The sequence below is a fragment of the Ziziphus jujuba genome, chromosome 10 (assembly GCF_031755915.1).
Source record: "Ziziphus jujuba cultivar Dongzao chromosome 10, ASM3175591v1".
NCBI lineage: Eukaryota > Viridiplantae > Streptophyta > Magnoliopsida > Rosales > Rhamnaceae > Ziziphus > Ziziphus jujuba.
The window spans coordinates 16,483,723-16,544,670 of NC_083388.1; the positions used below are offsets into that span (position 1 = coordinate 16,483,723).

At 31.4% G+C, this 60,948-nt stretch overlaps 2 protein-coding genes across 7 annotated transcripts; one reads left to right on the forward strand and one right to left on the reverse strand.

Annotated features, from left to right (window-relative positions):
- Positions 1–51,720: 51,720 nt before the first annotated feature.
- Positions 51,721–54,228, forward strand: LOC107404183 (lysM domain receptor-like kinase 3). The gene has a single exon (XM_016011127.4). It carries the CDS (start codon positions 52,643–52,645, stop codon positions 54,017–54,019), a length of 1,377 nt encoding a protein of 458 aa, XP_015866613.2. The 5' UTR covers positions 51,721–52,642; the 3' UTR covers positions 54,020–54,228.
- A 441-nt stretch (positions 54,229–54,669) lies between these two features.
- Positions 54,670–60,474, reverse strand: LOC107404186 (uncharacterized). 6 transcript variants are annotated; one of them, XM_025068549.3, is made up of 10 exons: positions 60,157–60,473; positions 59,019–59,070; positions 58,306–58,498; positions 58,095–58,141; positions 57,632–57,716; positions 57,097–57,462; positions 56,624–57,015; positions 55,592–55,876; positions 55,458–55,514; positions 54,670–55,070 (listed from the first exon to the last, which is right to left on the reverse strand). In XM_025068549.3, the coding sequence occupies exons 1-10, from the start codon at positions 60,159–60,161 to the stop codon at positions 54,882–54,884; spliced, it is 1,671 nt and encodes a 556-aa protein (XP_024924317.2). In that variant the 5' UTR covers positions 60,162–60,473; the 3' UTR covers positions 54,670–54,881. The 6 variants fall into 6 exon arrangements, with proteins under 6 accessions (XP_024924317.2, XP_024924316.2, XP_024924315.2 ...); XM_025068548.3 differs by having other exon boundaries at positions 56,624–57,462; positions 58,327–58,498; positions 60,157–60,474; XM_025068547.3 differs by having other exon boundaries at positions 56,624–57,462; positions 60,157–60,472.
- Positions 60,475–60,948: the final 474 nt, after the last annotated feature.

Consider the following 60,948-nt stretch of genomic DNA (forward strand, 5'->3'; position numbering starts at 1 on the left):
AACATTCTTAAATCATCAGTGATGATAAATAATATTTGTTCATGTTAAAAGAATCAATTACAAATATTACTATCTATACCGTTGGAAATCAAATAAATGCAATGTTTAGTAAAATAGTTATTTTAATTTTACATTTCTATTTTATCAAAAAAAAGAATTATATTAGTACAAAAAGTAATGATAAAATAATAATTTTGTTTTAAAGCAGTATTATGATAAAAATGAAAAAAATTAAAAAAAGGCCTTTTGTAAATAAACTTATAAAAGATAAATTGTAACTATGGTTAACTTAAGGGGTTATTAAGTGATGGTTTATAAATTTGGCAAAGCTATACGTATGATTATTTTAACTTTTGTAGAGTTAAGTGTATGAGTGGAGCTATTTGTCAGTATTGATAACAATTACCAGGATGCATGTCATGGTAATTAGAGTACTTTCTAGTTAAGTGTATAAGTGTATGGCAAATTTTAATTAAAATATTTAAATATATACAATGACGCATGTCCATCATTAAACAAACTACCCTAATTGTCCCAAAAACCATCCAACTTGCAAACCCAATTCAGACCCAAATCATGACCAATTAAATGCCAAACCAAGTCAATGCCAGTTTCACCTTTTTTCTATCCACCATTACTCTCATGCGCTGGCCATCATGATAGTCCACGTCATGGAGACCAAAACTCCTAAATCTCACAGCAAGCTGCTGTCAGATGCATCAGGATTGACCGTCTGAAGCCGGTAATGCCGACTTGAGGGTTTCACTAGAGTTTGGCCATCTTTTATCCATCTCAGGCAACCCCATAGCATTCACTCCCTTAATTTGAATCCTCTGAATTCATTTATGGCCTCCTTTTGCCAAGATTTCTCATCGTTTGAGAGATACCTCAATATAAAGTTTGGCCAAAGCTTTGAGGAGGTTTTCCAGCCATCGACAAGACTTTTAAATCAAGAATAGTACACCAATTCATTTTCCATCTCATGGGCTTTCCATCAATATAAAGTTTTTAAATTTTGGACATTATTTTTTAATTTTTCCCTTTTAAAGTCAATTTATTAAATACTAGATAAAATTAAATTGTGTGTAGACAAAATTGGACGAATTAAAATTGGATTTATATAATTAAGAGTTAAAAGGATCCAATGGAAGGTTCAATTGGTAAAAACTTCCAATTTTGGGTATTGGATATTAGGGCTTATTGTATAATTGGACCATTCAATGTCCAATTTTAGAAATTTTTATAGTTATAAAAGTTATCTTTGGACATTGGTAAGCAGCAATTTCTTTAGTTTAAATTTAAGAGCTTAATAAACATTTTATTATTATTTTACGCATGGGATTAATACTCGAGACAATTCAAAGGACAAACGGGTTTGAGCTGTGATCTATAAGTGAACTTTTATTTTGAAATATTTTTGGTAATTATGTGCTTGATTATGTATTATCTTCTTATTATTATTTCTGAAATTATTCAAGTCACATGCTTTATTACATATAATGAAAGTATTATATGATTTATCATTTTATGATATATTAAAAGGAATGGTTTGGCAAAAGTAAATTTTACTCTATAACTATATGAAATATATGTGATGGTAGTTGTGAAAAAAAAATTAATATGATGAGTATGGATATTATTTCGTAAATTATATAAACATATTGGGTTATGATTTGGATATTTGTTTGTGGATTATTCTGTACCATACTATACCATGGTTATAGATTTGATTGATTATGATTGCGTATATTTATTTGATTAGCCTCATATGATTCTTGAAGTTGGATGGGAGCCTCTAGTATGCAACACCTCTGGGAGGCCAAAGGTCGCATTGATTGTTTCCCTTTCCTTTGATAGTCGAAGATAGACTTGAATGGTAGATGTAGTTGTGCGATAAGTCATGATAACCATTAAGGTATGCAGGGATATTATTGGGTGCACCAAAGATATAACATATATATATATTTTATGATTATGGATATTTATGAATTATGATTTGTGAAAGTGTTATTTTATTTATGAAGTGATGGATATTATCTAGTTTTATTTCTTTATCCTATGATTTATGATATTATTATGTATGGGGATAATTATGGGATTTCTGAAAACTATTTGGCAAATAAGAGAACTTTCAAAGAGTGAAAGTAAGGTCTTGAGAGAAATTATTTTCAAAAATAATGTTTATTTTCATAATATTTTCCATATTCAGTCACTGAACTCGTCTCATAATTTTGTATTTCTTTTAAAATGTTCCCTTAGGCCTTATCTGATAGTTAGTGCATATTGCATTTAAGCAATATTCATCATTACCTTCATGTATTTCATTGTTCTTGTATTTTTATTTTTGTTATATTTCAGCTGCTGATGTACGATACCTTTTCTGCACTCTTATGAGACTACTCTTTATGTCGATTTATTTATTTACGAACTCATTTACTTCCTTTAGTTTGCTCTAGTGGAATAACATAATATTTATGCTTTTATTTCTGTTTTTCTTTCTCTGAGGTCTTGTCTTGAGTTGGAACCCTTAATGTGTATGACTATGATTTATAGAAATTTTATTAAAAGTGTTTATATTTCTCTATTTTAACTAAAGGGTTGTATCCAATTTATGGGAAGGTCCCACTAAACTTTTGGTACGAGTTCAGTGAGGTTATACAAGACGAGACTATCTCGTGTGTCTAGAAAGGGCCTCAGAAGTAGTCCTGTTAACTTGGTTTCAAAGTATTAAGTTTTCTTGATTCCTATAAACCTGCATTGTTATGTGCATCATAGCCTTTTGACACTATTTATACTCCCTAAACATTGTTTTACTCCTTTATTTGACTAGGTTGGATATCATATTGAGTTAAATTTTGTCTTTTATATCTACCAATGAATATGCGTTCTAGGCATGGTAGACGTAGATGTTAGTAGGATCCAGCACAAGGTGTGGTTAAGGCTATGGCTGCGGGTATGCATACTAACCCTTTGAGCCTTACAGTGAAGCAGGCTAGGGAGTTGGATGCAGTGACATTTAAGGGTAACATTAATCCATTAGCAACGTTGTCTTGGTTAGCCGTGGTAAGAAGATTATGGAGGAAGGCATATAGTATCCCAATGAGGATACGGTTAAGCTCGCTGATTTTCTTTTAGAAGGTGACGCTCACACTTATTAGGTTAGTAAGCGAGCAATACAAGATCACACTTAGAAGCAGTTTAAGAAGGCCTTTAATGCAGAGTTTTATCCGCCAGCCTATAGGGAGTCCAAGATATTGGAGGTTAAAAGATTTACTCAAAGACAATGTCTGTTGTTGAGTATGAGAAAAAGTTCAGAAAGCTATCCTAGTTTGGCCTTTTCATGATTTTGGATGATTCTATGAAAAAGAAGAGGTTCTTGAATGGATTGAGTGAGCACATTTTTATAGGCATCTTAGGAGCTTATCATCCTACCTATCAAGGTCTGTCAAAGGTAGCATTATAGTTTGAGGCACAAATGGAGAAGTGTAGGTCTCAATGATGATATTTTGAGGATAAATCTTCGAGCAATCCAAGTCATAGGTCGTCCAAGGGAGGCAATTTCAGTTCTGGGACATTTAGCGAAGATGGATTTAGCGGATTTCATGAGAGTACTCATAATCATGATACCAGTCAACAACGTAGTAGTAATGGTAGTAGTTTTCACCATTCTAGACAGTACAATTGTCATTAGGAAGGTTGATCTAATGGGCCACCACGTACTCTTTGAAGCATTTATGGTAAACTTCATATAGAGGTGTGCCATAGTGGTGAGGGGTATTTCCACTATAGACAACATAGCCATTTTAAGAAGGAGTGTACTCTTCGGTTTGGAAGTGGTATGAAAGCTTATGGGTCCAGCTATCAATATTAGCAGACTTGATCCTATCAGCGGACTAGTTCTAGATACTTACAGCAATAGGCAAGGTGCTTAAACAACGCTACTTCTTTTGGTAGTACAACACTGATAACACCTAGAGGTTTAAGTAGTGATTAGTGAGGACAACCACTGATCATAGGCAGAGTATTTTCGATAATGCAATAGTAGGCTTTAGCCACACCAAATAAGGTTACAAGTATGATATTGATTCTTGGGATTGATGCCTGTATACTTATTGATCTTGAAGCCACACATTCCTTTATATCATGTACTTTAGTAGTACAGGTGGGTAGAAATTATGTTCCTTTATATTTAACTATAGAGGTTTCCACTTGCACAAGAAAGTCCTTGTGCCAACTCAAGTGTGGAAAAGGTGTTTAATCACCATTGTTGTCCAAAAGATGGAGGCAAATTTGATTCTATTGGAGCTTCAAGAGTTAGATATTATTTTGGGGATAGATGCTTCTTTGGATTGTTTCAATAAGGAGGTCAACTTTAGATGACCAAGGTTATTTTGTCTATTGTTACATGCTACATGCTTCAAAAAAGGTGTAAGCGATTTTTGGCACACATCTTTAATACTCGAGCCAGTAAGATGAGGCATGAAGATATTCATTTAATGCGGGACTTTTCATATATGTTTCCTGAGAATCTTCCTAGGTTGTAAAGAAAAATAAACTTTATTATTGATCTGGTTCCCAATGTTGATCCTATCTCATTACCGCCATACCAAATGGCCCAAGCTAAACTGAAAAAGTTGAACACTCAACTGTAGGGGTTAGTAAATAAGGGGTTTGTGAGATCGAGTGTTTCTCTTGGGGAGCACCAGTTCTATTTGTGATAAAGAAGAATGATACTATGATGTTGTGTATTGATTACAGGCAATAGAATAAGGTTACTGTACGAAACTGATATCCTTTATCGAATACTGGTGATTTATTTTAACAACTACTAGGTGCTAAAGTGTGTTTCAAGATTGACTTGAGGTTAGGGTATCACCAGTTAAGGATTAAGGAATCTAATATTCCTCAGATTGCTTTTAAAACACAATGTAGGCACAATAAAGTTTTAGTTATATCTTTTTGTTTGACTAATGGTCCTGCAGCTTTCATGGATTCTCGTTCTTGAATTGATTCATCATATTATTTATTGATAATATTTTCATATATTCTCGGAGTGATGTGGAGTATGAGGAGCTTTTGAGGTTAATATTGCAATCTTTAAGGGGCATTAGTTGTATGATAAGTTTGACAAGTGCAAGTTTTGGTTGAATAGAGTGGGTCTCCTCGAGCATGTAGCTTTTGCTGACAGCATTTATGTGAATCTCCAAAAGGTGGAAGCATTATTAAATTGGGATTAGCCCATTATAATAACTAAGCTGCAAAGTTTCCTAGATTTAGAAGGATATCATTGTTCATTGGAAGGTTCTCTAAAATAGCAGTACCACGTCATTATTTGACCAAGAAAGTAGTCAAGTTTGTATGGATTGACAGGTGTGAGTAGAGTTTCAAAGAGTTAGACATGAAGTTGATTTCAATGCCTATTCTAACTTTACTAGAAGGCAATGAAAGGTTTGAGGTTTACCATGAGACTTTTCACCAAGGCTTGGGATTGTGTTGATACAGTATAAAAAGGCAGTGGCTTATGCTTGTAAGTTATAAGCAGTTAAAGAAGTATTAGTTTAATTACCCTACTCATGACTTAGAGCTTGTAACATTGATTTTTGCCTTGAAGACATAGAGAAATTACTTATGTAGAGCTACTTGTTAGATATACACCAACCATAAGAGCCTTAAGTATGTGTTTACATAGAAGAAGTTGAATTTAAGGCAAAAGAGATGGATGGAGCTGTTTAAAGATTATGAGTGCACTATTAACTACTGTCCTCGTAAGGCAAATGTGGCAGCCAATGCTTTGAGAAGAAAGGCTAAAGATTCTTAACATACGTGTAGATGGTACAGCTTCTTTTAATGGTAGAGTTGTGGAAGTGAGGAATTGCATTATGGATGGACCCATAGGGAGCTCTTTTAGCTAGTTTTCAAGTTTGACCAATATTATTGATCGCATTCGTAATGCTCAACTTCATTACCCCTTTTTGATGAAGTTGAGAGGTAAAGTTAAAGAAGGTTTTACTATAGCTTTCACAGTTAGAGATGACTGGCTTTGGTTATGAGTACTAGACTTTGCGTTCCTGCAGATGAGAGACTTAACAGAAAAATTCTTGATTGACTGTACCAAAATATATCACTTCTTACAAGAGTATTATTGGTTACCAAAGATGAAGAAAGAAGTTGTAGATTATGTATCCAAGTGTTTGTTTTACCAGTAGGTGTAGGTAGAAAGGGAAAAAAGATCAATACTTTTGCAATCTTTGCTTATTCCAGTGTGAAAATGGGAGCATATCACCATGGTCTTCTTATTCAAGCTTCCTTGTACTCAAGCAAGTCATAATGGCATTTTGGTGGTTGTTGATCAACTCATAAAATCTGTACATTTTTTATTGATTCTAAAACTTATACATTACAAGATATGGCCAAGATCTATGTGAAAGAGATTATTAGTTTGCATGGAGTTTTCGTCTCTGTTGTTTTATGTAAGGATACGTGGTTAATATCTAGCTACATTTTAATACTATGTTCTACTCATAGATTGATAGGCAGTCGGAGAGGACTATACATATTTCGAAGAATATGTTGAAGTTTTCTAGACTACAGTTTAAAGGGAATTAGGAGTCTCACTTACCTTTGGCAAAGTTCACAAGTTATCATTCAAGCATTGGTATGGCAACTTATGAAGATTTATATGAAAGGCAATGTTAGACTCTTATATGTTGGAATGAGGTTAGTGATTGACAGCCTATAGGTTCTGACTATATGAAGTCGATAAAGTTAAGACCATTCATGAAAGGTTAAAGGCAACTAAGGACAAACAGAAAAATTATGTAGATATCCAAAGAAAAGACCTTAAGTTTGATGTGGAAGATAGAATGTTCTAAAAGCTATCGACTTGGAAAGACATAATGTGTTTTACGAAACAAGGGAAACTGAGTCCAAGTTATATAGGTCATATGAGACCGTTGAGAGGGTTGGATCCATTGCCTATCAACTTGCTTTATTGATGGAGCTCTATCAGGTTTATAATGTTTTTCATGTGTCTGTCTACCTTACAAGTATAGATTGGATCCTTCACATGTATTGAAGACTCAGCAGATTCAATTAAGAAAGCACTTATCTTACAAAGAGTAACCGGTAAAGATCTTTGACCGTAAAGATCAAAAGCGTCATACGAAGACTATACCTTTGGTGAGAATCTTATAGATAAACCAAGTAGCAAAGGAGGCTATATTGGAGCCAAAGGACTAGATGCAAAGTCAGCATTTTCACCTTTCCTAGCACAAAGATATAAATGTTGTGGACAAAATTCCTTTAAAAAGGTAGGTTATGATAGCCCATCCCATAGTTATAAATCAAAATTTAAGTTTTAAATGGTTTAATCAGAATCCTTGCTTTGACATTTTTGTTTGGCTAAGAATTTTGGCTTAACCAGTATATAATAGTGTAAATCTTATTAATTTAAGTTCATAGACTAGTGAAACAACTAATTCTTAGAAGTTTTAAGCTTGAGTATTTTATCTATGTCCAAACAATCTTGACTTTTCATCTTTTAGTGGACACTAGGCCTATATAATCATGAGGATACGTATTCATTATTAAACAAATTATAAATCACTCAAATAATACAAAAAACCCTCCAAGTCTGTGAACCCCAATTTAGACCTGAATAACTACCTATTAAACACTAAACTAGGTCCATGTCTATTTCACCTCTTTTTCAGCAACCATTACTCTCACGCCTCAATCACCATGATAGCCTATGTCCCAGTAACAAAAACCTTAAAATCTTATGGCAGTCACCATTAGTCACATCAAGATTAGCCCTTCGAAGCCAGTGACTATAGCTCACGAGCTACCCCATAGACTTTACTCTCTCTTTGGATTTTCTAAATCCATTTCTAGCCTCCTTTTACCAAAATTCCTTACCGTTTGAGAGATACCTCAATATCAAATCTGGACAAAACTCTGAGAAGGGTTTTCAATCACTAGTGAGACTTTTGGACCAAGATAAATATACCAATGCATTCTCTTCATGGGCTTTCCATTAATATAAAGTTTGTAAATTATGGATATTGTTTGATAATTTTTCACTTTTTAGGATAATTAGTTAAATATCGGGTAAAATTAATTGAAGTCGAATTTGTGTGATTAGCTGTTAATAGGATTCAATGGAATGTTCAATTTTTTAAAATTGGCCTTTGAGTGAAAAATCTCAATTTTAGATATCGGATGTTTAGGGCTCATAGTATAATTGGACCATTCAGTGTCCAAATTTAAAAATTTTAGAGTTATAAAAGTCATTTTTGGGACATTGTTATGAACCAATGTCTTTGGTTTAAATTTTGAAGCTTGAGAAATATTTTTTATTATTATTTTAGGAATTGGGACCGATTATTGAGGCAATCTGATAGAGGAGTTAGTTAAGCTATTTTGTCAGTGAACTTTTATTTTTGAAATGGTTTTAGAAATTATATGCTTGATTATATATTATCTTATTAATTTTGAAAATATTCAAGTTATAAGCTTTATTACATACAATGAAAGAATTATATGATTTATTATTTTATGTTATATTAAAAGGAATGGTTTGGCATAAGTAAATTTTGATATATTACTATATAAAATATACATGATGGTACTTGTGAAAATATTTTGATATAATAATTTTGGATATTATTTGGTACATTATATAAATATATTTGGTTGTGAGTTAAATATTGATTTCTAGATTATTGTATATCATATTGTACCATGGTTACGGATTTATTGGATTATAATTATGCATACTTATTTGACCATCCCCTACTTGATCTTGAGATTTTAGAGGTTGGATGGGATAAAAGTGTTATTTTATTTATGAAGTGATGGACATTATCTAGTTTTATTTTCTTCATCCTATGATTTATGAAATTGTTATGTTTGGGGATAATTATGGGTTTTGTAAAAACCGTTTATCAAAATAAAGCAATTTTCAAAGAGTGAAAGTAAAATCTTAAGAGAAAGGACTTTTAAGAGTAATGTTTATTTCATAATATTTTACATGCTCACTCACCAAGTTTGTCTCATATTTTGGTATTTTCTTTTAAATTGTTCCTTTAGGCCTCAGCTAGCAGGTGATGCCTACTATATCTAGGCACTATTCATCATTATTTTATGAATTTCATTGTTCTCGCATCTTCAACTTCATTGCATTTCCCCAGCTGATGTATTATCCCTTTTCTACATTGTTATAAGATTGTTGTTTATGTTCTTTTATTTATTTTCAAACTTATTTATTTCCTTTAGTATGCTAGAATATATTAACCTAAGATGTATGCTTTTATTTATATATATTTTTTCTCTTCAGTCTCTATTTACTATTGGATTATATCCAATTTATGGAGAAATTCTATTAAATTTTCGATACTAATTCAGTGGAGTTTTCCATGGCGAGACCATCTAGGGTATCCAAAAAAGGCCTTAGGAGTGGTTCTATCAGAGACTCTAAAAATGAATCATTTAATAATAATCTTTTAACTTGTAATCTAGCATGTAACTCCCATTGATAATCATTCACCAATGGTGAAAAATAGCATTTTTTTAATTAAGTATATATTTTCATCAAATTTTTAAGAGGAAGATGGAATTTTAAATTTTCCATGTAAAGTGTGTATATGTGTACACATGTATAGCTATTAACAAAGTTTCCTAGGAAGAAAAGATCAAAAGATAGGTAAATATGCAACAATCCCTAAATTTATTAACATAATGGAATGTGTGGTTATTCAATTTTTTTTTTTTTGAAAAAAATATATAATAATTATTATATCATAATATTCTGGATATCATGTAAATAAGTCATGATGAAAATGATCAATTTATCTTAACTGAACTATATCTTAATTTTATAAAATGAAGATATCTTAATGTAATAGAATTGATATATATATATATATATATATATATATATATATATATATCTACAATCAGATTTAGATCATGTTCTTAATATTAGGATTAGCATCAAGATTACATTTTTCAACCATTGGATCGCATCAAAGGCTAAGATTCAAAACTGTATTTATTAATTATCGAGTTCCAACAAGATTCATTTTCCGCAAATAGGATTTAATATATCACTAAATCCATATTTTTCTATATTTGAATTTTAAATCTTAACATTTGATATGATCTAAGAGCTAATAAAAAAAAATCTGATATTAAAATTACCAAATTATCATGATATAAACCTGACTGTATGTATGCATATAAAGTAGGTTTCTTATTAAGGAATTCATAATTTAATTAAATCAAGAACACTTATAGGGTAAAAGTTTAACTATTAGATAAAATAATAATTAAGATTTAAATTCAAATCCAAAACCTTAGATGGGATATGTGACAACCTTTAGCACTTACCATGTTAAGATCCATGATTTTATAAAGTTAGGGATTTCCTGTCTAGAAAATTCTTTTTTGTGTATATATGTTGATATTATTTTGACTCAAGTGAGGATATCTTAAGATTAAGTGAACTTAATTATTTAGAATTGTTGAAGCACTTGTCACATCAAATCTCACACATAAATACATACTTATAATTTAATAGTCCTAAATAATCAAGTCCAATTATACTCAAATTAAAAAGCTGAGGATATCCTCACCTAGGTACAACTGTATGTATGCAAATCTGGCTCAAGTGAGGATATCCCTCAACTTAAAAAAGTAAAGAATAAATGGGCTTGATCATTTAAAACGATTGAATTATTTATCACATCAAATACATGTAATCTATTGATCCTAAATAATTAAATCCACTCATCATCGATTTAAAAAGTTAAAAATATCCTCATCTTAGATACATATATACATAGCAAGAGCCAAGCTCATATCAAGTTTTTTTTATTAGCCTTTGGATCATAAAAATAACTAGAATTGTAAATTTAAAACGTGGTCAAATATAAGCTTCATAACATATTAAAATCCTATATAGAAATAGTGAACCCTTTAAAGACCTAGTGATTAATAAATGTGATATTAAATCTCAATTCTTAATACGATCTAATGATTGAAAAAGGATATTCTGATGTTAATCCTAGAACTTGATTTGAGTTTGACCATATTTATATATGTAATGTAAGATGAGGGACTTAAACTTAATTTGTTGTCCAAAAAAAAAATAAAAATGAAATGCTCTACTTATGAAACAGAGAATTTTATTACAAGACTATCGACTTAGCCTAAGAAATTAAGATTTTTTTTTTTTTTTGAATGATAAGAAATTAGTTAAGAACATTTTATTAGCCTACTCTGCAAAAAATTATTATTATTATTATTATGGTAGGTGAATTTTTACACCTTGGACAAAATCTATGCTTATATTAACATTAGTTTTGATATTAATAACTTGATTTAAGTTTAACCATATTTACATATGTTACTCCAAGATGAAGGACTTAAACTTAAATTTTTTGTCCAAAAAAATAAATAAATAAAATATTCTACTTAAGAAACAGAGAATCTTATTACAAGACTATCCACGTAGACTAAAAAAATAAAAAATATTTTTTTTTAATGATAAGAAATTAATTAAGAACAATTTATTAACCTACTTTACAAAAAATTATTATTATTATTGTAGATGAATTTTTGCACCTTTGACAAAATCTATGCTTACACTAATACTCAATGGGTAACTAAAAGTCCACATTTAACTATTGGGTAAAGGCCCATGATAAAAACCCAACTGGTAGAACCTATACTTATTTTATAAAAACTCCAAACTTTGAGTGCTTACCAAGTGTCATGAATCTATGAACTAGGGTTATAAGCAAGATGACAAGTATTCTTCATTTGATTTATATAAAGATGAGAACACATCCCAAGAAAGGTAAGGCACAAATTCGTAGCTACCAACTCTCTTCACTTTTCTCTCTCTCTCTCTCTCTCTCTCTCTCTCTCTATCCTTCTTCTTCCTCTGAACACAAAATTTCAAACAGCCATTTTGGATTTCTTTCTTTTCACATTGGAAATCACCATTTTTTTTAATTGCATCATTGAGAGAGAGAGAGAGGGCTTATAAGGATGATAATTGACTTGAGCATCGAAGGGTAAAGTAGTGACCTCACCAGTGACTCTATAACGTTGTTTGTTCATTTTGTAGGGTCACTCGAGGAGCTCAAGAGCATATTTACATGGAAATGAAGTTGAAGAAGTTTGAGCATCAACAATTGCATATATACCATAACATTTCACTAGGGTAGTGGCCTAGATTATGTTATGGGCCAATAATCTTCCAATACCAAAATAATGCTTTTATTTTTCCACATAAATTGCATATAACCGATCTTGGGTGATATTCTGCATAGAATGAAATATTAAAGTATCTCCGATGACATTTTATTTTGATATTACATCGTCACATTTTAACATACTATAGTTTTTAACCTCTCCAATAGTAAATGGGTAAATTTGTTAATTAAATAGTGTAAAATTTAATATCAAAAATGCAATTCGCAAATTTGGCAGTCGACCCCACAGATAAAAGATTGTGGGGCTTACATTATTTATTAATGTAATTTTTAATTTTTAATTATTAAAAAGCAAAACTAAGTAGGACCCACATCAAAACGTGTCAAATATTTGACTAAATAAAATTTATATTTACTAATTTTATATTTAGCATATATCATGGAGACCAACGTGTCAAATATTTGACTAAATAAAATTTATATTTATTAATTCTATATTTAGCATATATCATGGAGACCTCATATGCTAAAATTTGGCATTTACTATTCGAGAACTCATGTTTTTATTAAATTTAGTATTTGGGATTGAAGATGCTCTTTTACATATATATATATATATATATATTGCTTTGTATGCATAATAACTCGGTTTTCATTTTTGTTTATCTATTTATTTATTTTTTGGAGTGCTCTAGTCACATTGTTTGGTTGTGGACTACAAATATTTGCCTCCAAATCCGCATCATTTTAATAGAACAAATAGATTGGGCCCAATCTGCAACACTTTAAGAGAACAAATAGATTGGGCCTTTGTTTGGGCCACATGGAATACTCTTTATTATCATTATTGGTTTTCAGAACCCATAATTAGACTTTTTTTTTTTTTTTTTTTTTTGGGTACAGAAGATTGGAATTTTGAATTTCGGGAAGTAGTGATTTTACTAAACACCGCTACAAAGGAAGATTGATAATTACGTTCGGATTACATATAAAAACCAAAAATTGTTATCTTTTCATTACAATTTATGTTGAGTATAAATAAATCGTATTTTTCAAATTAATCTCATTTCTCTTTTTTGACCCCAAATCTTGTTTCAATGAAAACATCACGAATGAAAGGCGGTGGGAGGAACTGAACATTATTGGTCCATCACTCAAGTTGGTATTTATTGTTTTTTCTTTTTTCTTTTTTTGGTCAAAAGTTGGTATTAGTTGCTGTTGGCCTGAACCGTGAAGTAAGATTTTGAAGCCTCTCCTCCATCCATATCACATGAAAGGGACTAAGGAGCCGTGAAGCAATCTTGAATGTCAAAGTTGTCAACCCATTCTTTTTTTTTTCTTTTTTTTTTCTTTGTTATGGTGAATAAAGTTGCCATCCCTCACATCATAACAACTCAATATATAACAATAACCCAAAAAAAGAAAAAAAGAAAAAAAGTCAATATATAACACATTTCCATGAATTCAGTACCATTATTCCAGCAATTGATTATAAAGTCCAAATTAGGACAACCCAATTCCAGCTTTGTTTCTTTGTTCGCCAAAAAAAAAAAAAGAAAGAGATAGAGAAAAAATCCCACCTTTCTTTTTCTTTCATTTTTTGGATAGCATTTTTTGGACATGTTAGTTTACTACTTAGATCTGGCAACGTATCGTGTTGAATCGTATTCATGTCATATAATCGTGTATTTATATAGACTTTAATCAATCCAAATATGATTCATTAAGCTTTTCTGTGATAATAGATAAATCCAAATATAATCGTTACATTATCCTACTCGTTAATCCATTAAAAATATATACAAATTTGATTTAATTTTTTTCAAATAATAAAATGATATTCTTAAAAAAAACAAAAAAACAAAAAAACAAAAATCTTGCAAATAAACTTGTTTGTTTTTAAATTTTTAAAAAATTTAACTAAAAAAGAATAAATCAATACATATTTAATAATAAATTACATATTTATAGTATTATAATTGCTTAATTGCAAAAATATCCCTTTTCAATGCGTCTAAAAGATTTATCGTTTTTCATCTGTTAAAATATATTAACTTATTAGATCTTATTGGATGATACTAATATGGATCCAATATTATATCGTTAATCCAAACTTGCAAATTATCATGTTGGATATGTGACGTGTTATTGTATCTTATAAAATTTTTTCAGATCTAATACTATTTAAATTAGGCCTGCCAAAATCTCACACGACACGATAACACGATACGAGCCCACATGATAATTTATGAATTTGGATTGAAGATATTATGTCGGATCCCTATTAGTGTCACCCAATAAATTAACGGATTTTAACGGGTAAAATACAATAAACCCATTAGACCCATTAAAGAGGGTATTTTGACAATTACATAAGTTTTATAGTATTAAACTTACTTAATATATTGTTAAACATATATTAATTTGTTCTTTTTTAGTTTAATTTTTTAAAAATTTAAAAACAAACAAGAATTTTTGTAATTTAAAAAAATATATTATTTTATTATTTCAAAATTAAGTGAAATTTAAATTTTTAAATTTATATTTATCGTTAATGGATTAATGAATTGAGTGAAAGATTACACGATAATTTATCGAATGAGTTCTGGTTTATCTATTTTCACATGAAAACTTAACGGATTGTGTTTGGATTAACTTAATTCCACACGAACACGATACAAACACGATACAAACACGATATGTTATCAAACCTAATTTAAATATGAACCATTAAGTTAGAATAGTCTTTATTAGCCTTTAAATTTTTTCAAAAATAAAATTTAAATATATATTTGGATCTATAAATTTATAAATGATTCATTTTCCTAAAATTATAATATTTTTAGACACATACAATCTGTCAATAATATTTTATATTTTTAACATTAAAATATTTTGATAAAAGAAATAACTGACTTTTTCCCAAAAAAAAAAAAAAAAAAAAAAGGGAAAAAGAAATGACTGACTGCTCAAACGTTTAATAAATACGTAGGATCTTTTTTTTAAGAATTAAAGCGCGTCCCACTTTCTTCCTTGCCAAAGTCAACCAAGTAAATAAAAGCTCAACTGTTGTATTTTAGATTCCAATTTCAAGTTAAAGCTGCTAATTGGTAGGCCTATACAATCAATTCTTGAACCACACTGAGCTAATAATTGAATTGCAATTATAAAAATTAAAAAAAAAAAAAAGGCTTATCTATTATGAAGGATGTAAAATGAATAATGCTAGCTAGCATTATTATTTTATTGATTAAAAATTTAATATAATAAACATATAGATAAATGAGATATCTTATGGTAATTACATCTAGGTGCCCTACCATTATTGGGTGTAAAATATAATAGAAATTGATTAAGAGAAATCCTCCCCTTTTTTTTATTTGGGTAAATGATAGCAATTGACTAAGAGAAATAAGAAGCAATCCACAATTACTTTTTGATGTGGGCTATGGTTGGGGACCACGAATAATTCATTAAAAAGTTTAAAATTTATGTTCAAATACTACCTATTTCCACTGGTATGTCAATAACTACTAGTTCAATCACATTCTGTTATTAAAATTTTGACTTCAACGTGATTAATCTCCCTTTTTTTTTTTTTTTTCTCTTGAATAAAGATGCTTCCTAGTAGTATCATAGCATTATACCATAGTTCTACGCCACAAGGCATTGCGGTATGGGACCATCTGAAGCAATAACGGGGCTTGCCAAGACTCGAACCTCAATTCCCAAACCTGCAGCATGGGACCATCTGAGGCAATAATGGAGCTTGTCAAGACTCGAAGCTCAACTCCTGAACCTGCAGATATGAAGGCTGCATGGCTTCCTTCCGTGAAACTACCACCATTGATGGTATCTTTATTTTCACTACTATGATGGATAGCAACCCCATTATACATATCAGGCTAATAACATTTTAGTATAATTGACTTATACGACTTTTACGGTTAAATTTTTTATTTTTAAATTTATTGCAATTTAATTTGATTTTCAATTTTTAACCAATAAATTGGTAATGCTTATCCTAAAAAATTGTAGAAGTCTGTAAAGAAGAGATTAAGGTGTTAGTCAATGCCAACAAAGCAGAACCATTGCCAATTTGTGCGACTTAATTTGGAGATTGGATCAATTTAAAATAAATTTAAAAATTGAGGATATAAATTGTTATAATTTAAAGTTGAATGTCTAAATTATAAAATCTTATTAAGAGAACAAAAATGCAATTAACCCTATATGTTAAGCTGCAACTAATTTGTGAACAAATTGGCATTGCATATTGCAAAAATAGGCCTAGTTCATATTACTTTGCAATGCAAATGTTTCATGAAGAGAAATTATTTTCACAGTTTTAAAGAAACAATATAGTCTTATTTTTTATACACTATCACTTAAATGTATAAAAAATAAAACAAAAAATTAAACACTATTCTTAATACATAAAATACTCATAATTATACAATCCTAAAATCCAATCAAAATTATATATGTTTCATCACAACCAAATACAAAACCTAACACATTGAAAGCTAAACCAATAGTTCACTCTACCAAAGCCAAAACCTTCATTCTTGCATCCACTCCAACGGCCTTTTAATGTTACACATCTCGATATTTTTCATTTGAAGACATATTTTTCTGGAGTGTTTGATCATAAATTTCCAAACAACTTTGAACATATTCAATTATGAACCTGTGAACATCTTTAAGTTGTCCATTGATATACTTCTGGATGATTTTTAGTGTTCTTTGAATATTATTTTAAGTGTTTATTTGGTCATAACTTTCTAAACAACTTGGAATATGTTAGGTTATGTACTTCTAAACAGATTTAAATTTGTTCAATCTTGTACTTTCGATGTTTGTTAAAAATATATTTTTCGAACTGTTCAATTGTAAATTTTTTTAAAACTTTAAAAATGTTTAATCATATGCTTCTAAACATTTTCAAAGTAGTAATATATTTTTCAAACTGTTCAATTGTAAATTTATGTAAAACTTTAAAGATATTTAATCATATGCTTCTAAAAATTTTCAAAGAAGTAGAAACATGAGTATCTGGTAGAGCGTAATTAAACAAAATAGTTGTAGATGAAAATGGTAAACAACAAATAAACAAAACAGCGAAAAACAAAAAAAGAAAAGAAGAAACCTAAATGAAATTATAAAATAAATTTATGATTGCAAAATGAAAAAGAAAAACTAAATACAACTTACTGTTTAATATTTTTAATCTTCCATGATTTATATAACAATTATGTAACCTTAGTTTATGATAGCATACAAGTTAGACAAAGAGAAATATATGTTGTGTATATTTTATGAGGAAGGAAAGGTATATTAAAAAGTTATTTAAATAAAATTAATAAATAAACGTTCTAAGTAGTAATTTTAAATTGGAATTAAATATAAATTTATAATAGTACTATACATAATTCGCTTGATAGTGCAACTAAAATTTCTTTTTGTTGGAAATACAAGAAAGAATGAAATGGGGAGGAAAGTAGAATCAAATGGAATAAAATAAAGGATGAAATTGATTCCTCTTTTATGACTAGATTTTGGAATAAAAGAATAATTAATGATGGAATCAAATAACTTTTACAAAAATATCCTTCATATCACATTATAGAATTAAATTAATCAAGCCGTCTAAAATTCAAAAAGCACAATGTGACAGGACCACTCATAAGGGCCTATCTAGACATCCAAATGGTTTCACCTAGGGAAACCCCACTGAATCGATATCGAGAGTTCAGTGGGATCTCTCCGTAAATTGAATATAATCAAATAGCGTATAACAGAAAAATAAATATTTTTAATAGAAATTTTAAAATCATAGTAATATGAATCAAGGATTCCAACTCAACAAAATGGAACAAAAAAGTAAGCATACATATTAGATCCATCAATTACAGCATAATAAAGAGAATAAATAAGTTCAAAAATAAATAAAACAAAATAAATAGTAGATCGTAAGAAAGTAGAAAAGATAACAATATCTTAGCAGCAGAAAGATGACAAAGGTGAAGATGCAATGGCGGCAAAATATATGAAGGTGATGATGATGAAACATACTCAAATGTAATATGCATCAACAGCTAGCTGAGGTCTAGGGAAGCAATTTAGAAAAAAAAAAAAAAAAAACAAAATAATGAAGCAAACTCAATGAATAAATAAAAATAAAGTTTGGAAAATAATTATGCGTACTAAAGCATTTCTATTAAGACCTTCTGTTGATTCGTTATAAAGTCCATTATTTTGGCAAATAATTTTATCAATACTCAAATAGGTCCCCAAAATCAAAAAATATTCTTTTGGCTCATTAAACGATATAAAATATTAAAATCAAGCTATAATTCATAGAATTTAATTAAATGACTATATCTCAAATATTAAAACCATGAATGAAAACTCAAATCCCAATAACCATTAGCCACTTGTGTATTACATGCATTATGAAATATTGTCATATGACCACATCTAGCATCCTAGTGTATCACAAAGCCATGGGGAAGGAGAAACTATCTTACGGTCACTAATATCCTAAGACACCGCAGAGTTAGGATCTCACATCCGACTTTAATGAAATATGTCATAAGTGGGTGATGGAAATATAGTGCACATACCAATATCCATTGAATCCAACAACCATAGTAAGGCAATAGTACACAATAATTCATAAATTCAAAGTTCCATAACCCATATTCGTTTGTCCAAAATAAAAATTTTCCACAATTGCCATCATTTGATAAAACATAGATACTAACATAATTTATACTTATATATTTATGAACAAATAATTAAAAACATATTTTTACCATAACACTTCTTCAAATATTCTAGATAATAGTAAAATAGTAAATCATATTAGACATTTATCGCATAAAGTAAAATCATATAAAATTTATGCTTCTAAAAGGTAATTAGTAAAATATAATATATTTAAAACCCTAAACATTTTTGAAAATAAAATTCACTCACATAAAATAGCTTAATCATGATTTGCCAGTTGATCACCTCTAGTCTCAATTTCAATGTTTAAAATAATAATAAAATATTTGTGAGGTTTCAAAAATTAAACCAAAGACATTGGGCGCATAACAATATTCTAAAATAGCTTTAATAACTTTAAAATTTTTAAAATTGGACACCGAATAGTCCAATTATACTATGAGCCCTGAACATAAAATACTTAAAGTAGAAAGTTTTCACTCGAAAGCCAGTTTAATGAAATTAAGCTTTCTATTGGGTCACATTAATACCTAATTGCACTAATCTAATTTTAATTATGTCCACTTGTCCCGCTGTATCCAAATATAGTCCAATGTTATTCGATAATAAACTAATTAATCTCAAAATGGAAAAAAAAAAAAACCTCCTCCAAGTTTCAAACAAACTTGATGTTGATATATCTCTCAAACAGTAAGTAATATTGGCAAAAAAAAGAAGAAAAAAGGCCAGAAATGAATTTAGGGGTTCCAAAATAGGGGCATAAAGGCTATAAGGTGGACGAAGATAGCTTGAAAACCAACTATCTTGTCAGAAAATTGGGGATGCCACCGCCAGCTTTGAACAGCGGATCCTGATATAGCCAATGGCGGATTGCTATGAAACTTTAGGGTTTGAGTCTTCCCTAGGATATGGTGCGTGTAGCAAGATGGTTGTCGAAAAATGCAAATCAACAGCGACTTGATTAGACAATGCTCGCGAGTACGGATCGACCCAATTTGACTCCATGAATTTAAGGAGTATCTAGGGAAAAAATGGATATTTTTTGATTTGTTTAATAATGGCATGCACCTTGATGAATATATATAGGCCTAAGGTCATCCAAATGACAAAATCCAGGACTAGTTTGGACATAGATTAATACTGATATTCTAAAATCTATCCAAAATTATAACTTTCTAATTGTAACTCAAAGTTAAGCATGCCATCAATTTAGAACTCATATCGATGAGTTCTATACTATGGTGGACTAGTCAAATCAAAATTCTTAACTGATAAAAAGTTAAACTTAGGGCCCACTCATAGTCTAACTAGTTAATTCTAATCAATCAAAATAAAATTTTAATTTTAATTTTTAATCTTGGGATGGTCATCACATAATGGTAAATTTCAATGCAGTCTTAGTTCTTTTCCTTTTTGTTTTATATTTTAAATGTACAACTTGAGAAACTATTGATGAAGAATTTAGAGATTGCCATTATATATATATAATGCCTTTGATTTGTGTGATATGATTAGTTGGTTTGAGTATTGAGTTCATTTTTTTAATATTGATTAATTACTTTTTTTATCATTTACAATAATTTTTCCCATGCAACCTATTGTCTCAAACCCATAGCCTCTTTAATGTGAGCGTAGGTGACTTATCAACTGAGCCAACATCACTTAATACATGATTGATTATTTTACTAATATATTACTTATATGTTTCTTTGTGGTTTAAAGGAAGAAAAACTTAATTTCAAGAGAAAATACATGAAATGTGATATGAATAGGTAAAACTTATAAAAGTATTGTTTGGTGAATTGTTAAAATGTAAATTATTTGTATATGGTTCTAAAAGAGTAATGCTAAAGATATCAACTAAATCAACCAAAATATATATAAGTGTCATATGTCGATATATCAGTAGTTAACATATTAATTTAACTTGACTATGAATAAATAAACTCTTAAAAGAATCATCGTAATTAAATAGCCAATCAAATATTGACACATTGAACTTGATAAAAATTTTAGTAGATATATTTGGTACCTCTAGTGTTATTTATCAAGTTTGTGATTGAGTTCTTTCCATTAATGAGAAAAGCTTTGAGAACCTAATCAACCTCTTTCATGTATCGAATGAACACATAAAACTAGTACATTTGAATAGCAAAGGAAGAAGATAAAATTAACAAACTACTATTATTCTGCTAGGGTGAATGATGATAACCACTTAGCAGACAAAAAATTCTTCCATTAGTATCAGCACCTAGAAAGTACAATCAAAGGACACAAACAAATCAAGGGAAAGCCAATTGTATTTCTGAGGTTAGGATTTGAGATAAGAGTAGCAGCTTACTTCTTCACATTTTTCAAGGCAAAAGAACATAACATTTTCTTTAAGAAGATGGGACTATTACCTAGTAGAAGAAGGCTTTAGCTCTAGGAACTCAACTTCAAGAAGACTAAATTAGGGTTGCCTCTTCAACTACTAGAATGGGAAGGTAAGAAAAAGATGCCTTTATCTAGTTGTTGACTATCAAGTGAGATGCCCATCTTAGGGCTTCAATCTAGGTTACAGCGTTTCCCATACTTGCTTATGACATGGCTCACAACCTGGTTCAAATTAGTAATATTGAACCCCAACAGACAATCCTCCCCATTCGGAGATTGAAGGAAGCATGAAAAGCCCTTACCTAAGCTATAACAATAGCATGAAGAAACAAATTTGAACCGATGCTATTTATAAATTCATTTTAGGTTCTCAGGCAAGTGCACTCTCTCATCCTTTCATGTGATATGACAAGTTATTTTTTCCCTGAGTAGAGCTTGTTAAAGCTCTTAGAACTCTTTTGATTCATCCTATCGGCTCTACTATCAAATTTATTCCATATTTAGGAAAGGGGCACCGGGGGGCGGAGGGGTGGGGTTGATGGTTGGTGAAGCCTTCCCCTCAACAAGCTCCACCTCGAAATTGGTTAGGATTGGTTCACTAAATATCCTATGTAAAGGCTAAAGGCCTAAATCGTATATTATTATTATTATTATATAATTTTAAGTTCAAGTTATGGACTAGATATGTTTATTTATGTTTTATTACAAATTCCAAAAGCTCTTGTCTTTTTCTTCTAACATAGAAGCTTGAGCTATATTAGCTTCTAGTATTGAACCTGCTAGAGCAATAAAAATTGGTGTAAGAGCATGAACAATTAAGAGGAGTTTTTTTTTTTTTTTTTTGGTAATAACAATAAGGTGGAGTTGTGTTGAAAAAACATTCCAACAATTTTTTGTCTTCTAATGCACCGAGTATGCCATTTCAAACCTTTATGATAATACAAAGAAAAAGAATTGTTATTAACTATGAAGAATACAATAATTAACGAATTATTATTGCATTTAAAATTAAAAGACTTTAAAAATAGACTTTCAACTAAGAATACCTAACTAACTAAAGTAGATTATAAAGAGAATTAATTAAGGAGTATGTTGTATTGTAATTGTATGTGGATGAACTTTCAATGTTGGTGAACCTTCAATATATAGGTGAAGAATTCCTAAGGATGCTTGTTGTTCTTTCAATGTCGGATTGTATCATTTTCATTGTTCAAGTCACCCATTTATATTTGTTAAATTCCATGTGCATTTTCTCCCCCAACCTATGTGGGGTGATGTCATTTTTTTCATTCTCCAAAAATAACATCATTAAAAGAAAAAAAAACAATAATTAATTTGAAAAATTCCAAATCATGGTCTAAACATGTTGCTACTACTATAGGGATCCTCAAACCAAATTGTAAAAGCCTATACACTACATTTGGATTGATGGAATAGAAAAGAATAGTAAAAAAAATGGATTTAAATCCTTTGCTTGGATTGTTAAAATGAGATTGAAAGGAAAGGAATGTGAATGAAAATGAAGGATTTTTTTTTTTTTCAATCAAGTTTGCTTTCCTCCCATAATTAGCAGGAAATGGATGGAAAGGATACAAATTTTAATGAACTTTTTTAATATTCCAAAACTACCCTTAGTATTATTGTATGAAAATATATAGTCTTTCATATTCTTTGTATTTCTTTCCATTCATTAATCATTCAAACAACAATTATAAATAAATATTTTCCTTTCCTTTCCTCATTAAACATTTCATTTATTTTCCTTTCTTCAATAAATATAGTTATAGGCTCACAACAAGCCTCTAGCGATTCTCCTACCAGCAGGCACTATGGTTTTTTTTCCTTTCTTCTTTCTCTCTTTTTTAAACTTTATATTTGGATTCTCCTTCCACAATATCAACAGCCAAGTTTTAGTTTTTTTTATTTTCTATCATTTTCATTTTTCTTTACAAACCCCATTGATGGAGGATCGCTGGCGATTATGAAGATTAGGACTGTAAATGGTACTCCTATGGTGGCTTTTAACCTGGTTAAGAATTTTTTTAAAGAAAACAAAATAATTTAAAATCAAAAAAAGTCAAAAAGGGTAATTTAGAAAATTAAAAAAGTGAAGATTGCAGTAAGTTCCCTTGATATTGGGAATTGAACTTTTCAAAATAAAAATAGTTATCAAACATATATTTTTTTTTAATAAATGATTAACATAAACATAAAAACCAATATGTTACCAAATCACACTTGAAAAAGAATAGAAACTATCAAAGATGAGCATGTTTGATAACATTTAAGGGGAAAAAAAATCGATAACATGTTGATAAAAAGAAGAAGAAAATCGCTTTTTGAATTTTTCTATTAAAAAAAAAAAAGAAAGTTGATAGCATGCTTGACAAAAACAAGAAGAAAATCGCTTTTTAAATTTTTCCATGAAAAAAAAATTAGATAATTATAGGAGAAGCACTACATATGTATTTTATCAAAACAAAAATTTAATTATTTTAGTATTTTTATAGGAGATTTCTATGACTTTCAAACAAGCTTATATAGTTGCTTCTCCTTCTTCTTCTTCTTCTTTTCTTTTTTTTCAAATGTAGTTTTTTCTTTGTTGAAGGTTTTTTTAAAACTGAAGTGCTACTAATATAAAATCCAATGAAGGAGAATCACTTTTACTAAATGACGTACTATGTTTTTTGAAGTTCAAAACTACATACTATTAAAAGTTCTTAGGTAATTAAATTTTTCACATATAACATAGCAAGTGTTTAAAGGTTGTAACTCTTATATATATATATATATATATATGTTTAAGTTAACAATTCATGATTCTAAAGGTACTCAGAGTGAGCTCAAGGTTACGTGGAGCCTTAGGCAAGAAAGGAAGTAAGGTCATACATATAGGAATTTTTCCTTTTTCTATTTTTATAAATTTTTCTTTTTTGTCTGAAAAGAAACGTGTTATATAATACCAAAACCCAGTCACAAAAGCTTACAAGGAATACTATAAAGGAGTGGTTGAAAAACCCCTCTTCTAGGAAATAAAAGATTAAAAATATTGGGGAAAATCAGAACTAGACAGAGGTCCAGAAATATTGTTCAAAAAACACCAATTACAAACAAAGTAAGCTAGGAAATTAATTGGCCTTGGTATCCAGTTGAAAGATACTTCTTGAAATGAGTTTTTCAAATGAATGATATCCTTTATTACTCCTTCCACCATCCAGTGCAGGTCATTCATGTTACTGGTTTGAAGGCTGAGAATGAGTTTCTTGGCATCAGATTCACACCAGATCTTTTACCATCCCTCTTCTTTAGCCTTGATCAATCCTTGGAGGATACCAAACGCCTCAACTAACTCCGGGATGTCAGATTGAAAAGGAACAGCCCAAATTTGTACTATGTTCCCCTCAGGACTCCTGGCAATAACTCCTACCATGCTTCTACCCAATTTAGTTGTTGAATCTGTGTTGATCCTTATGTGGTCCAGGGGGGCCTTGAGGGGAGCTTCCCTACTGACTTTGTATTTTATGGCACCTATGCCATTCTTGTCCATAACTGATTATGCCTTTAGAAACCTGAAATGCAATTGCTTCATCATGGACTCTAGGGTGTAACTCTGATTGTCAAATAAAAGACAGTTCCTTAATTTCCATAATTGATCAAGAATGAGAGCATTTAAAAGAAAAAAAATTATGTTGATCATTGTGGTGAACCGGAAGGACCTCGGTCATATTTGCTATCAAAGTCAGTTTGTCTTCCACGAAGCGGTCAGAGAATCCATCCCATCTGATGTTCCATGGCATCGTAAATCAAATCGCTCTAGCCACTTGACAGTGAAGGAAAAGGTGATTATCATATTCCAGGCTGTTACACCCATACGCACACATCACTGTTGACCTTGACGTTCCTAGCAAGTAGGTTGGAGGCAGTGGGAAGACCATAATTATATAGTTTCCAAAGGAAAAATTTTAATCATTCGTGGATCTTGGAATTCCAGAGGAGCTTCCACCAAGGTGAAACCGATTCATTCTTACAGAATTCAAGAGTATAGGCTGATTTAACCAAAAAATTTCTGTTTGTATTGCCTACCCACACTAGGGTGTCTTCTAGATTCCTATTAGAACTAGGAATCTTCAAAATATTAGAAACCGTACTACTATCAAATAGACCATATAACTTTTAAACATCCTAGTCTCCATTGGGATTTCTAAGGCTTTTGACCATGCCACAGTCAACGTTGCTTATCCCTGAAGCGATTGGTTTAAACTTAACATTTTTGTGGATCCAAGGATCCTCCCAAATATTGATCTTATCACCCTTTCCAACTCTATAACAGATACCATTCATTATCAATCTTCGAGATTCCAGAATGCTGCTCCAAGTCCAAGATACATTTTTCTTTTTGTTACACCTCTGAAAAGAAGAATCGGTAAAATATTTGGACTTTAGGGCTTGAGATCATAGTTTATCAGAATCGATGGCAAGATATCAACTCAGCTTGCTGATTAGAGATAGGTTCATGTCTTGAAGCCTTCTAAGTCCTAAACCACCACCATACTTGGTCCTGCACATGTTTTCCCATGAGATTGGAATAAAAACTTTTCCTTACCTTCACTCCAAATGAACTTGCTAGCCATGCTCTTAAAAGCACGATACCAACCGTGAGGAAATTTGTAGGTAGTCATAGAATGCAAGGGAATAACTGAAACTACTGATTTTGTAGAGTTATCTGCCAACTTAAGATAGCAGCTTTGCTTTCCAACCTTGTAACTTATTCTCCTCATGAGAATCTGCTAGAACCCACAAAACAGACAACCCACTGGGATGCTGATCCATTATAGATGAAGACCGAGTCAATCACTAGGACTCAAGCTAAAAGATTTATGGACACAACCTGGCTGCCTTTATATAGGGAGTTATCAACTCTCAAAAGGGTTTGTCCATATCCGAAGATACAAAGCCTGTTTTAAGCATCCAAGTGGTGGATGTCGATACGGACCCGGGTAGCTATTTCAGTGAAAATATGGACTTCGGGCAGCATGGAATGGATCCAACACTTCATGGATTCATTGAATGTCAGCAAGAAGTCATGGAATCAAGGCAAGGTAGATTCAAAAGCAACCACAAAGGGCATTTGCGCATAGAAGGATTAGTTGGTCGGTTTTGCTGAAGTTGTTATTGACTTTACTGTGTTTTGTTGAATTGACATTTTCTCTTTGTTCCAAGCAAGGGAAACATGTGGGATCCTAAATAATCCTATTTGAAATCTTACATGGCATATCAGAGCTGATTTTGAGCATTTACAAGCTAGAATTTGGTCAAAGTTAGCTTAGTGGTCAAACTAATCAACTAGTTTCCTAATTTGTTTTTGACTTTTTGTTTTAGAAAATTAGTCTTCTATTTGGTTTCTCTTTATTTGTTTGCTAGAAAAATCAATTTAGGAAAGTTATTATTTTATTATTTCCATTTTTAATTAATTAATTCCTAATTCAAAATAAGGGAATTAATTAATTCCTAATTCAAAATAATTAGTTTAGGAAAGCATCAATTTCGGTCACACCATACTTTTTACCTTATGGCTAAATTTTACATGTTTGTTTTAGGGTTTTCATTTTCTACTCTTAGCCTATTTAAAGGCCTATTTTTCACGAAGAACACACCTTTACTAATAATCAGAATTTATTTTGTAAGATAGAATTCTGTTTGTTCTCTTTAAACATCTAAAATACCATTAGAGAGTGTGTGTTTTAGTTTTAACTTATCAATAGGATATCCATCACCTATTGTGGTGTCTTCATTATACCAAGATTTTTAATCATAGGTTGGTTAGGGTTTAATATTTTTCCCATAAGAACTTGAACTTAATTGAAATCTAGGATAATATAATACGGGTTTAGACGTGAGTCAACCTAGGTTCATATCATTTCGTATCAGAGTCGAATTTTGTTCAGGTTTAATATATTTTTATTTGCTTTATTTGTTTTTTGTTATTTTGGAATTTTAACATTAGGTTAAGGTTGTTTCATACTCCTACACATTTTGCATTTTACAAAAACAAATTCATTAATAGCCGAAATTAGGTTCCTTGTTTTACTGTATTTTTGCTTCCTAGTTTGTTGGTTATTTTTCATCTTTGTTCTTAGTAATTTAGTTTATTGTTGATTTTTCTTTGCTGTTTTGATCTTAATTATTTGCATTCATATATTCAAAAAGAGAGAGAGAGAGAGAGAGAGAGAGAGTTTTGAAAGCATATTGCATAAAAACCTAAGATTGTGCAATTATTTTTCTTTTTGCTGGAGAATCAGGTTTGTTGAATTTGGCATTGAACTTTCCAGATTGTATTGTTTTTGGTACTACTGGGATTTATTTTGAAAGGATTAGGGAAAGGTTAATCTAAAGGGAGCAAGGTTTTGAATGTTTTGAAATTGATTTGGAGATTAGATGTTCTCGGCTTGCTTTGGTTAAGCTACTAGAAAATTTTCCAGTTTTGGCCTGTTTATATTTCTCTTGGTTTCAAATTGGAAACTAAGGTATTTTCTCCAAAATTCAATACATATTATTCATTGAGATGTAATACATACTTATAGCATACAAAATAGGTGTGAAAGCACACCATTTCCTGTTTTAAACACCAATACAAACAAGACCTTCATGGTGAAGCAAAACACATGTGTAAAGTAACTTTACCACATGCTTCATGGTTTGTTGATAAGTGTTGCTGCCTCATTAGATGCATCATGTTGAAGTAGTCCTCATGCATGATGACACATGTCCTTCCATGCATTGGATGAGGGAGAGGCCAAATGGTTTGGCTCCATGTCACCAAGTAGCTTCCATGTCACCATCTTAGTCACCAAGGTGCTTTCCATGTCATCAAGGTGCTTCATTTCCCTAAACTTCCTAACACTCTAATTTGGCTAATACATATTAAATAACACATTTTTGTGTCTTTGTGCACCAACTTATCTAGCCTAGAATACAATACAAAATGATTTAATCAACTACCTAAACGAAATACAAAATAAACTAAGGAAGTTGCTTCTCGGCCAAGGCATTAGGCTTCGTGGGTTTGGCTTGTTTATGGCTATTTTTGCCTTATTCTATTTGTGATCAAAAAAAAAAAAAAAAAAAAGAGGGGTTTTCGACAATAAACAAAAAGTTACAAAATTTGCAACTTGAATTTCAGAGGACATGGGTTTGTTGAAATTTTGGTGTTGGAATTGCAATTTTGTTGTTGATTTTTGCTACTAGAGTTGTGTTTTCAATTCTGTGAGTGAAAAAAAAAAAGAAGAAGAAGAAGAAAAGCCGAATAAAAAAAAAAAGGCTAGTTTGGTTAAAGTTGGAGTTTGAATTTGTTTGCTGGAAATTTGTTGGAACTACTGAGTTATTGATTATTTATTCAATATTTGGAGTTGTTGGAAATTCAATTTTACTGCTGGATATTTCAATTTTGGGTGCTAAAATTATTTGGAATAAAATTAGTTAAAGGATGTGATATAAAAACTTAAATTACAAGAACAACAATCAACAACTATTCTTTATTTTTGTTCGAATTGATTTTTGTTCATTGTTTGAAGCTCCTTTCTATATTTTATCCTTGAATTATTGGCTTATTCATATTCTGGTCAGTCTTTATTCATTCTAAAAAACTTGCTTGTTGATTTACCTTGTTTTAGCTTAGAAAAGCCGAGAATAGGTATTTTCATTCTGCTCGGTATTTGATTATTCTTACTTGCTGTTTTATTGATAAGTTTAAATTAAGGTACACTTGTGATCTAGTTGCTGTTTAAGTGTGTTTTAATTAGAACTTTGAGTTAATTCTTTGAGTGGAAAAAGGCAAGAGAGTGTGAACTTAAAAGAGGGTAAAAGCTGAAATTAGTGTGCAAACATGAGTGTCAAGACCTTATTTGAGTGAAACATGTGAAGGAGTGAATTTGGTGAGGATTTATTTTATTTTTACAATATATTTACTAACATGGCAGATTCAAGGATGAGAAAAGGAGTAGAAGATGGCTCATTGAGAATTAATGAAGAGGAATCCGTAGGATTCAAAGGTGATTCCCGAGCCACGAGGAGTAGAAATGAGCACACGGACATGATGGCAGTCTTGGAGCAATTACAGTGGATGAATGCTCCATTTGATCATAAAGATCAAATGATGGACAGGATATAGACTTCATAAGGTGGGTCGAATATTAGGCAAGAATTTCATGGTGGCCGAGGTCGAAGTCAAGGAGGTCGCGGACGCCATAGAGAGGATTTTGAAGAAGGTAATTATGGAGATAATTTAGAGGAGGATTTTGAAGACATCTATGCTCTCCAAGTGCTATCAAACAAGAGGATCAATTTAAGAGGAGGGGAACAAGCTCATGGTTTGGAGGAGTTACAAGCAGCAAGATATCAAATCCAAGAGCTTGGAGAAGCAATCCCACCTTTGAAGCAAGACAAAGGCCGAAATTTGGAGAAGAAAGCACTACTCAGCCAAAAAGGGAGTCCAAAATCGAATCTGTCCAAGCACACAAAAATGAAGGTAAATATGATCCTAAACCTTCTAGAACTCATGACGTTGTTTGTTTTAAGTTCAAGAGAAAAGGACACATTGCTAATCAATGCCCAAAAAGGAGGATTATGGTGCTGAAAGGTAATGGTGAATTAGAATCCGAGAGTGAAGAAAGTGAAGGAGAAGCTAAATTTGATGATGAAAAAGTTGGAGATGAACGACATGATGAATCCAAAACACTCAAAGTATATAGGGCTGAATTGAGTTTGGTAGCAAGGAAGGTTCTAACTATGTACAAAGATGAAGACCAAATTCAGATAGAGAACATCTTCCACACCCAATGTAAAATTCAAGGTAACATTTGTAGTATGATGGTTCATGGTGGGAGTTGTGCCAATGTAATTAGTAATTTGATAGTTGAAAAAGTAACGTTAGCAACCATTAAACATCCAGAACTATATAGATTACAATGGCTTAATGATAGTGGTGAGATGAAAGTAAATAAACAAGTCAAAGTAAAATTCAGCATTGATAAATATGTGGATGTTGTATTGATGATGTTTTTCCTATGCATGCTGGTCATCTGTTATTGGGTGGACCATGACAATTTGATAAGGATGCCATACACTATGGAAGAGAGAATTTCATTGTTTTTAAACTCCAAAGGAGGTATTCATATATCAACTTCAAATGCAACAAAGGAAGGAGGCCGAAAAACTTAAAAAAGAGGCTAGTATGGCACCCATGGATACAACATCTATTTAAGGAGGCAAGGCCATGCAAGACCAAACAGTAAGTTTCCTAAACTCAAACTTGGGGGAAAAGAAAGAGAAAGAGCCGAGAGGGTAAAAAGCTTGGAGAAAAGCCGAGAATGAGCGGAAACATGATATGGCTGAGAGAAAGAAAGAATGAAAAAGGAAAGAAAAGAAAAAAAAAATTATCTTAGTTTTGGTGATGCTAATAAAGCCATTTTAAGTAAGAAACCATTGTTGGTCATGATTTATAAAGATAATTATTTAAATGATCAAGCTAATCCCGAAGAACTTGAATTGCCAAGTTCTATTTCTTCTCTTTTGTAGGAATTTGATGATGTCTTTCCGGATGAAATTCCTAATGGTTTACCACCTATCTGAGGGATTGAACATCAAATTAATTTTGTGTCGGGAGCTGCAATTCCTAATATGCCTGCATATAGGAGTAATCCCGAGGAGACAAAGCAGCTACAAAGGTAGGTAAGTAAGTTGCTTGACAAATGTTACATTCGTGAGAGTATGAGTCCATGTGCTATCCCTATTTTGTTAGTACCTAAAAAAGATGGCTCATGGCACATGTGTGTAGATTGTAGGGCTATTAATAATATTACTATTAAATATAGACATCACATTCCTAGGTTAAATGACATGTTAGATGAATTGCATGGTGCATGTATGTTTACAAAAATTGATCTTAGGGGTGGCTATCATCAAATTAGAATGAAAGAGGGAGATGAATGGAAACTACATTTTTGACTAAATATGGATTGTATGACTGGTTAGTGATTCCTTTTAGTTTAAATAATGCACCTATTACTTTCATGAGATTAATAAACCATGTTATGTGCCCACTCATTGGAAAATTTGTGGTTGTTTATTTTGATGATATTCTTGTATATAGTAGGCATTTAGATGAGCATGTAGAACATTTTAGGTTAGTTTTAGAAGTACTTAGGAAGGAAAGATTATTTTCTAACCTCAAAAAGTGTGATTTTTGTAAACATGAATTGGTTTTCCTAGGATTTGTTGTAAGTATTGCAGGAATTAAAGTTGGTTAATCCAAGGTGAAGGCAATCCAAGAGTGGCCGAAACCTACCTCCATTACCCAAGTGAGGAGCTTTCATGGTTTGGCTAGTATTTATTGAAGATTTGTCAAGGATTTTAGCACCATCATAGCACATTTGACCAAATTTATAAAGAAGAATGTTGGCTTCAAATGGGGGAAACTACAAGAAAAATCTTTTAATTTGTTGAAAGAAAAATTAACCAATGCACCTTTATTAGTTTTGCCAAATTTTTCTAAAACTTTTTAAATTGAGTGTGACGCTTCGGGTGTAGGTATTAAAGCTGTTTTAATGCAAGAAGGAAGACCCATAGCCTACTTTAGTGAGAAATTAAATGGAGCTGCACTGAACTACCCGACCTATGACAAAAAGATGTATGCTTTGGTGAGAGCTTTGGACATATGGCAGCACTATTTAATACCAAAAGAGTTTGTGACTTATACGGATCATGAATCTTTGAAGCACATTAAAGATCAAGGGAAGCTCAAGCAAAGGCATGCTAATTTGATTGAGTTAATTGAAACTTTTCCTTATGTCATCTACTACAAAAAAAGTAAGAAAAATGTGGTCGCCGATGCATTATCCCGAAGGTATGTATTGTTTTCTACCTTAGCTACTAGATTGCTTGGATTTGAACAATTAAAAAAACTTTATAATCATGATAGTGACTTTGGAGAAATATTTAGGACCTGTACAAAACATGATTTTAATAAATTTTACATCTTTGAAGGGTATTTGTTTAGGGAAAATAAACTTTGTGTGCCTAATTGTAGCATTGTGGAATTGTTAGTGAGGGAAGGTCATGGTGGTGGTTTAATGGGTAATTTTGTTGTTTTAAAAACTTTATCGTTGCTGTAAAAACATTTTTATTGGCCTAACATAAGAAGAGATGTGGGGAGAATATGTGAAAGGTGCTTGAAATGCCGAAAAGCCAACTCTAAATTGAAGCCGCATGGTTTGTACCTCCCATTGCCGATTCCTTCTTTTCCTTGGGTGGATTTGTCTATGAATTTTGTTTTTGGTTTTCCTAGGTCTACAATAGGTAAGGATTCAATTTTTGTTGTTGTGGATAGATTTTCTAAGATGGCACATTTTATTACATGTAATAAAACTAATAATGCAGCTAATGTTGCTAACTTATTCTTTAAAAAAATTGCTAGATTGCATGGAATGCCTAAAACAATTGTTTCGGATAGGGATGCTAAGTTCTTAAGTTATTTTTGGAAAACTTTTTGAGCTAAGCTTCGAACTAAACTTTTATTTTCAACTACTTGTCATCCACAAACTGATGGACACACTGAAATAGTAAATAGGACTTTGTCTGCATTGTTACAGGCTTTAATTAGTAGAAATTTAAGAACATGGGAAGAATGTTTGCCACATGTTGAATTTGCTCATAATAGATCTTTGCATTCAGTGACTAAATATATACCTTTTGAGATTGTTTATTGTTTTAATCCTTTGACTCCATTAGATTCGTGAAGCAGATTCATGAGAAGACAAAAGCAAACATTGAGAGGAGGATGGAGCAATATGTAAGAAATGCTAATCAAGGCCGAAAAAGGTTGTTTTTGAACCTGGAGATTGGTTTTGGTTGCATTTAAGAAAGGAGAGGTTTCCCGAGCAAAAGAAGTCGAAGCTTATGCTGCGTGGAGATGGACCATTTCAAGTTTTGGAGCGGATTAATGAAAATGCTTACAAACTTGATTTACCGGGTGACTATAATGTTAGTGCTACATTTAATGTTGCTGATTTATTTCCTTTTGCTGCAGGTGGTGATTTTGATTTGAGGGCAAATCCTTTTCAAGAGGAGGGGAATGATGAGAATCCGCCGGAACCCGTACAATAGACAACCTACTAGGGCGCTGATCCATCACAGATGAAGACCGGGTCAATCGCTAGAGTTCAAGCTAAGAGATTTATGAACAACCTGGCTGCCTTTAAAAGAGCTTGCCCATACCCGAAGATACAAAGCCTATTTTAAGCATCCAAGTGGTGGAGGCCGATACGGACCCGAGTAGCTATTTTAGTGCAAATATGGACTCCAGGCAGCATGGAATGGATCCAACACTTCATGGATTCAGTGAATGTCATTAAAAAGTCATGGAATCAAGCCAAGGTAGATTCGAAAGCAACCACAAAGGGCATTTGCGCATAGAGGGATTAGTTAGCCGGTCTTGCTGAATTTGTTGCTGGCTTTACTGTATTTTGTTGAATTGACCTTTTTTCTTTGTTCCAAGCAAGGGCAACGTGTGGGATCTATAAATAATCCTATTTGGCATCCTACATGGCATATGGGAGTTGATTTTGAGCTTTTATAAGCTGAAATTTTGTCAAAGTTAGCTTAGTGGTCAAACTAGTCAACTAGTTTGCAAATTTATTTTTGGCTTTTTGTTTTAGGAAATTAGTCTTTTATTTGGTTTCTATTTATTTGTTTGCTGGACAAGTCAACTTAGGAAAGTTATTATTTTATTATTTCCATTGTTAATTAATTAATTCTGAATTCAAAATAAGGAAATTAATTAATTAGTTTAGGAAAGCATCAATTTCGGCCACACCATACTTCTTACCTTATGGCCGAATTTTACATGTTTGTTTTAGGGTTTGCTTTTTGTACTCTTAGCCTATTTAAAGGCCTATTTTTCAAGGAGAACACACCTTTAATAATATTCATAATTTATTTTGTAAGATAGAATTCTCTTTATTCTCTTTGAATACCTAAAACACCATTAGAGAGTGTGTATTTCAACAGGATATCCATCACCTATTGTGGCGTCTTCATTATACCAAGGTTTCTAATCATAGGTTGGTTAGTGTTTAAGGTTTTTCCCATAAAAACTTGAACTTAATTGAAATCCAGGCTAATATAATACAGGTATAGGCGCGAGTCGATCTAGGTTCGTATCACCTCTACCTTTCTCTTCAGCTCCTCAAATGGGAATGGTTCCTGTTGCAAAACATAGGGTTGCCCAAATACTTTGTTTCTTTCGAGAGCTTTTCAAGACCAAATATCCTCTTGATACCTGCTTAGTTTTGCTTGGAATGTTTTTGAAGAACAAAATGACCAGACTTAGATACGTTCACCCTTTGCCCTCTTCACCTGCAGAACTGATTTAGGCATTGGGAGAGCTCACAAACCTCATCCAAGTTTGCACGATAGAACAGAAATAGGTCATCTATGAAAAAAAGGTGGGAAATGGTCAGGCACGGTCGTCCAAGTTTGATACCATGTATTTTACCCTCTCCTTGAGTTTGGGAAGCATTCGAGAACAAAGTTCCACATAAAGAATGAAGAGATAAGGGGAAAAAGGATCCCCCTGGCGAAGACCTCTTTCCATTTCCATTTTACCGAAGATGCTTCCATTAAGAAGGAGATCCACCCTATTCATGGAGATGCAACGTAATACCAGAGTAATCAACTTGTGAGGGAAGCCAAAGAGGGACAAAATTCAAGTTAATACGCCCCAATCAACCTTATCATACGTTTTCAACAAATCTATTTTAAAACCAACTAAGCCATGGCCTTTCTTCCTGCTCTTCATAGTATGGAGAATTTCACCGAGGAGAATGGTATTTTTGCCTATCCATCACCCCGGTATGAAGACGGTTTGGTGAGGGGAGATAAGCTTGTCTAAGACAGGCCGAATCCTTTCTGCAACTAAATTCAACAAGATTTTATATAGACAATTACATAAACTAATAGGTCAGAGGTTGTTAAAAGTAGCAGACTGGTTGGATTTTGAGAGTAGCACCAAAAAGGTCCAATTAATGGCTGGCAGAAAAATGACATTTGGGAAAACATTTTGCATAAGAAGCACAATGTCATTGGCGATTATATCCCAATATCTTTAGTAGAAAAGAGCAGGCATATCATCAGGCCCAGGACCTTTGGTGGGATGCATGCTCTTGACAACTCTGGACACCTCTTTAGCTGTGGGAATGCTTTCCATTAGTAGATGATCCACTTCATTTACTCCTCCCTGAATGAAACTATCCAGACTATGAAAAAATTCTCAGGTTTTACATGGTACAACTCAGTAAACTTTTCAATGAAGAAGTGCCCGATTTCTGAACGAGACTCCAACCAAATACCATTATCATTTCTTAGAGCCGCAAGGGGATTTTTCCTTCTAGAATTAACCGTGGAAGCATGAAAAAATTTCTTGTTTCTATCACCTATCTGTAACCAAATCTCTCTGGATTTTTGTCTACAAAAAAGCTCCAATCGCATCCTCCATTCATCTATAGCTAATTGTAACTCCTGTTGCCATTTTAAATTTTCCTCCGAAGGGTCACTGTTGTAAGCTTGGGTAAGCTGTTTCTCGAGGTTCAAATTCTAGTTTGGTAAAATTCGAAATTTTCTCTATTCCAAGTATTTAAGGATTTAAATGTATTGGATAATCTAGAGTAGATAGAAACTCTTCTATGGGAACATGAAGTATAGTTCCATGCGTCCCTGATAATTCTATCGCATGAGGGGTCTCTTGTCCAGGCTTCAAAGAAGCGGAACGTCCTGGGAGTAAATGGGTGGTCTTGTTGAAGGGATAATTGGATAGGTAAGTGATTTGATCCTGAAAGGTGCAAGTGAACGACTCTGGCTTGGGGAAATAGAAGACGCCACTCTGGGCTTGCGATAACTGGGTCAAGTCTCTCTCTTATGTTCACAATCCCCCCTCTTCTGTTGCACCAAGTGAAAGTTGAACCACTGTAATCTAGATCAAGGGCCCCCAGATCAGAGATAAAATTCCTTAGAAGAAAATGGGACTTGCTGGTCATTACTCTTCCTCCCATTTTTTCTTCTTGGGACACAATATTGTTAAAATCCCTTATGCAAAACCAGGCAGCACATCCCCCTTGAACCGCCTCAGTTAGCTATGACCAGAATTCTCTTTGTAGAACCCGTTCGGCCGGACAATAACAGAACCATCCACTGCAATCCACCCCATTAGGAGAAGTGATAAGAACTCCTATAATTCGTTGTGATTTGTAAACCATGCGCTAGTTCAGAGTCGAGATCCAAAGAAGAGCCAACCCTCCTGCTCGTCCAGTAGAATCAACAATAGAATAGTTATCAAAAGGAAGATTCCTAACAATCTTCAGCAACTTAGTTACATTGGCTTTGGTTTCAATAAGGAAGATACCAAGCAGGGAAGAATTCTTGACGAGGCCTTTTCAACCTCGCACTATCATGGCTTTTCCTAGACCATGGCACTTCCATGATATCAAACTCATTGTGGGAGAGGGGGGGGGGGGGGGGGGGCGCATTCTAAAGCCCGCCTCCTCGGTTGTAAGAGTACACTCATTGTTTCCTTATCTGCAGGGTCAACCAAAGGTTTCTGGGTAAGAGGAAGTTTTTGATTTCGTGCTAGATCTTTAAGTTTAAACTTAGAAGGGATCAGTGGCAATGAAGGACCAGTTGCAGAGTTCAAATTATGAGAGGAGGGAACAGAGGTAGGAGAGATTTGGGGAATACCTATATTAACTACTCTAGGGATCGAGCTTAAAGGTTGACCTATTCCCCTGATAATTATGGACCACACTAGGGAATACCCGTTGTTTCCTGATAATTATGGCTTCTTTTACTCTTACGGGTCAGAATGGATGATCCACGGGCCTCTTTTTTCCTTTTACCAGTAGCAATCTCAGTAACGAATGGATTAGAATGTGAGGATGGCCCAGTTTCCACTTGGTCTAAGGCCGAGGAATAAATGGGCTGCCCGGAATGGGACTTAATTGTGTTTTCTTCCAGTGATTCATTAGAAGATCCGAATTTGGAAGGCTGGCGAATTTCCTTTTTTTATAAAGTTTATTTTTATACTCAACATTGTTCTAATATTTAATGTTTTAATGTTTAACACTAAAATACTTATAAAAAGCAATCATATTCTAAAAATTTACAAGTTAAAATTAAAATCTTATATCGAAAATTGAGAGAAGAAATAAAAGACTTTTATGCAATACACTAAATTTCTCAATTTATTTTGGATATAATGTCGTTAGAAAAAAAAAATTCAAAACTTCGAATATAATGAAGTTTGTATTTATATATATATATATATATAAATATATATAATTTTAGAAGTATTTGTGCATGTTACATCAAAAGAGAAAGAAATGTCAATTAGTTTTTTTTAATGACAATATACATTCTTAATTATTAAATAAAAATTAAAAAATGCATTAAAGTAATTCACAATTATTTGGCTACAAATTAGGTTGGTCAAACCATTAATATATTTATTGCAATTTCACATTTTCAAAAGTTGTTGAAATGGATCCACCAATTTATCACCTATAGATCTATTTCAACTACCTTATTACCAAAACAAAACAAAAAAATAAAGAAAGAAAAAAAATAAATATTAATCCTGTTAATAAATATCAAAAAATAAATTAGTATTAAAATAATCACATAAATATTATATCTTTCATTTTTTTATTTTAAAAAAATTATAATAATCATTTATAAACCTTTTAATTAAGGGCCTTGGTTTGATATATATATATATATACATGTATATATATAGGAAAATTCTACGGTACGGACCACACGTAAATCGATGCTTTTTAGAAAAAAATATCAGCTTTGCTATGTATGCTTTTTGCAAAAGCCGACGTTTTTTCTTCCAAAAAGCGTCGACATAAGTATGATCTGCACCCTAGAACTACTATATATATATATATATAATTAAGGGCCGTAATAATTTGGGGGCCTCAAGCAATCGCCTTGGTAGCCTTACCTAAAGCCGAACTGAAGGTACTATAACATAAAAGAAGGAAGCAAAAAAAAATAAAAAAAATAAATAAATAAGAGAGAGAGGGAGGAAAAAGTGGATGCAACAGTTTAACTATTTAAAAATTTAAGGTTATTCTAAAACTATATTCATAGTTGCATTTTGTTCTCTAATTTTTTTTATATGGTATTTTCATATTTAAATTTCAATTTTATGAGCACTTTGATCATTAAACTATTTTTATCTACTTTTTATTAGTTTTAAATTTTATAGGATTGTTTGATAATATAATTTCGTTATTTTTTTTTATTACAAGATGTATACGACATATGTCTCAAAACTATTAAAAGTTATGTCAAAAATAATTTTAAAGATCAAAGTGTACTAAAAATGAAATTCATAGATTACATCGCCAAAACAAAAAAGTTAAGATCGAAATGTAATTATGAACATAGCTCACATATTAACAGAGCTAATAACCCAAAGATTCATAAAGTTTAGTCATCCTTTTTTAGTTTAAGTCACATAGCACCATTTATTGGAAAACTATTTGCACTTCTTTAGTTTAACATCATCAATAGTGTTAAGCCCATGTGATGCATAGAAAGTGTAACCGTAATAGAGATTTTCACAATTATCAATAAAAATTAATTAATTATAATTAAACCAAATATTAAAGTATTATCTAAATAGCATTTCAAAAATAAAGTTTTTAATTGGAATATATGTAAATTTTAAAAATTATAAATTAATATAATTTTTGAAGTTTTTGGCACAATAAGTATGATAATTGCTTCTAGATAACTATTAATCTCACGTACAAATTCACTCACAAAATATACTTAAGTTTGTTTTATCTAAAAAATGAAAAAATATATATCAAAACTCATCCAATGATATACACAAATAAGATTATCATTTAGCATTTAAAATAATTATGAATGAAATAACTCTTAGTTTTGAAGCACAATATCAATGAATTTGCTTGCCTTTCCACAAGATTATTACCGCTTAGTATAATCTTTAACAATAACCTCTTCAATTATATTTTCAATAAAATTGACAAAAAAAATATCAATTATAGAAGCATAAATTACTGTATAATCAATTTTATACTTACCAAATAATTCATATTCATCATGTTCAATCACACTTAAAATATTGGCAAACAATTTGAAAATAAAATTTTCCTATATTTTTCCTTTCTTTCTTTCTTTTTTTTTTCCCACTTTTTCTCTTCTCCGTATTTTTTAACCTTTTTTGTACTATTTTTTCAACATCTTTTTTCTTTTTTGGTTTCTCCTTCTATTTCTCCCTCTAGTTATAGAGTTATGAGACTTTCGATAAAACATAATTTTGGCTTTCAATTTGTTTTTTAAATTCAATTTTTGACTTGAAAAATTTTGATTCTTGAAATTTATATTTTGAAATATAAATTTAAAATACATCTTTATCTCTCAATCAAAATATAAATTTCAAATATACCTTATTTCTTCATATAAAATATTTAATTTGATTAGATAAAGAATTCGATTAAAAATGAAATTATTGTATTCCCCTAAATCTTACTCATTATCTAATATATATATACATATATATATATATATATATTTTTAATTTTAGAGATCTTTCTTTTTATATATATTTTAAAATGTTCTTAATAAAATAGTTATTTTCATTAAATTTTATAGCTTATTGTTTTCTATTTACAATTATTTGTACCATATATAGTATATTTAACCTTGTAGATATTAGTCAAATTCTGTATAAATATGTATATTTATGATTAGTAAAAACCATACCTTGACATATTTTTCTGAAAAATCTTCAATTCTCTTTTTTATGATAATTTAATATTAAATATTAAATATTAAGATTATAGATAATTATCAATTTTTTAATTTAAATTTAAATTTAATAAATATCATTATAGTTCAAGTTTATCGATTTTTTATATTCAAGAACATAATAATATAATTATAAAGATAATTAAATAGTAGAATAATTATTTAATAATATTATTATTCTTGTTAATAAAATAAAATTAGCACGGAATAGCAATCAAAATTTGAGATTGAATAAGATCATAGAAATCAACTCAGTCATTATTACAAATTAAATTGATAGTCATCAACCTTATACAATTTTCATTACATTGTATAATTACCAAAAAAAACTTACATTATCTTAAACCCTAATCCTAAACTGAAAATCCAAAAGTATTCAATTATACTTTTAAATATGAAATCCATATTTTATATAAAATCAATTTTATATTCCTCCACATTATTGAAATCTTGTCATATATATATATATATATATATAATTACATTTTGAGTACTTTTTGAAAAATATTGAAAACAATGCATTATCCACTTCAAATTTCTGTTAAAAAGATCAATCTCATTATTGATTACCATATATTATTCTTATTATTTTACAATGAAACTATATTTATTGCATATTCATATAAAAATATGTATTAATGTATGGAGTTTTTGTGTAAAATATTTTTAATAATAAAAATATCTTTTATTATGTTCATGTCTTTTTTATCTTATCTTTAAAAAATTCAAAAAGAAACCAAATAAGGAAAAAAAAAATTCCTCTTACCAAGTTTCATTCCATCACTAAAAATAAAATCTTATACCTAAATATTATAAAAATTGTGGAATTTTTATTTGTGGAAATATTATTTGTATAAATTATTTGTGGAGATATTATTTATACAAATTACGCTAAAATCGTTGAACATATTATTGCAAAGATTTATAGCCAAATCTTGATAATATCCACATGTTATGGAAATTTTTAAAAATCAAGATCAACTTATTCTTTTCAAGTTTTATTAAAATTGTGAAAACTTTCAAATAATTTTATTTCTGGACTTTTAATTTTCTTGTAATACCTTTGAAAGAAAATAAAATGAATATATAGATGATATATGATAATGATTTTCAAAATTGTGAAATTTTTAAGACAAATTTATTTTTAATTTTATTTTTTTGGTAATGGTTTTGAAGGGAAAGAGCATGAATATAAAAATGACATGTGGCAAAAATTTTTGCTTACTATCTTCCTTGTATATATTATACAACATAGATTTGAATCTTTACCTGTTATTTAAAATAATGACTGCAAATAGTTACATACCACTATGAAGATAGATATATACACATAGAGTCATGTTCACAGTAAATCAATATGATGGTTTTAAAATCAATTTTTCCATTATTAATTTTTAGATTGCTTGGGGGTTAGAATTTAAAATTCAATTATTAATTAAATATGGATCTAATTACATATTAAAATCTTATTTGTGCAAAGTCGTCCTTTTAAGGACCTAGATGATTATAAATAATCCCTAAAATCTAAATTTTTAAAATGATTTAAAAACTAAAAAAGGAAATCTTGATAGTAAAACCATTAGACCGATATAATATAATTCTTGTTTAATTGTGTATATATATACACATATATAAAATTATAATCTAGTGGATTACTTAACTCACTTTATAATTGATTATATAAAAGTAGAATTCACAAATTATAATTGATAGTAATAATTTATAAGATTTTACCATAAAAAGCGTTTGTTTGTTGGAGCCTAAACAATTAAAATATGTTGGATGAACATGTTATTTTTTAAAATTTGTTCACACGTCAATTCTTTTAAAGATATGCGTGTTAACTTGTTAGGAGTGTACATTATAAAAGGGGATAGACATGATTAATAGCAAAATCCTTAATTTTCCACATTTATTTTTATTTTTTAATATTAAAAATCACGTAAATGAAAGTGAATTTTTCATAGCAGCTGATATATATATATATATATTTTATTTTTTTTCTTTTTTTCCCTCATTTAGAAAGAGACATAGGGTGTAAGAGAGACAGAGACAGAGAGAACCAAACAAATCAACAAGAAAAAAAAAATTATGTATTTTCATTTTCGTACTCGTTTAATATTTTCCACATTATTATTGCACATTATCAGACGAGTTAAGTAGATAATAAAGTTAAAATTTTATATGTATAAAGAAGCAAAGTGAGTAAAAAAATATATTTTGCATATTATCCTTTTATGTATTTTTTAAAATTTTTAATAATTGGGGAGAGAGATTTGGGTACATCAAATCGAAATTGGAGAATTATCATCCACTGTCATTTGCTAACCAACTTATCCAAAAATGGCTTATCTCTTAATGGTAGGAGTGGGCAAAATGCAATCCAACCCATTCAATCCGCCCAATCCAATCCAGTTTTAACGGTTTGGATTAGATTTTTACATCAATTTGATTGGATTGGATTCAAAATATTATAAACTGTATGGATTGGATCGATTATGGATTGGAAATATAAATCCAATCCAATCCAAATAATATATTGTATAATTAAAAAAAAATATATATATATATATATATATATATTTTTTCATTTTTATATATTAATTTTAATATATATTTTTTCATTTAAACCATCACTGTAAGAAGTACCTTTATAGAGTGCAAGATAAAAAGCAAAAAACTCTTAACTTTTGGGGCCCAAAATGAGAGTGATGGGAGCAATCTTCTTGCTGTTTGTTTTAATAAGGAAGCATGTAGGCTTGCATGTGCTAAAATGATAATCTTATATGAGCTCCCATTTAGTTTTGTTGAAGGTCTTGGATTTAGAATGTTTTGCAATGCAGCATGTCCTAAATTTGATCCTCCATGTCGAAGAACGTTTGTTAGAGATATTTATGCATTGTATTTGGATGAGAAGTTACAATTGAAAAATACATTTTCTTTGAATTGCCAAAGAGTTAGTCTTACGACTAACACTTGGACTTCCATTCAAGATATCCCTCACTGCACATTATATTGATTCTAATTGGATGCTTCACAAACTAATTTTAAATTTTTGAGTGGTCCCTAATCATAAAGGAGAGACAATAGGGAAGCTAATTGGGAATTAATTGTATGAATGGGGTATTGTGAGGGTGTTTTTACAATCACAGTTGATAATGCTTCTGCGAACAATGTGGCAATAGAGTATGTTAAAAGAAAATTGAATAATTGGAAAGGATGTGTATTGGATGGTGATCACTTACACATGAGATGTTGTCCACATATTGTTAATTTGATTATGTCTAAAGGGTTGAGGGAAGCACATGACTCTATTCCTAGTATTCGTAATGCAATGAGATATGTTAGATCTTCTCCTGCTAAATTACAAAAGTTTAAGGAATATGTTGCTCAAGAGAAAATTGAGAGCAATTCTCTTTTGTTTTTGGATGTTCCAACTAGGTGGAATTCCACCTACTTAATGTTAGAAGCAGCTTTGAAATTCCAAAAAGCTTTTGAAAGGTTGGAAGAGGATGATGGTGGTAGAAAAAGAGTTGGACCACCTAATTTTATTAATTGGAACAATGCTCTTGTTTTTGTGAAGTTCCTTAAAAGCTTTTATGATGTAACTTTAAAGTTTAGTTCATCACTGCATGTTAGTTCCTATGCTTATTTTCATGAAATTTGTTCAATTTAATCTCAATTAGATGCATGGAGTTTAAGTGGTGATTATCTTTTAAGTGATATGGCAACTAAAATGAAGAGAAAGTTTGATAAATATTGGGGTAAAATGGATTATATTAATCCATTGTTGTTGATTGCTGTTGTGCTTGATCCTAGATATAAATTAGACTATGTGGAGTATTGTTTTGGTGATATTTATGCTGAAGATGTTGCTGGTTTAATGACTAAGAATTCGAAAGAAACTCTAATGTGTTTGTATGATTGGTATAAGGAAAATGAAGTGATTCTTGATTGCAATCAAGGTTCAAAGGATAAAGAACTTGAAAGTTGTGTGACTAATGAAAAAAATTTAGAAGTTGATATTAATCTCTTGAGAATTTCCAAATTTAAAAAGAAAAAGACAGTAAAGGAATCTATTGAGATTAAAAATGATGTGGACAGATACCTATTGGATCTTTGTTAAGATATATCAAAAAGAATTTTGATGTTCTTAATTGGTGGAGGGTTAATGGTACTAAGTATCCTATCTTGTCCAACCTTGCAAAGGATGTGTTTGCAATCCAAGTGCCTACTGTGGCTTCTGAAAGTGCATTTAGCACCGGTGGAAGGATTCTTGATCCCTTTCGAAGTTCTTTAACCCCTAAGATAGTGGAAGTTTTAGTGTGCACCTAAAATTGGCTTAAAGCTTCTTCGGTTATTGATAGATTCTGTATGAAAGATGTAGAATATTATGACAAATTGGATGCAGGTAATATACATATATATATATATAAATATTACTAATTTAAATATAATTTATTGCTAATTTTATTGTTTTAATCTTTGTAGAACTTACAGAATCAACTAAAATTAGTGAACCTGTCAACATTGATTGACTTATGATTTACCAAAATTTTAAGGAAAAAAAAAAAGGAATTATGCATTGATTCTCGAGTGAATGAATTTTGATGAATGTATTATTTTACATTATTTGTTCTAACAATTTTAATTTGATTTTGTATGAGTAAGATGATGACATTAATGCTTGCTACTTGATAAGTGCATGATGTGTATCATTTGCTACATTTTCTTCTTTGTTTTCCATTGTAGACTATGTTGTATTATTATAATTGTATTTTCTGTCTAAATATTTATAATTTATTATTTCTATTTTATATTTGGAAAATTTTTTATTTGTATTATATATTTATAAATTAGTAAGTTCAAATTGATTAACCAATCCAAATCAATCCGATCATAAATGGTTTGGTTTGGTTTGGGTTTAATCCTTTAATGGTTTGGTTTGGATTGTATATTAGAGAAATCGATAAGTATGGATTGGATTGTATTTTGGTCCAAAACCGAACCAACCCAATCCATGCCCACTCCTACTTTAAGGTTTAGACATTCAAAATATTTTTAGCCATGGATAAGATGGTGCAAATAATATGGGAGAGAAATTATGTACAAGCTTTAAATTTTTGAAGGTTGTCCACATGCTTACCATACTCATTGTTTAGTGCATCATGTACAGATGGTATAGTTGGAACATCAGAAAAAGTTATCACGTTCATCATTCTTTTTTTTTTTTTTTTCACTAAACTGCCATATATTGCCATTCGTGTTGACATTATGAATAATGAACTTTTCAACATTGTACAATGGTGAATTTAAACTTGCCTAAACTGCTGAAGTTTCACATATTAGTGCTCTAGATGAGATTATAAGTGGGAGATGATTTAATACTTCACAAAAATACTAACAATTGTGGTGAAACATTAGCATGGGGTTGCTTATATATTTAAAATACTAACAATTGTGGTGAAACATTAGGATGGGGTTGCTTATATATTTTCTTTGTTTATATTTTGCTCAAATTGATTTATAATTTTTTTCAATAATTTAATTTTAAATCTTTGGAATTTTAATTACACCTGCAAAAGTAAGAAATTTTGGATCTTAGTATTTTCCCATAATATATATATATATATATATATATATGTTCTACTAGCCTAGCCTTCCTGTTTGTCTTTTATCTCAATGCTTTTATTATTATTTTTTTCAAAAATCAAACTTCGTGAGGATAAAGATAACAGAAGAAGAAGAAAAGATAGTCCTTCCAAAATAAACAACTAGTTCACCCAAAGGAAAATGAATAAATTAAAAAATATAAAGGGTGGTTCTATTAACCCTACAAACTTTAATACCCACACCATATTTTTCATTACTTTTCAGCATTTAAAAAAGACCCTTTGTTAAAAAGTTTCAAATATCCTTAAATACATAAACAAAATAAAAATAAATTAATATGTATCCTACAATAGATTTTTGAGGAAAAAAAACGCTAAAAATGAAGACAATGGAGTTTAGTAATTAAGAGGAAAACTCGACAAAAATAATTAGTGAATTATTTATTTTCATCCAAAAAAATATAACTCTTTAGCTTTCTTTTATCATATGTATATATATTTTTAATTTATGTTGTAAATGTTCTTCCAACAAATTGCTTTCATCATATATACTCTGAAGTTGTTCAGTATATGTAGCCCGATCCATTTAGTCATGTTTGAATTTTGTAGCAGAGAAAATAATTGTTTTAACAATTTATGAAATTGTCCAATATACATTATCCAAACAAATTGAATCTACTTAGTTTACATACACCGAACTACTTCAGTTATATCTAGGTTTTATAATCTAGATGGAAACAAAATATAAGTGAATCATTCGTTATACATTTACCCCGATGAATTGAATCCGTCCAGATTATGTATACCAGATAACTCCAATCATGTCTAGGTTATATAATTCGAACAGAAATACAAAGACAGTTGAAGTCATCTGGTATATATATATAACCTGGACAAATTGTATACATCTAGGTTATATATACCGCATTGCTCCATTCATATTCAAGCTAATATACTCAGGACAAATATACAAATGCATGAAGCTATCTGGTATACTTAACTCAAACAAATCAAATTTGTCCGAATTATGTATACCAGACTACTCTAATCATATCCAGGATATATAATCCGAATAGAAACACAAAAATATGTGAAGATGAAGAGTAGAACCCAAACAGATAGCTTTTTCACATTTTATTTATTTATTTATTTATTTATTATTATTATTTTGCAAATGAACAAAACCACATTGAAAAGGACTGTGTAAGATGAAGAGCAAAATCCAAATAAACATATTTCTAACATTTTGATTTATTTATTTATTTTGGCAATGATCTAATCTGAATCAAAAAGGATTTTTGAAAATAAGCTATGGGGATTTGAGAATTAGGGCTATAGTGTAAGATGAATAGCAAAATCCAAATAAACATATTTCTAACATTTTGATTTATTTATTTATTTATTTTGGCAATGATCTAATGTGAATCAAAAAGGATTTTTGAAAATGCAGCTATGGGGATTTGAGAATTAGGGCTATAGTATAGTGTATGTAATGTATGTATTTAATTTCAAAAGGATTAAGAAAAGTAAAATGTGATATATATATATATATATTTTTATTATATTGAAGGGTAAATTATGTATAATTGAATTTGTGTACGTAAGAAAAATTGAAATAAAAATTAATGTGTATAGAATGTAATGAGGGTATTAAAATTTATAGTATGAATAGAACCACCCAAACATAAAAAAAAAAAAAAAAAAAAATATTTCATATACACTCCTTAAAGCTGGCTCTAATTACAAATCAATATGTGTTGTTTAAGAAAAATCCAACACACGCTCTACCGTAACACTCTGCTTAAGACCTATTGCCCCTTGTCCTACATGGCATCTTGAATTACAATTTATACATTTGATAATCAATTTGGAAAGGAAATATTTCATCTCTACTCTTTGGATTTAGATATAATTACAAATTTGGCGATGCGGTTTAAGAAAAATGAAAACACACCCCCTCGGTAACTCGCTTTCCCTTAAAATTAATTGGTGAAGGATAAATGTGTAATTTGACAGCCATAAACTTGGCAATTAAAAACCATACGTTAAGGGAAGTTTCCACGCCAATTTTTTTCCTCTTTCTTATTCCTCCTTTTATAGTGGAAATATACAACCCTAAAAACCCAATCCATGACTTCATAGCAACGGCATACCAACCTCCAACAAAATGATTTCATAAGTGTATTGTCTAGATCGACTTCTTTTTGACAACCTCAATCCACCAACTTTAAGTCATAATCTATTTCCAAAATCACTTAACTTTGCCAGAAGATTCATGAAGAATTGAAGTCAAGGCCTATGCATTCTATGGATACTCTAGATTTCCATCATGAATGTTTTTAGATAAATATTCAGGATGGAAATCTAGAATGCATGAATGCTAGCCTTAATTCTTCATGAATCTTTTACCAAAGTTGAGTGCTTCTTATCATGGATTAGAGCTTCCTAGTTAAAGCTAGTGGATTGAGATTCCTAAAAAGGAGTGGATCTATAAATGCCCTAACGAAATCATGTCATTTAAGGTTGGTAAGCCACTGGTCTAAAGTCAGTGGTTAGGTTTTCAAAAGTTGTTTATTTCCCTTGGGAAGAGGATACACTTTTGAGGTTTGAGATAAATACAAAAACATCCTTCAGATTTCTAATAAATTAACCACGCCCTCTAGTAGAGAAAATCTTCAGTGCAACGGTGGTACCAGATCAGCTGGTACCACTCCAAGTGATATTATGACATGTGTAAACAATTTGCCAGATCACTACCTCACCTTTCTAATTTAATTTTTTATTTATTGAAAAGGTATGTATTTTGAACCTTGTTTTTGGTTTTTGTGCTGCCCCATAGACCCTTCTTCTTCTTCTTCGTCTTCAACTTCTTCTTCTTCATCTTCAACTGTGGCTTCTCCATTTCCAGAGAAGTTAACAAAGCTTAAAGCCACCTCCCCAAAGCTTAAAAATGACAAAATAAATAATTCAATTTTTTATTTTTTTTTATCTTGTGAAACTTAAAAATACCACTAGGGATTATAATTTCTTCCTTATATTTAGAGAATTATCATTCTATGAGAAATTACCCATTAATCATAAAATCAAGTTTCTTATGACCAAAAAAAAAATAATAAATAAATAAAAAAAGAACTTTAAATTTTATAACTCATGAGAGAACTAATTTGCTAGAACCCCCATTATCTTTAGAAAACGCCATTTAAATAATTAACAATTTAGAAGGAGATGGCGGAGGAGATGGAGAAGAAGAAGTTATAACATCATTCTCCAAACAATTTTGGAGCAACCCAGTAGGGTACACCTCAAGCCAAACATAGGGAATCACAATAGAATATGTAGCTAAACAGTCAGCCACATTGTTTGCAGTTATTGGAGTGAAATTGCAGCTAAAAACCTCTATGGTTCTGAAATAATGGGAGGCGGCTTTAAGCTTTTGTTCACTTCTCTGGAGATGGAGAAGCCACAGTTGAAGACGAAGAAGAAGAAGAAAGGTCTCGGGGCAGCACAAAAACCAAAAACAAGGTCTTTTCAATAAATAAAAATTAAATTAGAAATGTGAGCTTATAGTGATAGTGACCTGGCAAATTATTTACACATGTCAACTTATTTGTCAAATATATAACTTGCTTAAAAAAACTTATGTAATTAAAATTATCATATAGTTTTTTTTTTTAGAAAAAAAGAAAAATTTTCATATAGTTTAAAAAAATTTAATTAAAAATATTAAAAAAACTTTGAAGTCTTCAAAATAATTATTACAAAAAAAATAAAATAAAATAAAACTTTCAAGGGTAATTTAATTTTACTAAAGAAATAAAAGTAATTTAGATTGCTATCAAAAGTGTAGATGAATTATTTAAAATCTAAAAAATGCTTTTGTATTTATTCCAAATTTCAAAGGATATAAATAAAATATTCCCTAAATAAAATTGAAGTTGAGACTTGAGACTACCTTAACAAGTGATTTTCAATCGCTAAGTTTATGGATGTTAAATTACCCATTTATCCTTCACTAATTAACTTTAATGGAAAGTGAGCCGGTTGTGTTTGATTTTTCATAAACTACAAGGAAAAAAATTTGTAAATAAATCTAATTTTAGAGGATGTATAAAAAATATTTTTAAATATATATATATATATACACAATCAATTTCACATAAAATTGATTTTATTTTATTAAATTAAAATGAATAATTGATAATTATTAAATAACATCAAATGTTAAAAATTTTAAATTTAAAAATAATCAAATATAAATTTAATGATGTATTAAAATTATATTTAAAAAAATAAATTTTATAAAAATTTAATAACTAATAAATATATTTTTAATTTTTAAATTTTAATACAATTTAACGATTAAAAAAGAAAAACCTTACATGTATTAAAAATGTATTTAAGTCTACCATGGTATAACTTATAATAAAATAGACGTATTTAAATCTAACCATGTAGATAAAAAAATTCTACGAGTGGCCTTTGCCAATGGCATAAAAGACTAAATAAGATAACATTATTCTATAGTAATTACGTGTTTGACGGAAGTCCAATTAAAAATCAATGACGAAACCAAAAGAATCACCATTTACCTCTTCATGGTGTTTGTTTCCTTATTCTTCACTTTTATGCACTCTTCCGAAGATAATCAGGTGTGAAAACCAAATTGACCGAAAAAGTGGTTTACAAGCTCTTAGTCCCACAATTCACCCAAAAAACAAAAAGCTGAGTCTATTCATGAAGACTTGTGTTTGACGGCAATTGAATTTAATTTTCATTTACCAAAAAAGAAATTCACATATTTTCAAAATCATAAAAGTCGTCTGAAAAAGTGTTAAATTATAGTGCCTTTTGAACCAAAAAAGGCTTGTTTTTGCAGACAGGCAGGTCACACCTAGCTGGCTTATCCTTTTATTTATTTATATAATCTGCTTCTTAAGTACTCTGGCTGCCTATCACATCCTAGAAAAGCCTAGTGGCGAAGCCCTCGTTAACAATTACGAATTCGCATCATATCTCAAAAAATAAAAATTAAAAATGAAAAAAAAAAAAAAAAAAAACCTAAATTAAAACTATATATAAAAAATTTCCAAGCAACAAAAAAATAAAAACAAGCCCCGCTGTCACAGCTCAAAAAGAATATACTTGGGGTTTCAATTTTGGTCACATTTCCAACCAAATAGCAGTCCCAATCCTTACGAAAGGGCTTCACAAACACATGCAAACAGATAGGATGGCCCTTTGTGATGCTTGAATTCTTTCTTCATTTTCCGGTATATATCGCATTATTCTTTGCCCCTTCAGCAGTATTACTTTCAAACACTCCTGCAATCCCAGTCCAAATGCGAAAATACAAATTCATAGAGAAAACTAAAAAATAAAAGCATGCCGAAATTGTTGCAATCTCTCAACATCATGCACCAAATTCAAAACGACAAAATAGGATGACCAAATAAATATAAAACCAGGCCAAAAAAAATCCTCATGAAAGTGCCCAACTAAAGTGATTCCTTATTTACCCAAAAAAACCAACGTGATTCCATTTTTTTTTGGGAACACTGGGAAGAATTTTTTATTTTATTTTATTTTATTTATTTTTCAAGATCCAGGCTTGATCGCCCAAATAAAGTGTTACATAATCATCTTTATTCAGCTTAAGTGCTCAACCTCATAAATCTCACTATTCCTTCTACTTCTCATTGCCTTGTAAGAAAGTAAAAAGAATATTACCAACATTAAAAACTAACATTTCTTCTCACCAACCTACTTTTTTTTTTTTTTTTCTGGAACTTCTTGCTAACTTGCTTTGTCAAAAAGATATCATTTCGAATATGAAAACTTAGATAAATTACATATATATATATATATATATTTGATTTGTCACAAATGTTATAACAATTTAATGTTCGGTCAATAGTCTTTACAATGAAAAAGAAAAAACTACACCAAAAAAACAAGGAATTCACAGTGGAAATGACCTTAAAAAGCCCTTTAAAACATTTCATTGGAAAATAATAATAATAATAATAATAAAATTTAATAACATGCACCATAAACAATTTCAAACTAAGAACAATTAAATTCATAATCAATATGTAGAAGTTTATTCTGCTGGATGATGTGAGAGAACTTATGTTTATCAGACTATAATACCCCTTATATGCAACTCGAAATGAAACATCCAGTATATGTAATTTGGCATCTATTTGATAATATAACAAGCCCCATGTAGTATAAATGGACTGGCAGCACGTATATCTATTTTATTGTTTATATAGAGTTAAAAATGCTCACCGGCCTCACCAAGGATGAACCCAACGGCATATCTGCGGTGGGCAAAAAGTGACCATGCAAGAAGGAGGCAAAATGTCTACGACACCTATCACCCAAATATCCAGGCGTGTTTGAACAATGATTTATTATTTATCCATTTTTATCCACTTTCTGACATTGGGTGATATAATTCTTCAATTCGTGTGCCAAAACGTCACCGTCCTACTGTTTTCTCATCCCTTCCGCTTTATTCTTCAAAACCCCAATCATGACACTCCGTTATCATTCGATGTCGCCGCCGCCGAGAGAACTTACTGTTCCACAAACCAACCGAGTCGCGCCGAGTTCAGCTTCCATTTTGTCGACCATTTTGGATTAATTCCCTGAATCCAAACAAAACACTATTCCTTTTTTTTATTTTTTATTTTTATTATAACAAAACCTTTTCTTATGCCACCACTAATCTGACCAACCCACTTTCCGAAATCACACTCAATTCCAATATCATACCCAACTCCCAAATAATTTTCTTTCACTCGCATGTGTAAATCTAAAATGGCGATCGACGCCGCCCAACCCAGCCCAACTACTCGAACCTCGCGAAGCCAACCGACCCAATCCCCAAGAAATCAAGGACCGCAAAGACCGACCTTCGCATCTTCTTCTTCTTCCGTCGAACCACCCTCCACTTCCAACACCTCCAGTGCGCAATACACCTCCACTTCCAACTACAAGCTCTCTTCCGATACCTCCTCCTCCAGCCGTACCTCGCTCTCCAGCCTCCGCGAGAGCCTTCCCGAAACCCCTCACATCTACGATTTCAACGAGATCTGCTCCGCAACCAACAATTTCCTCGCCAAGCGCTTCGCCTCCGCTTCCTCTTCGACTCCGTCTTGGCGGTGTACTCTCCGCGGCAAGGATGTGATCGTGTTCCAACGGAAGTTCCGTCGAAAGACCGAGACATCGGAGCTCAGGGCGTTGCTCTCGTTGATCTGCCGGAGTCACCACTCCAGTATAGTCAAAATCCTCGGCGCATCGGTCTCCGGCGACCATATCTACTTGGTGTACGAATTCATATATGGGGCAAACCTAGCGGATTGTCTGAGAAACCAGAGGAACCCTAATTTTACGGTGCTGTCGACATGGATGTCCAGAATGCAGATAGCTGCGGACCTCGCTCATGGCCTCGATTACATTCACAACAAGACCGGCTTGAGTATAAACCTTGTTCACAATCACATCAAGAGCAGCAGCGTTGTGGTGACCGAGCCTTTATTTAATGCCAAGATTTGCCATTTCGGTGCCGCGCAGTTGTGCGGGGAGAGCATTGGAAGTGAAGAACGGAAGCCATTTTCAACAGGAAAGGGAAAAATCGGTGAGATATCGGAGGAGAGCGATGAGTCCGATCTGAAAGAATCGAAACTGAAGCGGTCCGATAGCCGGAAAATGCAATTCGAAGGCGTGAGGGGATACATGTCGCCGGAATATCAGCGGACGGGGGAGGCGACGCAGAAGTCCGACGTGTACGCGTTTGGCGTCGTGATCTTGGAGCTTTTGTCTGGCGAAGAGCCATTCAGGTTCAAATTCGATAAGACGAAACGTGATTTCATCAGGATGTCGGTGATCGAGTCAGCGAAATCGGCGATCTTCGGCGATGGTGACGGTGGTGGTGGTGGTGGACCTGTGGAGGGAAGGTTTAGGTACTGGGTAGATAGGAGGCTGAAAGACTCCTACCCGGTAGAGGTGGCCCAGAAGCTTACACGTGTTGCATTAGAATGCGTACACGTGGATCCAGATCAGCGGCCTAACATGGGACGCGTCGCAGGAAAGATATCGAAGCTTTATTTGTCGTCGAAGACTTGGTCCGACAATGTAAAAGTTCCTACAGAGATTTCGGTGTCGTTGGCCCCGCGGTAATGACGTGTCAGATATTAACAATTGTATAAATTTTGTTTATCATTTTGACTAGGACAGAACTGGATGCTAAATCATGATTCTTGTTTGTATTAAACAAAAACAAAAAAAAAAAAAAAAACGACGCTCTGATTTTGACAATTTTGTTATATTTTGTGGACAACATTTGACCGATGGGAGGGAAATTATATATACTTGGTTTAGATTGTAATTCGCTTTAAATTATTTCAAATTAAACCCAGCAAGCAGTAAGATTGGAGCAGAAGTTAAGAGCAGAATGTCAAAATTGAACAAAGTCCACAACCAAAAAAACTAACTTAAAAAAAAAAAATTAAAAAAAAGGCCAGAAGGAAAATGTCAACGGCGACCAATGCTGTTAAGTTTATGAACAGAGTCCAGCTTGAAATGGAAATGGAACGAACAAATATATGTGGAAAGTCCAACTAGGCTGCTAGGCTCTAAAAAGATTCTTGTAAATACTAAATACACCCCCATAATGCAAAATGTTTAACAAATACAGAGGAAAATATTTATTGAACATCCTGCATATAGAAATGAACCCAAGATTCCGTGGCACGCTTAAAATCCACAGGCTATTTACTTGCATGCATAATCCAGGACGAAAGCCATGCCTGATGATTGATCTTCGGGGATAAGGAACTCAAGCAAAATATCAGAGCATTGCTAGATAAATTTTTAATTTACAACAAATGCAGACACTTACTGAAACAAGTGTTATCTAAGTAGACATGAGATTGTGACAATTTATGTGTACAATGACAAGCTTTTCATTCACGGAATTCTGTTTTGCTGTTAGAAATGTCAAGTTTTACTGGATTTTGTAACTGTTTTCTCGGTTTAACTCTCAGACGGCAGTTGACAGGGGAACCAATGTATTATCGGTGGCGGCTGTGAAGGATGAGACAGCAGGGGCAGTGCAGGACACCTTGGACCTACTTTCCCTTGGATATGGATGCATGATGGCCAACTCCCTAACCCGCCACAGAACTGATTCTGGTATGTGATTCGTTGCTTGCTTTCTTCCATTCTCAACCTGCATCAACTTACAAGAGTAAGCAAATACACATTTTCTATATGGAGCGCTCTTTAGGCTCATGACAATCAGTTGCTATGCTCCACAGTCCAGCTGTTGGAGTTAAAACATTCATTAAAACACTCATGTCCAAGTAAAACCTGATTCAAATTAGTGTACATGTTCATACTTCTTTAATACAAGTAGAGATAAAGTGAATGAATGTAGCTGAGTACAGTTTGCTAAACTCTCAACAGAGTTTACCAAAATTTTGAAATTAGAAAGGACTAGATATCAAGAAATATCCAACCCAGCTAGAATTCCACCAAGCCTCAGCTAAATTTCTTAAATACTTTATCATAATGCTAGAAGCTAAAAAGCAACAGAGATAAACAGTTCCAGCCCTACCTTTTCCTTGATCTGCAACTGGGTGCAGCTAGCACGCAAAAGATTTCGCCATTTGTCCTGAAACCCAAAGATTAATCAAGGACTTACATCCAAAGAATAAAAAATGGAAGATAATTATAATATATATCAATTACCTTAAGATCTACAGATGTGCGATGCGATGATGATGAGAAAAGCAGTCTTTTTATTTCAGTCCATCTCCCAACTCCACACTGAGAAACACCTTCAACTAACTTCACCACTTCAGAAGGAGTCCATGAAATATGACGCTTTCTCCGACCGCCACCTTTTGCATAGCTCCTTGCCATACACTCATCTTCAGATACATCTTCTTGTGACTCTGCTGACAAAGCCTCCACATCAAGTTTGTCAACTGGACATAAAAGTCTATTGTCCTTGCAATCCTCAGCATCCTTAACCTAAAATAAACATGGAGGCACTTAGATGACAATGACAAAAGCATTCCTGCATTATAACACCTCTAATATCTCAGATAAAAGCAGAAATAAATCCTTTTCACAACTAATGCAACATATCTTTGAAAGTTGAAACACTACGAATTTTCCAAATAAAACCAGAACATGAAATAGTAATCACTGAGAAAACCTCCTATCGAGATAATGTACCATTAGGAAGCACTGGACAACCTCTTTCTCAGTACAATAATTCTCTACTTCATACTATAGACTACAAAACACATTGTGGTAGCATATGCTGCATATATTGTAACTTTATGAAAAAGAAACCATTATAAGTTGATAGCTAAATTAATTGTGTTGCTTATGCTATTTTTCACCAATATTTAACCACGAAGCTATAACTCAGTGGATCATTTCGACCACGAAGTTGAATCACTGTCAAGTATCAACTATAAGAAGCCACAAAAGACTAGCTGTCAAAAGAAAGAGGTGAGAGGTTAAAAAAAGCATTGTATCCAAGTAACACTTTCTACAGCCCCATGCACTTGGACGATTTCTTAATGATCAGTATTACAATTAATAATGAAGCTGAACTGCAAAGCCATTCTGACAAACATATGAAATGTAAGCAAAAACTTCTCTATGTAGGCTTACATAAAAGTTTGTGATGTAAAACGTGATTTACATGAGTAGTTTTGACTTTAACCCTGTAACAAAATTTAACAATCCAAAAGCAATACTACCTACCAGAAATGATTCATTTTTCTTTGAGTGCTCTCTTTCCATCGGAAGATCAAATGGAACTTGAATACAATTTCCATCAAAAGAATCTTCCTGCGGAAACACTTGTACTGCTTGAAATTCATTCTGCCACTTTTGCTTTTGAGATTTAACATGCAGAAACTGATCCTTAGACCTTCTATAAGCCATTCCACATTTTCTATTAGAAGATTTTGAACTATAATCCAGTGATTCTTCAATATATCTCCTAGGTGGTTTTCTTGATCTCTTTTGTGTGACAAGTGGTTCTGCTTTATCTTCTCCATCAAAGGAAAATAGTTCAACTTTTCTAACGTCAGAATTCATAGTCTTCAACAATTCAGAACCTGTAAGCCTCTTCCTTTTAACCTGATGGTTTCCTGATATATTTTCATTGTTCAAAGTTCTTATTACAGGTTCAGTAGTACTTGCAGCATAATCTATATTGGAAGAGGTTTTACCTTCATGTTCAATGGTTGTTAAATCAAATTTCATGAGGCTCAGACCATTTTCCATCTCAAAATAATTCTTCAAACCAAATATTTCATGTTGTTGCAGCCATTTACTGTCCATTACAGAAGTTTCATATTCAGACATATTCTTGAAAGCCTCATTTACTTCTTCAACAGCAATATGGTCATGTAAAGAAGAGTGGTTGTTCATACATTTAAACACCGGATCACCCACAGAAGATAAATCTAATATCTCACTAGCAGAGTCTCTTTTATGGATTCCTGGTGACTGAGTTTGCAATGCAACATTTCCCAGATAAGAATCTTTGCAAGGACCATGATCCAATTTGAAAGTGTCATCAGCATATTTGGCATCTATGGAAAGGGGAAAAAAGGGAAACCATATATATGCTTAGCTAGATGGATAGATAGATAGACAAATAGTAAGGTAGACAGGTAACACACACACACACACACACACACACAGAGTATTTAGATGAAAGTAACTTATTAAACAATGTATAATTTTTCAAAGATTACATACCCAAAAGAAATTCTTCACTTGTTGAGAGAGTATTTTGTCCTCGGACATCCCCATTATTGCTTCCTTGAAACATCTCATAAAGAAACTGAAAAAATAAAAATAAATAAAAAAGGGAAAAAAATTAAGGTAGCACCATATACTTACAACGAAGGAATCAAAAATGTCTTCTTGTAGAATGATTGATTTTAGCATGCAGCCACAAAAGATGTTATAAGAAGAAAACCAAATAAATTATTCCTTAGCAAAATTAGATAGCATATTCAAGAAAGGAAAAGGCTCACCCCACCCCTCAATGCCACCCACACACACCCTAAAAAACGAAAAAGGATTGCACATGTAGGAAAAATTTGAATTTCCCCTTAAGCAAAAGACAGTTTTATCCTTCAAATGGTTTATCACTGCTAAAGTATTAAAAAAGTTTCAGACCCAATAATATTAATATATACTTGCAAACAGGACATACTTCTAGATTTTCCCCTTCTCCTTGGGTGAGATTAGGACGCATTGTATCTGCAAGAGAAATCAAAATATACATATTCAGCATCAAACAAAAAACTAAATGACAAAACACCAAAATCAATATAGCATGGTGCCATCTAAATTTCCCAGACAACAATTTAGTGTGTGTGTGTGTGTATGTGTGAGAGAGAGAGAGAGAGAGAGAGTTTGTGTACCACTATCAAGTCTTATCTCACCATCAAAAGTGCCTGAAATATCTTCAACATCAAAGCATTTCTGGATTTGGAACATATCCAAATCAAGAAGATTGTTAACCAAGTCATCCTTACATTCAGGTTCTCCTAGGAAATGTTCAATGCCTCCGGGTTCATCTTCCGAGGCAGTAAAAAATGGTATATCTGGGTCGACCTAGTGAAAAAAAAGAGAATAACAGCTTCACTCATTAATGGAAGTTGCTAAGCTAAATACCATGCAATTTACTATGCAAAGTAAAAAATGGTGGTTTTTCATAAGAGAATCTCCCCTTTTTTATGAGCACTAGAATGCAAATTAAAATTTTTGACCAGAAAAACAAAGAATGCAAATTCAAATCAAAAGCAATTACTGCACCTTAAGTAGTCTAACAAACTCTTTATTTTGTATTTTCCAAACTTTTTAGACCAATTTAAAACCCTATTCAGAATGAAATTAATTAAATCAAAATTCACTTGGAAAAATGTTCCCTTTGACACTTTTCCACAAAAATTAAAAATATTTATTGAATATTTGGATGAATATCAAGAATACAGGATAGACTTAGAAGAAGACCTTCTTAAACAATAATTTTGATGTCTTTGCAACCATTATAAGATCAATGGTATAATACTATAATTCCATTTGCTAGCATGGTAAAAGATTTTAGATTGACTAGTACAAAGAATCTGCATACCTTGTAAGGTTTACAGGTGAACATGTTTGGAATAGCATCAGAAGCCAGCTTGCTGTGATTATCCAGTGTAAAGTCAAATTTACACTCTATTTGACCATCTATATACCCTAAGCATGAAATTCGAAATACAATAAGCTAATTATGAAGGATGAAGCAAATTAAAACCACACAGAACTATACATCTAGGTCAGAACTGTTAGGCGTTCTACAAAGGGTTAAATTAATTTACACATGAGAACTGATAAGCTCGTGCAAGTAAAAATAATCATAAAGCAAGAGCACAGTAGTGGTAAATATGTCACCAACTTCTACTTCCACATTGAAAACACCAAAACAAATTTTAAAATGTTTAACCAGAATCATATTCTTTAGACATATTCGTGAAAAAATGGGAGAAAACCATCAAAATTAAAACTTTAATTGCCAAATATCAAATGGTCTTTTAACTGGACTAATAGCTTCCAGCATCCTACTTTACTATTAATAGACACATCAAACCATTATTTACACATCTTATTGGTATTAACCACAAGTCCAAGTGCAGATCTCTTATCTCAAGGATGCTATCATTTGAAGGGGAAGATGGTCAAGAGCACACATATTTTCACCGAGCAGGGGCTTATCCAGGCATTAAAAAAAATAATAATAAAATAAAATAAAAATAAAAATAAAAAATCCAAAAATCCAAAAATCCAAAAAATAAAGAAAATAAAAAAAAAATCAAAATTTCACAGATGACAGTGGTTTAATGATTGTTTGACCACCAACACACCAAGCAAATCAAAATAGGGTCATAAAAGTTGAAAGCCCTCACAGAATGTCCCTAAGTTACATGCAAGTTTTACATTATTATCAGCATATCAAAAATTATACCAAAAGAGTAATAGCCAAGTACAATCATGCAAACATGTGGCACTAACATGACCCATCAAACCAAATTAAGATATTAACCAAATTTGATTAATAAATTTTGGTTGAGGATGACCATCCACAATGATAACCCAACGAAAATTAGATAAAACAAAATTTCAACACAATAAATCGAGATATAAAAATTACAGTAAAGAACAATGACTAATTAATACCAAAAAAAATGATTTTGCCTAATAAAAAAAATACAAAAATGGAGAAAAATTACCTCATGCAAAACCCAAAAAGGAGCAGAAAAAAACCGGAGTCAACACTGAACTGTGAGAGAGCTTGGTCTGCCAGAAAATAAAAGAAAAATAGAAGAAATCATCACATTGTGATGTTCATGAAAAGTCAGGAGAGAGTTTCAGCAGCAAAAAATCTGAGCAAGAAGCCGAAAAGATAGAGAGAAAGAGAGAGACAGAGGAGAGAAAGCGAGGGAAAGAAGATGGAAAAGGAGGGAAAGTGCAGTGAGCAGAAGAGAAATTACAAGGTTTTTATCAAAAATAATAATAATAATAATATTTTGTCTTTGTTTATAATAATATTTAAAGAGTCGGATTTGAAAGGAAATAACAAAGTGAATTGGAATGAGAGAGGCTTGAAGTACGGTTGCTTTTTACAGACACGACATATGTCCTGTGGCCGCCGTCCGTAAGCCAAATATGACAGAAAAAGTAGAAAAATGTATTTAATGTTATATAATAGCTGCATGGGCGTTCGTGGGTCCCACTCTCACTGAACCTTTTTCCTTTATTATTTTTTTATTTTTATTTTTTAATGTTGTGAGCGTCCGATTTGTGTGAAGTGGTTTCAAAGCAACTAAACCACTCGCAGTCCAACTTTCATTTCTTGCTGCTTTTTATGAGTTTTAATCTCAAATCTTCATATTTTTCACGTTCATTTCTAAGTATGTCTTTTTTTTTCTTGGGGGTTAAATATTTCCATGTTGTTGGGTTGAAGTGTTTCCAAAAATTAATTATTATACTATTTGTCTTTTTTTTCTTCTTTTCCAAAAGAA

Bases quoted from the DNA above. Each gene is read 5' to 3' on its own strand.
- LOC107404183 (XM_016011127.4), top strand. From the start codon at position 52,643: ATGTGTAAATCTAAAATGGCGATCGACGCCGCCCAACCCAGCCCAACT.
- LOC107404186 (XM_025068547.3), bottom strand. The intron at 57,717-58,094 runs GTATGTCCTGTT...TTATTTTTTCAG, and splicing joins GAGAAGGGGAAAATCTAGAA to TTTCTTTATGAGATGTTTCA. The intron at 57,463-57,631 runs GTATGTAATCTT...CCCTTTCCATAG, and splicing joins AAGTGAAGAATTTCTTTTGG to ATGCCAAATATGCTGATGAC.